The sequence below is a fragment of the Tiliqua scincoides genome, chromosome 2 (genome assembly GCF_035046505.1).
Source record: "Tiliqua scincoides isolate rTilSci1 chromosome 2, rTilSci1.hap2, whole genome shotgun sequence".
In the NCBI taxonomy this organism is placed as follows: Eukaryota; Metazoa; Chordata; class Lepidosauria; order Squamata; family Scincidae; genus Tiliqua; species Tiliqua scincoides.
The window spans coordinates 23405077-23477165 of record NC_089822.1 but is presented as its reverse complement, the minus strand read 5'-3'; the positions used below and the strand labels follow the sequence as shown (position 1 = coordinate 23477165).

The following is a 72089-nucleotide window of genomic DNA, read 5'->3' as shown; positions in this document are numbered from 1 at the left end:
AGCTCCGGAAGATGTGGGCGCTTTAAATATTTCCTGAATACAGAGGGAATCCACATCACTGGGGACATCTGCTTATATGATGATTGATCTGCTTATGAACTTTCCTTAATATATAATTATTGGCAGGAAGATTATTCCAAGACTTTGAATCCTCAAGAGTCAAAGCTCAAACACTGCTTGCCTTTCGATTGCCTCTCTTAAAAAAATATTCTTAATGGTGCATATTTTATCCTTTTAGAAATGTCTTTTTTAAAAAAATTAAAGTCCATTTTCTTAAAGAATTTAAGAATAAATTTAAAGAAATAATAAGTTGAAACATACTATGTAGAGATATTAAATCTAGAACTAGCTGTGGCAATTTGTGTAATTTTATTGATGGTACCTTGACACTGTGTTTGCTGTGATATCATGTCATGGTTGCCTGTGAGCAAAATCAGGTGGTCACCACAGCTAAGCAGATTAAATGACAATGAGGGCAAGTGAGGCAGAGGACAGTGATGGCAAAGAATGGCACTGAGATGCAGCAGCGGGGGGGGGGGGGAAATGACATCTCAGCTGAACAAAATCAACCAATGAACATGTTCAACAAGCAAAGAAATTTTGGTAGTAATTAGTTCAGATGCATTGAAAATGCAAATTTCAAAATAAATACAGAAATTAGCATATATTCAGTTCAGCCCTTGTCCTAGGGAAATAAATGTGAAAGGAAAACTTTAATAGCTGTTGTTTGTTGTTGTTGTTGTTGTTGTTGTTGTTGTTGCAGCAGTACTAGTAGTCCTACTACTACACCCTAATCAAAATTTAGCAACTATTTAGCAAAAACCTTTGAGCATGGCCCCTGGAAATATATGAGTGGGAGTTGGACCCTCCAGCCCATTAAGTTAGATGCACCTGATGTAAAACAGCAACTGGTCACCACATTCCTAATAAATGGTTAATTGGAAATGATTGGCCAAGAGAAACTATTAACACAGAGCTCAGTCCTATCCAACTTTCTAGCACTAATGCAGCTGCAGTGCAGCTCTGAAGTAAGGGAACAAACATTCCCTTACCTTGAAGAGGCCTCTGTGACTATAGCCCCACCACAGGATGCATTGTGGCACATTGGCACAGTTGCATTAATGCTGGAAAGATGGATAGGTTTGGACTCATAGACTATGCGTTGTCTACTATACTTTGACTATTAGATTTAGGCTTCACACAAATAGGTGTAAGACAATGGATTTATTTACAAGATTATACACGGTTTCCTAGTAGGGCTCCCAACATAGACCTGCAGCAGGGAAAGGAAGGGAAGACCTGACTAAGGAAAGACTGGGAGGGGGGAGTTTGGCTGCTAGGCTGTTTTTAAGGAGACAGTATACAGTTAATACACTCTGCCTAAATACAACACTGCCTCAAAGCCCAATCCTAAGTGGCATTGCTGTAGCTGGAACTAGCATTCTGGTGGCAGAACAGGCTTCATGAAACACCCTCTGGAAGTGTGGAGTCACACACTTCTGGGCCACCACAATCAGCGAGGAGGGACCCACACATGGTTGGGATTAAAAGACTACTGCCCTTGATAAGTCATCAGAGTGGGCAGAAGAGGGAAGGGCCGGGGCATGCTGGAAGCAGGATGAGTGGCACCTGGCATGAGTGACTTGCACTGGATGATATCCTCTCTAGAGTTAGCCCACGTGCCACCTTTGTCTCCTTGGATTTGCACCAGCTAAAGAGCCATGGCACAGTTTCAAGAAGACCCATTGGCAGCCATGGGACTTACAGAGGGGTAAAGGGAAATGTTTCCCTCCCAAACTTCCTGATTGCCCTCCCCCCCAAGCTTGCAGTGCAAACTGTTTTGGTGAGACTGCATGCTATGGTGGGGGAAAGGATAGGATTGGGCCCTCAGTACCATATCAAGTCCTAAAGTCAGAATGGCAGAAACCTAAGAAGCTCATTTGATCTAATTCCAGAAGTAAAATTCAATTTGACCTGTATTCATCTTATCACCGAGGTCACAGAGCTGTTTGCATTGTGATTTTGAGTACACAGGGAAGGAGTCAGCCGGCTTGCTATCTTTGAAAAAATAAAAAGTGACTCTAGGGTTTCCACAGCCACTTCTCCGTAATGAGTATAATGAACACTTGTAACGCGGCAGTGGGAAATCAAAATCAAATCATTAACAAGGAACTTTATACAACAATATATGGCTACATTTAGCTTCAGAGCTGTTTGATCAGATAAGAATCTATTTTGCTCCTAGCAAAATGCTCTGATTCATCTGCTGTTTTAGCACTCATATTCATTGCCATCAGCAAAGCAGGAACACTGTCTAGATTTCCAAGTGCTGAGATTCAAGAACAGCTACAACACAGGCAGCTACAACAAAGGAGGCAGCTACAAAAAATCTTATCTAATGATTTGCCTGTAAGGCAGTTGCTTGAGGCACACACACACACCCCACGTTGGTGGGGCTTGGTCTGGGGGTTCATTCTGAACTTGAAAGAACAGTTTTGTGAGAGACTGAATTTTCTACAGCTTGTAACAGGGTCAATAACGTGCTGGTTTGCATACACTATTGCTTTTAGTTTTGTTGTCATTTGAGGACATGGGATGCTTATGTGCGTGTAAACACAGCTGAAGACATTTGGGTTTGATCCCACCTACTCTCTGATCTGTACGAAGCGCCTCACTCACTGAAGACTGGGCTCCTAATATGCATAACTATATTTAGATGAAGAACTAGTGTGCTTCAAATATTCTTACAGATGCCTTCCATATTTTTGTGGATACCAAGTGCAAGTGATTACCTATGGGAAGAACTACAAACATGTGTTGCCTGTTCCGAATGAGGTGTGGTAAGAAGAGGCAGGTGGTGGATAGGGCCTTTTCAGCTGTGCTACAGAGTCCAAAACATACTCTCCAGTGGGCTCACTTGATGCTAACCCTGATGCCTTTTCAGTGCCAGAGAAAGATCTTTCTATGCTCAGTCTTTTCAAGTGATTTTTAACCAGGATTCTTTTTCTCCTGCTTCTCCTCTTTTATGCTGCTTTTACACACCACTGTTGAATGTTTTAGATCATGTTAGCCATTCTGAAAGGCTATTACCTGAAGAGTGGTGTACACATTCCATAAACAAAGAGTGCTCTGGTACAACAGAGAATGTACACCTCTACACAATGCACACACAGGTACACACAATGCACACATGTAGATCACCTGTCTACATTCATTCACTTGCCCTAGATAAGTTGTAAGAACAAGGGTCCTATCTTCTGATGTTCTGGGTAGTCTGCTCTCCCTCAACAGTCTAACAGCACAGTCCTATGCATGTCTACTCAGAAGTAAGCCCCTCTGAATTCAATGGAGCTTACTTCCAGAGAGTGCGTATAGTATTTCAGCCTAGTACAATAGAGAGTAATCAATTGGTATATTTTTGCAATAGGGAGGGCAAGTTTAACAAACAAGTTTGTGGCAACTCTTCTTGCTATCATCCATGCAGATGTATCAGTTCACATCTGGAGCAAGAATGTGGGGGGTCCAAGACCAGGGATGGCACTAGAGGTTGACCAGGGCTCTTCTCCATCTGGTAGCCACCTGACTGGACAGCCCCTGAAAGTAGTGGTGTCAGCACAGCACTTAGTGCACTATCAGGGCATTGGGGGGGGGCAGTACAAGGCATTGTCACTTATTCCTCCCAGCCAGCCTAGCCCCAGCTGGTCTGTGGGATGTGGCAGAGCTGCTAGCATAGCTATGTCAGCATCCCTGTATCATGCAGGCCAGGAAAGCATAGGATTGAGCTGTGAGACTGCAATCCTAAATGCACTTAACTGGGAGTGAGCCCCATTGAATACAAACCTACATCTGAGCTGGCCCCTGACGCTGTTGGTTGACAGAAGGTCCAGGGCCAGAAGTGGTTCCTCCTAACCCTGTTGCTTCTGGGTTACCCCAAGTTGCCGCAAACCCTCACAAGGACTCAAGCAGGCAGCTGCGTCAGCCTTCACAGCAGCTCTGGAGCAGCTGCCTGCTGCAGCCCGCTACAACCACACCATACTGGTATAGTTGGGAATAAAGTAATAGTTAACGCTCACAACAGGAGAGGAAACTGAACGCTTTCCACATGCGCTGCCTCCGATGCATCCTCGGCATCACCTGGCAGGACAAAGTTCCAAACAACACAGTCCTGGAACGAGCTGGAATCCCTAGCATGTATGCACTACTGAAACAGAGACGCCTGCGTTGGCTCGGTCATGTCGTGAGAATGGATGATGGCCGGATCCCAAAGGATCTCCTCTATGGAGAACTCGTGCAAGGAAAGCGCCCTACAGGTAGACCACAGCTGCGATACAAGGACATCTGCAAGAGGGATCTGAAGGTCTTAGGAGTGGACCTCAACAGGTGGGAAACCCTGGCCTCTGAGCGGTCCGCTTGGAGGCAGGCTGTGCAGCATGGCCCCTCCCAGTTTGAAGAGACACTTGGCCAACAGACTGAGGCAAAGAGGCAAAGAAGGAAGGCCCATAGCCAGGGAGACAGACCAGGGACAGACTGCACTTGCTCCCGGTGTGGAAGGGACTGTCACTCCCGAATCAGCCTTTTCAGCCACACTAGACACTGTTCCAGAACCACCTTTCAGAGTGCGATACCATAGTCTTTCGAGACTGAAGGTTGCCAACAACAAATCTTATAGAAGTTAGTAACAAAAATCTCATATCTGGTCTATTGTAACAACATCAGGAGGACTATGGAACTCCTTTTCAGGGATCTCATAAGTAAAGGAAGCAAATGGACTATTAGAGATTGAGCACAAAAGGGGTCTGACTCTCTCGAACAAACTAGCTATAGATGTGTTCTCAGTTAAGCCTCCAAGATCAGAATTCAAGACACAACCAAAAAATGACATCTTTTTTTAATGAGATAATTCGTAAAAAAAAAAAAAAGTTGTTATCTCATTGGGGAAATAGGGGTTTGGCCCCTCCAAAAGGAGTCAGGGGAAATGAGGGCCACCTGTCTAAATATCTGGCAAAACCAGAACAGGAACCAAAGCACAAATCACAAAGCTCAGTGTTGAGCTGACAGAAAAGGAAAAGAAGCTGTTAATTAGACACAGTGAGCTCTCCGTCCTGCATGATAAAACATAATGTTCACATTTCAGAAGAACCCATTATGTGGTGGAGCAGTAGAAACCGTTGATGACATCCGCCATAAAGGATCAAAAAAAGGTTAAATCCTCTCCCTACTCTCAGAGCCTGATGGCATTTCTCTGAGTTAAAGATCGTGGGGTTTACAGTACATATGCTGCCTAAGCAAATCAATAAGCCATATGGCTGTGAACTCTGCTTCCTGCTTGGTTTCTTTTTTACCACTTCAAACGCCATGCAAGATCTCCGATCCCTATTTATGGCCTGGAGCTATTTTGTGGTCTAAAGATACTTCCTCACTCTTTTTTTTTTTTTTTAAAGGAATGTTTTCAACACACCAGTTAGATGCACAGTATCAGGGTTGGCCCATCCATGAGAAGAGATGAGGCAGCTGAAGCCATAATGGAAAGGGGCTGGTAGGCACATGTTAGTGTGCATGTTTTCTGATAAGGCACAGAGAGAACTTGGGGAAAGAACTTGACAAATTAACATGGACCACCCCAAACCAATCAATGTATGTGTATCCTTCCTTTTGGTGCCCAATACACTGTGCCCAAGGAGGATCTCAACAAATCAACAGAAGATCCCAGTCTCTGATTGGCAGGCCAGCAATTGTCAGCTTCTTCAAATTAAGGTGCAAACTCTCTCAGCCCATGTCTCTGAGGCCAGAGCTCTTCCTAAGTTTTACATCAGCCCACGCCCAGGTTGCATTCCTTGGACAGCGAAGGGTTCCTGTGTCAAGCCTTTGTTGCTCATTGTTACATCCCTGATCAGATTGTAAAGGCTTCTTATTCTGGAATTTTGCCTGGGCAACGGCTATATTCACTATGTCTTTTGCCCAATTCCCTGTTTTTTTCAGTAGCAGCAAAGCTTTGACAACCAACAGCCCAATCCTATGCATGTCTACTCAGATGTAAGTCCCATTAGATTCGGTGGGCTTACTTCCAGGAAAGTGTGGATAGGATTGGGCTGTAAAGCTGCAGGAGTCCAAATACCACTGACAATCTCAATTATCAGTGTCACTGTCCATCACAATGTTAGTGTCCACCACCAAACAAGACAAACAGCCTGATCCCATAAGCTGCACACTTACTGCTGGCTCCAGGTGTTGTAAAAAGCACCATAAGACACTCTGGCACCAGCGGTAAGACTGCTGGGCTGCAGCTGAGGCTAGCACCAGTCAGCGCTGGGCCGCAGCATTAGGACAATGGCAGAATGGAGCCTCTAGTGGTAGGTTTCACTGTGGGCTGGTGGTGACCCTTTTCGGGGCAGGGAGAAAGCGGGGAGGGGGCAGTTGGTTGGGGGAGAGCAGATCGCTGGGTGGACCAGGTCCGGAGCAGAGACAGTGGCAGACTCTGCTGCCAAATCTATACCCCCTCCCAAGCCAAAAAACCTGACACGGGTCTGCTCGGTTCTGCGTCCGCTCAATAGTGGGTACAGTTCCAAGTAGCTCTATAGGGGCCACCATTGCTCTAGACAGAGCAAAGGTACATTTGTTCCCTTACCCTGAGGAGACCTCTGGGGGCTTCCTTGGCCCCATAGGATACAGTGGCAGCCATTTCAATAACATGGGGAAGCCGGGGAAGCATCAGATTGAGCCCCCCAAAAAGTACATTACAGAGACCCATGAAGCATTTTTTGCTATGAGTAAAAGGGCAATTTAATTTATTGATAACAAATTAAATAAGCAGAATTTTCCATCCTGCCCAAATACTTCCCAGCACCAAGTCTTATGGAAAGCTCAGAGAATAGAAATATCATGCTTCAGTAAGAAAGTCCATTTCAAAATAAATTAAGAGGATCGCATTAAAAGAAGCTGCATAATAAGGTACAGAAATCAATAATATCCTTAATGTGTGAAGCAGCATTACAGTCTTATTTGCTATGGAAGTTCACACTCTATTATCATTCTGTAGAGAGCAGACCTTGGCACAGAGCAATGGCACAGTTCTGTGTCACATTGGTACTTAGCAAGATTAAAGTGGAATGTTCATTACGTAGCACCCTTGGGGAAGTCAGCCTGAGATATTCGGAACATAATTTAAGACCAAGGCTGTTTGTTCCAGTAACACACATGGCTCCCTTATCCACTTTGCTCTGAGACTCTAGGAAAAAAGTGGGAAGTCATATATCGTTGCATATACCAAACCAGACATTGATTGAGCCCAGTGCTATTGTGACTGGTCTTTTTCAGCCCTACTACTTGAGATCCTTCAACAAGAATGCCAGGAACCAAACCTGAGGCCCTTTCCATTCAAAGCATGTGTTCCCTACTACTCTGAACCATGGCTTCTCTCCTGCAGCATGAAGCTTTCAAGGCTCTCAGCTCTGGAGCATGAAGTCACCTTTCTTCACCTTAGGGAAAGGACTGTGGCTCAATGGCAGAGCATCTTCTTTTTGTGCAGAAGGTCCCAGGTTCACTCCTCCGCAAGTCCAGTTAGGGTAGAAAAAACATTCCTACTTGAATCCTTGAAAAGCTTCTGCCACAAAGAATGCAAGGAAGACACATAAACCTTACAGCCATGGCAAGAAGCATTGTGCTTTAACTGTAATCACTATTTAAGGCAAGAGGTGTAGGGAGCCAGGTTCATGCATCAAGGACCAAGGTGGCCCAAATCATATTGCTTTGGATCTGGCTGAAGCCTCCCAAAGTAGTTTCAAAGTCACCCTCCTATCCACTGCCAACACACTCAACTATTAGGCTCACCATCATTTATTTTTATTTTTCAGTCCCAAAAGGGTCCCCAAAGCAATTTACAGAGGTCAGTTAAAATAGCATAATATAATATTTATAATAATAGAAAATTACACCCAACCTTAAAAGAATATAAACAACAGCTAAAATGAACAAACTGTGATGCAGTTGGGGGGGAACACAAGCATGGCTGCCAAAATGGCTGCCACCAAACAAACATAGTAGCAGTTTGGTACCCATAGTTGAACTATTCGCTTTTTCATTCCAGAACAGCTTCATAAGAACATAACCCCTGCTAAATCAGGCCAAGGTCCCATCTAGTCCAACTTCCTGTATCTCACAGTGGCCCACCAGATGCATCTTGGTGCACATAAGACAACAAGATACCAATATATTGTTACAGCTCCCTTGTATCTTGAGTTCCACAGATTAATTATGTGCTGGGTAAATAAATTTTCCTTTTGCCTGTTTTGACTTTCTGGCCAGTCGGTTTTGGTGGCCATCCCCTGATTCTAGTGTTGCGTGAGAGGTAACTTCCCTCTGTCCACCCCAAGCATAATTTTATATTACTCAATCATGTCCCTCCTCAAGTACCTTCTTTCTAGACTGGTCTCTGTATTATGGTCCAACAAGCCCAACCATTGCACAGTGCATCATGAAGCTTTAGATGACCATACTTATAATACTGGATGCAACTCATAGATGTTACAATCAATTTAGGCTGTGCCATGTACTTCAAAGGATAACAGACAATACGCAATAGTAATGATGATGATGAAGATGATTATGCATGCCAATGTTAGTAGAACTGTACAATTGCCAGACTTCCCTATCTGCTTTTATTGTACAATTCAGTGGCAATCATGAGCCCACGAATGCTATCATGTTAAAGAATGATTGCCTTTCATGCAGCAACGAAACATTTAACCCTAGTGTAAAAAACATCCAATGATTTCTTTTCTGACTATGAAGTTAGGCGACTGAAAGGAAACTTCAGTGCTTCCCTTAGCATATCCAGCAGTTTATAGTCTTGGTAATAACGTGGAACCCTCTTGTCATATTGCATTAACTTCTGGCACTTTTGCAAGCTATAAACATTCCAAACCATTACCATTTAATTCAGATGGTAATTACGTGTCCAAATGATAACAATCAAGCTACCTTACAACATATTGCTGGTAGTCCCCATTATCAAGACAGTCATTAAATGATGGACACATAGAGAAGACCCAGCAAGGTTCTCGTTAATAGGACATTGAAATCAGCATGATGAAACGTGGGCACTATTAGGCAAATGAGAAGCGTCCATTCCAGATGTTGATTCTTTCTTATGTGTACTTAATCAAAAACACTATTTAGAAGCCAGCCATCTGCTGTGGAAAAGCCCTGCCCTTTATCTCAGATGTGTGGGGATTGCCTGCAGTTTTGCCAGAGTGAAAAAGAAATCTGTGTGTGTTCAGAGGCCTTCTTCATCATTGTTGCTATTCAAAGAATAATTGAAGTATGATGCTGAAAGCGACCAAAGTCCTGTTGCTTACATCTTCTCAAGTCTTAGCAACCCCTGCTAACTGGTTAAGAGGCACTTTTTCAAGTGGGTGCTCCTCTTTTATTTAGCAGGGGGAGAGTAACTGGCCCACCTCACCCCAGCAGTGTCTTTTCTAGTGGCTGTCTGCTGGTGTTGCATCTTTTTAGATTGTGAGCCCTTTTGGGACAGGGAGCCATTAGATATTTGATTTTCTCTGTAAACCGCTTTGTGAACTTTTTGTTGAAAAGCGGTATATAAATACTGTTGTTGTTGTTGTTGTTGTTGTTGTTAGCAGAGGTAGGGGAAAATACCACTTAGCTGCCTGACCCAAGGCAACCCTGTCGTTCTGTGACATCGGAGAAGCCAAACCAGTATCAGCTTGAGGAACTCTATGCCCCCTTGCCTGCACAGATTTTCTGTGATGTCAGAATAGATCAACCATTCACTCAAGAGAGGTCAGAGTGTGTCTGCCGCTTGAATTGGTGCGTAAATGTTTAGCCAGGTGGGCAAGGAAATGAGAGAGAGCAGGCCAGGGCATGAGGCACAGTTCAGTGATTCAGAGGCTACCAGCCACCCCCTGTTGATTTCAAACAGGACAACATGGAGGAAGGAGGCAGCCCCAGAGCTGAAGGTAAGTGGTTGGGAGGGGGAAGATTGCCACGTCCTGCCTCTCTTTTTCCACCCAACTGCTTTCCTAAGCAGCCAGGTCAACAAGCCAGAGGGTGAGGAGGTGGTGGTGGTAGCAGCCTTTTGTTTTTAAATTATTTTTTGTCCAATAGCACTGGAGGAAGAGGTGAGTTGCCACTGTCCTGATCCTCATCCCTCTCAGTGAGCAGGAAGAGAGCCAGAGAGCTGATTTAAGCAGCATGGTGTGGGGCAGGCTGGGGGGGACCGCAGGCAGATGCAGAGAGCGCAACCTCAGTCAGTTTGCCACCCCCACCCCCAACTCATCCCTTAAAGTGGAGGCTTCAGTTGGCTTTGTGGCTAGGCCAGGCCCGCATTCATTGTTAAATTTATTGCCTTGGCTTGTGATGCTATTATGTTCTTTTTAAAGATTTTACATTGTTATTAATAGTTTTTAAACATTGTCACCCACCCTCAGCTTTTGGGAAGAAAGCACAATAAAATTTGTGATTAAATAAATGCATGTTAAAAAATAAATGTGCTGATTATGTCACCTGTACTCTTTGGAAGAGCTAGCTTCCCCATTTATACAGTTTTCTTTCCTGGATAAAACACTCTGATTGCACCTGTCACCTCACTTTTTCACATTCTGCGACTCCCAAAAGTATATCCAGCCTGAGAAACAGCATTTTTCACCATGCCTTAACAAGTCTCCCCAGAGGTACTGTGGCTTATTAAGCAATGACTGCAGATCAATGGAAGTACCAGGAACAACAAACACCTGCAGGGCTGTTCAGCAAAGAAGTACAGTAGCTTGTTCTTGCTGAATCTTTTCGATAGCATCTCTATTGCTTGACAGTGTAGCAAGCCAAGACCTATAGCTGCTATGGAATGTTCAGGGAAGTACACAATGTACATTTCTGCAGTAGGCAAAAACGTGTAACAAGTTATTTGTAAGGACAGGTTAGAATGTTCTTGCCACTTGCTCACCAAAGCATTCGAGACATTCCAGTGTTGGTGCAGAGCAATTGCTAGAGTCAAAGGAGTAACTAACTCACAGCCTGATCCTATGCTGGGGCAGCAATGGCAGCCCACCCAGCAACAGCTGTTGCAAATGTTGCAGCAGCTGGGATGGGAAAAGTGCCAGCATGGAGGCTAGCACCGGCCAGCACTGGGCTTCACAGCCTGATAAGAACCTGCGGCAATGAGTACCCTGTCAAGCGGGCTGCGGTAGGGTGGGGGTAGGGCAGGAGAAGGCAGTGGAGTAGCTAAGGAGGTGCAGGGGGTTGCAGTTGCACCGGGCATCAAGCTATAGGGGGACAACAAGTTGAGCTTGGCACTAGTGACCAAAATCTTGGTATGTATGAATAATACCATCGTGTTATATATCATTGGAAAGGTAATTTAATGCAGAGTGCAATGAAATGAACAGCTCTGGAATATCTGTATTCTATCAAAAGTTATGACCAATTAACCAGAAAATGAAAACACAACTGTCTTGTGGAACAAAAAGTGGATTTGCTTCAAACTGACCTATGAGACTGATTGTTCTGAGTGTCAATGAGATGTTATTATGATACAGCATGTAACAAATAACTTTTTATTTATTTCCTTAATTAAATTTGATTTTATCATGCAGGGGAGCTACAAAATCTTATTTGACCCTGGGTAGCAGATAGATGCCTTAGCTATGCCACTGACTGAGGGGAGGCAGCAGACCAAGTGGGTGGTGAGCAGCTGGGGGAAGGAGGTGAGTACCTCCCAGTTTTCACTTTTAAAAAAGCCCAGGCCTGATGTCACTTCTGGTTGTGACATCACTTCCGGGGCAACATTTTGAGCTTGGCACCGGCTACACGATCATTCGCTATGCCACTGCTGGAAGGGGACAAAACTGGGCAGGGGGAGGGTAACCTGGGGGTGATTCAGGACCAGGAGAGGGCAGGATGGCAGCAGAGGTAGCTTATCATTGCAGATTAAGAGCTGATGCTGTGTATGTCTACTCAGAAGTCTCATTATAGTCAGTGTGGCTCAGGTAAGTATGGGTAGGATTGCAGCCTGAATGTGCATACAATGACTGTCCAGTGTACACAAATGTTGACCTGTATGTGTGTACAGTTATATACATTTCAGCGGTCCAGTTCCTGTGTTGACATTTAAAACGAACACATGTTCATGCATACGAAGTCACACAAGATCTATATAAGTTTACAGACACCTCTGCATACGTACAGTGAAATGTATAAATAGCCCTTTGAGTTCAGTGTCAAGTCCGATTCATCGGTTCCTGCGTTTCCTAACTCTACTTCAGTTTCAGTTCAGTCATTATTTTTTTAAAAAATAGAATGGTCACTGATTTAAATGCTTTGAATGAACTTTAAATGCTTTTGAACTGATTCAATACACTTCCTGGAGATCAACATCAAACTTTTTCTCCTTGCAACACTGCCACTATAAAATGAATACGCTACTAAATATTTAACTCAGAACAAACTATTTATTTTTGCATGAGCTAATAAGCCTGCCTCCAAAGGTCTGTTAGTCACATTTTACCATGAAAGTGACATAATGAGAACAGCTTTAAAAGTCTGTTAAGTGGGGGAACAGGAAGTGTGAGTGAGTTTGCATTTCCTGTCTGAAGTTCACACAACTTCCTATACATAAGCTCACTCAACTCCTCTCAGGAAAATGTGTGTATTCAGCTCACATCTGGAACTTCTACTTTGGCACACTGAAGTCCCACATTTTATCTCTGCTATCAAGATGTCTTCAATTGATCTTTTCCCATCCATTTTATGAAATATTTTCCCCGTCTTGTGGTCATGTGCATATTTCTCTCTAGGGCCCTATTTACACAATGCTTCCAGTGCATTCAGTGACACATTAGGGCTGAGATCCTCAAGCTGGGGCATCATGACACCCCTACCTGAGAGCTTCAGCCACTGCCACCTTAAGGGGCGGGGGGAAGGGAGAAGGCAGCGACGCGATCCCCAGAATCATGTCACTAATGGGGGCAAAGGGGAGTGTTTTTACTTACAGAGGGCTGCTGCAAACTTGACAAGTTGTGGGGGGGCCCACACAGTCCACCACAGGGCTCCCCAAGTCTTAGAGTACTGACAAAAAGCAATCACAAACAGGAAGCGGTTTGTGATCGCTTTCTGTCAGTATTCTAAGACTCAGGGAACCCTGTGGAGGGCTGCACGGGGCTTCCCATAACTCCTTGAGCTTGCAGCAGCCCTCTAGAAGTTAAAAAAAACCCTTAACGACACCTTCCTGGGGATCCTATCGCTGCCTTCACCCACCACAAAGACTTACCTCAGGAGTTTTACTTCCGAAAAGTTTGAGAATCCCTGCATTAGGGGATAGTGATTGTGTACCAGCTAACCTTACATCCAAGACCAACACATCCACTGGCTGTGTGCCCCTCGGGAGCTGTCTGTTTGGCCTGCGTCTGCAGTAGAAGAGCTGAATGCGTGGAAGGTTTTTCCTCAGTTTGGAATTCTGAGCATCCAAGGGTTCCAAACTGGGTAGAGAAACCTTCCCCACAACCAGGCAAATGTGCAACTGCAAGGATGTGTGACCAGTGGATGTTTCAGCACTGGAGGTGCTTCTCACATTCACTGAAAGCAGGCAAGCTTTTCCAGTGATTAAGGCTATTCTCAAGAGATATAGATATACACACACAATCTTCTCTGTTCACTTCATACATCTGATGAAATAGCCTCTTCAGGTATAGAGTACTGTATCTGTCAATGATTGATGCAGAGGACAGAAGATAGGTCCATCAGTGGACTACTGACCAGTTTCCAGTATATCAGTATATCAGTTTCCAGTATATTCCAGTTGCAAGTTCCAGTAAGGGACTTGCACCGGCCTGGGAGGGTTTCGAAATTGCTGTAAAGCACGTTTGAACCTCCTCAAGTGCCGTTTGGTCTGGCGCAAAGACATGTGCAGGCCCGCGAAGGCTGCAGCTAGTCTCTGCACTGATGAACCAAGGTAGGTTCGCACCTGCCTAGCTCGGCTGGCACGGGGTTCTGGAGGGTGGGGAGGAGGCGAGAAGGAGGTGTTTCGGGGTGGGGGGTGGGCCCATGGGTAGATAGTGGGAGAGTGAGGAGTTGGGCCAGGACCTGGCACTTGTGCCTCATCCTGACCCCGTTCCAACGTGGAGCAGCTCCAGGCTGCTTGGAGGTGGCGCAGATCTGAGTAGACCCATTGGGGCTGCTGCGGCTCTTCCTGGCATATAGGGAAGCATTTCCCCTTGCCCTGGGCTGAGCTTCTTGAAGCCCGAAACTCAATCAGGATATGGGGCAGGCCTGCCGGCCTCCCTCTTCCACAAGTTAGGATTGCACTGCCCATTAAACCTTCACTAGTAAGAAATCTTGCTTTGTGAAATCAGTACACATCACCAAACTGCAAGGATTCTAGTAAAACTCAAAAATTTGACCCACAAGACTGCAGGCAGTTTGCCATTGCTTTACAATGCTGCAATATTCTTTGCCTTCAGGTTGTGTAGCACTGCATTTGTGCACGCTGGGACAACCTTGTTGCCCTGCTTTCCCAGCGAGGTGCCCTACAATGTGGATTGTTAAAATTCTAAAGCAGCAAGGAATGAAAAGCAGCTCTATGAATGGCATGTTTCACCTGCTTACAGGCGAACTATCTCATCTTAGTAGCACAAAGTTAAAGAGCAAGTCCCTGATATGTTAAAAGTAAGTGCTGTCTGGCTCAGATAAACAAATGTCCCTCTTGCCCTGTTACTCAAAAGAAGGTGGTGAACCCAGCACTCAGTCTAAAGATATTGCTCAGTTGAATTGCCATAAGTTTCTGGGTATTCATAAAGTGGGGGGGGGGAATGCCAAAGCAGCCAAGATCATCAGCTTAAAAATCATGTAGGAAATTCGAAAACCAGTCGAGACTCTGCCAAAAGCGAAAATGGAGACCATAATGCTGGCAAGAGGACGATGTCAAATCATTTCAACTGCCAAGCTTGCAGACAACATACTGTGTGTCCAGCTGTTTTCAGCTGGCAGGCTATAGATCTGAGAAATCCGAGGGAAGCTCTTATATGCACCAGTTCACTGCCTGTGTTTTAATGAAAGAACAAGGGCCACCTTTTGAAGTGCTGATCCGCTTATCAGTAAGGACAACTGTCTTAATCCACCTCAGCATAGTGGCTTTTCTGATGGCTATTGGCCAGGGTTTCTTCTGCATCTTTTGTTTGGTTGTGAGCCCTTTGGGAACAGCGAAGCACTTATTCATTTAGCCATGTAAATTACTTTGAGAAATGTTTTTGTTTCAAAGCAGTATATAAATATTCTTAATAATAAAATGGTCTCAGAGTCTTCTGGAAATGGTTGTAGAAAATGGTAATTTTGACTTCAGATCTACCAGAACAAAACATGAAATGAATTTTGTGCATTTTTAAAATGCCATTATGAGCCAAATTACACTTTCAGCATAATCCTATACATGTTTATTCTGAAATAAGTCCCACTGTGTTCATAAGAACATAAGAACAGCCCCACTGGATAATGCCATAGGCCCATTTAGTCCAGCTTCCTGTATTGCACAGTGGCCCACCAAATGCCCCAGGGAGCACACCAGATAACAAGAGACCTGCATCCTGGTGCCCTCCGTTGTATCTGACATAGTCCATTTCTAAAATCAGGAGATTGCACATACACTTCATGGCTTGTAACCCGTAATGGATTTTTCCTCCAGAAATTAAAGTCTTCAGTCCTACACACATATACCTGAGAGTAAGCTCTATTGTTCAGGTAAGCGTGTATAGGACTGCAGACTTTATGATGTAAATGCATTTATACATTGACATTTCATAAATAACAGCCACGGAGTGGCCAAATTGGGACCAAAGTCTTGAGAGGAAGTTTATGTCAGTTTCCCAATGAAAATCATTTCCTGAAACTGCTGTGTGGCCTAATACTGGCACAACTTGTATGCAGCGTAATCTGGATGTGAATTCTAAGACAAGTATTTGTAGAAAGTCCATTTGGATCAGATCACAGTAGGCATGTGCATTCATTTTCACAACAATCTTTAATGGATAGCAACACCCCACAGGACAATGGAACAAATGGATGTTCTGTTTTGGAACCTGCGTTTGTTGACTTTAGTTTCATATTAAAGTGTGTGACTTTAGTTTCACACACATGTGCACACACACAAGTGTGTGTTTGTGTGTGTGGAGAGAAGAAAAGAGAAACTATTCCTTGTTTGTAACTAGTTGCTCCAGACAGAAGTTCCACCATGCAGTCACCACCTTTGTGGTTGTCTCTACTTGTATTCTCCACAATGCATTGCAGGCAGTGGACTAAAAAGACAAAACTCGCATTTAAAAAACAACTGTTCTAGTTTCGTCTCTTGGCTTGTTCAGAATCTCTGCTATAAACAAGCTTTGTTTTGCTGTGTTTGGACATCATGGTAAATCCCAGCTTATTCTGAGGGGAGAACAGAAGAAGAAAATGTCCTCCCCTCACTCACAGAGGGGAATGGGAGCACACAAGCTCAAGATTCAAGAATGGTGCATCAAATCAAGATTAAACTGTGGTTCTATGTGGCCAAGCCCATAGGTTGCCTGTTGAATCTTGAATTCAGGATCAGTGCAGGTGTTGGTAACATAACAGGGCTACACACAGCTTCCTAACTGGTCTCTAAGATGCAGACCCAGTTCCTCCTAGTTCCTGAGATGAACAAAGGAGGTTGGAAGGATCTGGAGGCTGGATGTACTTACTGTAAGAAGACAGTGAACAGTTAATTTGCTGTGCCTGAATATATCCCAGTATAGATATGCCTTGTGTGTTTAATTTACCATACACTAGAAAATTGTCAGTTGCAAGCTTTTGTCAGGCAAAATTACCCTGAGATGAAGCCATTCGCTTCTCAGACATTGGATGTATTTGGACAATTCTGTCTGCAGACGGCTATAGAGACATTTGAAACAGCTGTTATTTTGTATCCAGAACAATGAAACCATTGCAGCTATTTAAAACCTAAGCCTAGCTATTGCTTTTACCATGGAACCCAAACACAGATGTGGCAGCTCAAGGGGCCCCTCTCTGGGCTGCCCTATAGACCCCATTACATATTATGCAGGCTGAATTATGCATGATGCTGAAGTGATAGACTTCTGGGCTGTTCCACTTCAGACCAGTGCTGCCCAGTCATATTTTAGAATATTTCCCCATGCAAAAAAAACCCTCACTGCACGTATAGTAGTAAATGAGCTCACTGAAGGACAGGTTTAGCAAATGCATCTTCCAGACTGGGTAATCACAATTTGCAGGATGTTTATTGTACAGGGGAAGATACAAAAATATGACTTCTCACCTGCAGACTCAGGTGGAACACCCCAAATTCTGCAGTCTCAGAGTGTCATCTCCCTCTGTGTAATGTGTTGATTGGGTCTTATATTCAGCAGGATGTAGTAGAATCCTGAGGGGGTAAAGCAGATTGTACCACTTCAGGCTGGAGTACCATTTTTTATTGCTTTCCCATACATCAAGCTTCCTGCGCACGCGCACGCGCGCACACACACACACACACACAAACCCTTAGCACATCAGGGGGAAAGACACCTGTCCCAGACCTTTCTCAGCTGTGCTAGTCTGATTGCAGAGCATTTATTACATAGGAGAGCACTGAAAAATAAGACCCCCTCTCTCAGCAGTCTAAAGTGACTCCATTAAGCAGCTAAGTGGCAGGCTGATGCAGCCAACTTCACTAGATGCATTCTGGGAGAGGGCATTACAGCGCATAGTTAGTCATTTGATTTATTATTTCATTTTTATCTCCACAGGGAAGCCATTTAGATCGTGTGCGTTATCGCCTATATTAAGCCACATTTTGGGAAGCAACATGCATTATAATGATGATGATGAGGCCTATGATGGTCTTGGAAGGGAATCCACCACACAGCCCAATCGTACGTAACACAAATGCTGCAGGAACTAGTGTTCTAAGATGGAACATGCTTTATGGCACCATGAGCACTGTACTGGAAACATTCAGGACCATGCACTTCCAGGCTGCCACCACAGCTGATGGGGAAGATCCCACATGTGACAGCGGCAAAGAGGACCCCTGCAAATGTTGGTAAGATGGCAGGTTGGGTAGATTGCGGCAGAGGTGGGCAGGTCAAGATGGGTTGGGGAGGATAGGAGACATGGAGGGGGTGGCACCTGGCACAAGGAAATAGCCCCTCCAGAGCCAGATGCTATCCTTTCCTGAGCCTCACAATCTCCCCCCACTATAGCATGCACTGCTGCCTGTTCTTGCATGGCTGCATGCTATTGCGGAGGGGGGGATAGGATTGCATTTTCAATCTGGTAAGAAAACATGGGTGAGTCAATTGTAGCTAGAAGTTCACACCTGCAACTCCCATCTCTTCAGACAATGTCAGGCAGCTACACTATAAGCCTTCAAAAGTGTCAACAAGGGATTATGCATTTGTATCAAAGGGATTGGAAGTAACAGCCAGTTATTAACCCAGATTGTCCAGCTGTGGCTATAATTTCAAGCAAAACTATACTAGACCATTGAACACAATAATTAAAACACACCCACACGTTTGTAGAATATAAGCCATATATTGCATCATCCATTCACATAATCTTAGCTTTTCTCATTCATAGAAATAGATCCTTTGAATTTGTAGAGTGTTTGTAGTAGCTAGTTGACCTGTAAACTAGTTTCAGATCTCACCCCTGAGTACACTAGAAAACAGGGGGTTTAAGCAAGCCCCAACAGCAAAATAGGCCTCTCCATACAATCTTTCAAAACCAGTACAGTGAAGGGGAGGGGGGTTGCTCCTACTGCCCCCCTCCCAACTTCCATGTGTTCACTCTGCACAGACAATAGATATATGGAGATTGAGAATGGAGCCTGGGAGTTCAATCCCGTTCCCCATGTATACATTTGTTATACATAGTTGGAAGATGGTGCAAAGAAGATTTTCTAACCAGTATTATACTGTAAAGATGAATGAGAAAATGTACATGGAGTTTTTATTAACTATTATTTATCCATGTGAGCCACCTTGGATTATTAATCCATGTGAGTCTCCCTTTCCATTCCTAAGAATGGAAACACAGGAGAGAAATGTGTAAAATAAATCACAATAAATATGTGCTTTGAACACTCTAAATATTTTAATATTATTCAAAATTCAGTTGCTAATCAGAAAAAAAAAAAATTAAAATGGAAAAAAGAGGCAGGGGCCTCTGAAGTCGAGTGCCACAGATGAATGCAGTACCATTCTAGAAAGACAAGTATTACAAGTTTATATTTAAATCACCTTCCAAAAAAATTTGAATTGTGTTGAAGGATATCGTACTCCAAATCTGACATGGTGTGATAAATGACTGTCTTTTTCCTGGTTCTCTTCTTTCTCAAACTCTTCCCACCACCACCACCCATTTTTTTTACTCTAGATGTTTTCCTGTAGCCTCTATTTTCATTTAGTCATTTCTATATCAAATCAGCCCAAGAGCAAGAACTACTGTTCATTTCAATGGGGTTTGCAGATAATTTCTGAGCAGATTATAGACTTTGTATATTGTCAATAGTATAGTTGGCAAGTCATCTAAACTTGGAGTGCTTGCAGCTACACCACTTTAGTTCTGTGGAGGGTCAGTTGGGTATCAGTTGAGGAGATGGGGTCATAGCTCAGTAGTTGGCAACCTTCAGTCTCGAGAGACTATGGTATCGCGCTCTGAATGGTGGTTCTGGAACAGCGTCTAGTGTGGCTGAAAAGGCTGATTCAGGAGTGACAATCCCTTCCACAACGGGAGCAAGTGCAGTCTGTCCCTGATCTGTCTCCCTGGTTATGGGCCTTCCTTCTTTGCCTCTTTGCCTCTGTCTGTTGGCCAAGTGTCTCTTCAAACTGGGAAAGGCCATGCTGCACAGCCTGCCTCCAAGCAGGCTGCTCAGAGGCCAGGGTTTCCCACCTGTTGAGGTCCACTCCTAAGGCCTTCAGATCCCTCTTGCAGATGCCCTTGTGCCCTTGTAGCTGTGGTCTACCTGTAGGGCACTTTCCTTGCATGAGTTCTCCATAGAGGAGATCCTTTGGGATCCGGCCATCATCCATTCTCACGACATGACTGAGCCAACGCAGGCGTCTCAGCAGTGCATACATGCTAGGGATTCCAGCTCGTAGCTCACTAGTAGCACATATACAGGTTTGCAAACAGAAGGTCTGGTTTTTTTAGATTGTGAGCCCTTTTGGGACAGGGAGCCATTAGATATTTGATTTTCTCTGTAAACCGCTTTGTGAACTTTTTGTTGAAAAGCGGTATATAAATACTGTTGTTGTTGTTGTTGTTTTCATTCCATAGCACAGTGATGTAGCTAGACAGGGTACAAAACACTAAGATTTGCAGGAAGGCTCACCACAGCGTACAAGCAGCCCCTCCTCTTTGGAGCCAATCCAGGCAGTGGAAGTAAAACGAAGATATTCACCTCTATTTTGCTCCCACCGCCTGGAATGGCTCTGAAGGGGAGGGGGAAGGGCTGCTTATGCACTGTAGTGAAGCTCCCTGCAAAACTTAGTGCTTTGCACCCCCTCTAGCTATGCCACTGCTGTAGCATTGCCAGGTAGGACTTGGAAAGACTGACATCTGAAACCCTCTAGATCAGTGTTTCTCAATCAGTAGTATAGGTACCATCAGTGCTACTTGAGGTGGTATCTGGTGGTACTCGCAGGAACCCTGGACAACTGCCACCTAGCAGTGAGACCAGGAATGCATCATAACAAACAATGGTGGGAGGCTTGGCTCGATGGGCAGAGCTCCAAAGGATGCTTTTCTGCACTTGAAAATGCCTTCCCATCTACCTTGAGCCTCTTACAGGTGTTTGTCACGTCACATCTGGCCTCCCAGCTCAGAAGTAACTTTCAGTGGTACTTTGAATAGATGGACCACGTGAAGTGGTACGGTGGAGGACAAACCTTGAGAAACCCTGCTCTAGATTAGAACCATTGCTGACCAGTGTAGAAGTCAGTACTGAGCTAGATGGATCAGTAGGCTTCATAGGTCCTTTTCATATGTTTGCTAGAAGACTTGAAAAGGGTAGAGGCAAATCAAAGGGTACTTTTGCATGTACTGCAGTGAAAGCAGGGTTCTAAAATATGTACACGGCTACATATAAGCAAAAAGATGTGCTATTGAGAATTGAGCTTCAGCATCAGCATGAAGGCTGTCAATGATTAGAACATTAGTTCCGCCTTTAAGAACCCCCAACACTGAAGTCATTATTCAGAGATCATCTTCAGACAAGGACTTAATGCATTTCGAAGCAGATGGTCTCTGGTTAATGCTTCCTGTAGCTAAAATTACCTAAAATAATTTATTCATGATTGCAGAAGACCAACTTTTGAAAGCTTCAGGAAAACAAATATTTGTTATGCTATCAGAACATAGCAACTCACTGGGCCTCCCAATCATTAATAAACAAATGCAGGCATTTAGAAGACACCAGCTGTGGACAAACTCTATGGTGTCTGTGTAACTTTAAATGGGGCTGGCTTAGCCATCTGTGATTAATTCTTCTGGGATCACAGCCATCCTTTTATTCCCATTTTGTTATCTGGTCTTAACAAATTAATGAAGTGTTAACAAAATATTTGGCTGAATGAGGAGAATGTGTACTACTATTAATGCAGATAATGGTCTTTCCCTCCTGGTCCATTAATTTCTTTATTTTTCTAGTCCATCCTGATTTCCCAGCAAAAAGAGAAACCTGGTGAATGTGAGCAAGGGGGTGAGGACAAACAGGAGGAAATTGCAGTGGTCTGTTGTGTGTTTTATCCACGCAAGTCCTTAAAATCCCAATAATTTCTCATTAGCGCTAGGCTAAGGGTTAAGCTACATGATAATGAGGTCCAGCATATTTGGTTTCTCAAAATAGTGACTAGAGGGATACAAAATGGGGCAGAACCACAGGAAGGGCATGAGGCTGCAAAGAATATGGGCAGGAGGGCTGGTCTAGAGGGTAGAGCCTCCAGTTAGCCCGAAGATAACATCAGGAGGTCGCCAGTTCGAGGACACCGGCAGCTCCCTGAATGGCTGAGAATGGCGAGACCTTGAAGCAGCTGACAAGCCCAGCTGAGTGATTCCACCTGCTCTTGGTGTGAGCAAGAAGCATCTTGGCTGCCCTCCATGTGAGAGATGGAGCTGCTTGTCAGCCTGCATGGGAGAACTGGAGGCCAGAAGTGAGACCAAACCAGGAAGATCCATTCTGAAATGTTGCTGGTTCTTGAAAGAGAGAACCGCTATGTTTGCAAAAATCCCCTTGAGGGATTTAGAAATGCCTGCCTATGTAAACCGCCTTGAATAAAGTCAGAAGAGTAATCCAATGACCAGAAAGGCGGTATATAAATACCTAGTTATTATTGTTATTATTATTATATGCTTAAAGTCATGTGCAGTTTGACCCTCAGACAGTGGAAGTAGAATATTGTAGGCTTTTTTTATACTACTGTTCGAAGCAGCCTGGGAAAGGCTGCATCCAAAACAAAAGAACAGATAGAGCAAAGCTACTTTATACTTTCCACTCATTTTGGACTAGAGCCTTGGCACAGCATGGGAAAAAACCTACAGAATGAATTAAATATCAGAGGCACATGGGCTAAAGATATAATCATCCAAATGCTGTAGAATTAATTCCAGTCTGGAAATTATCTATGACAGAGCAAACCGCCTTACAGAGATTACCATTTCTAATGAGATTTTTTTCCTAATGGTGCATTAGAGTTCATGTTCCAGCATTTAAAACTAATTGCTACATTTTAAAAAAAAGGGGGGGGAGATATAGTGCTGATAACAGACAATAGAAAATAATTCAGCATTTATTGATGACCAGAACACTTCAACATGTGCTTGGTTTTTTAACTACAGTTGGAACCCTTCTAATTTAAATTCACTGGTGTAAAATTAAGAACACATTTAATTACTTGCAATGGCAAACAGATGGTCAGCTCTGACAGCATTCCAGCGGGGAGAGGAGGAAGGCACTAGGTGCCAGGATTTACTCTCAAATGGCTCTTCCCTTGCAGAAGCTAAAGGGTGCAGATCCAAGAGGGCGATCCTCCTCAAGAAGTATTTTAAGGCAAGAATCGTCATTGACAAACCAGGACATAAGGGTTAAATTAGACATTACACATAATCCCATCATGAGCATCAATGAATGAATATTAGCTTCATTTTACATCAATAGCTTTTGTTCCTGGTTTTTTGCAAGGTATCCTTGTTCCAAAAGGAGAGGAGACCTGACTGGAATGGTGGATTAACAGTTCAATCCTAAACTGCCCAGTGGCCAGAGGTGCCAAAATGGCTCCCTTTGCATCCTATGGGTGCCATGGCAGCTGCCTGAGTCTCCTTGGGGGAAGGGGGCATTTGTGTGTGTCCCCACATAAAGGTGCAGTTCCCTCAATGGGCTTCCTCCAGACTGGAGGACATAAGAAGAGCCCCACTGGATCAGACCAAAGGCCCATCTATTATTATTATTATTATTATTATTATTACATGCTTTAAGACACCTTACAAAGGCTAGTGCCAGTACAGCTGAGCTGGTGCTAGCCTTCATTAGGATTGGACTGCAAATGTAATGCTTTTTTTGGCCTTTAGTCGCAGGTAAGAGGAGAAAATCAATTAATTACTGCTCTTCATTTAGCGTTTTTGTTAGCCAAATAGTGGCTTGGGATAGGTAATATTTCACAAGGTTAGAAAGCACTAAAATGTGAAGGACCTCGTCCACCTGACCTCTGGTCATGGGCAACTAGTCCTCTGCAAGATGAGATGATCCCATACAGGAACGCATATCTCCATAAGTATCCAAGGAGGCCTCCAGCCCGTTCAGTTGTGTTTGAATGAGAATCAAACACCAAAGAAACTATGCAACCAATTACAGATACACATCAGCCTCACATTGGCTACCCATAGAGGTGGCCACTTTTGTACATAGGTCTACTGTGCTGGGTCAAGGTTACTATAGCTCCATTCCAGCTAAACTTTGATTGTCCCTTTTAAAGCAATTGACCATGTTAATTGCAACAGAGACTATAATCCTAAACAAATTCACTGATGATTAAGACTGAATAAGCACAGCAGGGCTTCCAAGTAAAAATCCATGGGATTGCTCTGCACCTGAAGCCATTTCTGCCCAACATTGCTTATTGGGCAGGGACTAAACAGGGATCAAATGTGTACACCTGTGGGCTGGGCAAAAATGGGTTTAGTACAGTTTCTTTCAGTGGGACTTAGGCTACAATCCTATACATACTTTCCTGAGATTCCTCCCATTGAATACAGTGGAACTTACTTCTGAATAAACTCCTGTAGGCTTGCACACTTAGTCATGACTAACTTTAACTGGATTGGGAGTCTACATTAAAGGAACTCCCTACTCATCTCCTTTCATTTCATGCTTGAAAGAATGATGAGCTTACACCTATTTCTTACAGTATACAGTATAGTCATTCTCATCCTGCAGATATCCTTACTCTTCTTTTTTAAAATTTAAAAATAATGAATCTTCATTTAGCAAAAGTTTTTTGCAGTATTTTCATAGAACTCTAGCCTGTCTTATAATGGCTCAAACTGGGCCAGATTTTATGTCACATATAAACACCTCAATATATATAAAGAGAACCCAAAACAAAGCCTGCCAAGTCTATGTCTACTCTCTGAATGTATAGTTGCCAAATATTTAACAGATACACATAGCAAAAAACAAACTATGTTGGAACAAGACAGCCAAAGCATTTGGGGGAGGGGGAGAGAGAGAATAGAAGTGAACAAACTTGAAAAGGAGTTTATGACAGCTGATGCTGCATTTCAGCACTTCCAGATGTGTAAGTCTAAAAATAATGTAGCTGAGATTCATCAAACTGTTTTTACTAAAGGATCTTTATTTATTCCATGTGGTTTGCTCTGAGGTCCATGCCTCCTCTGAAATGTCACTCCATACCATCCATGACTTTCTGTTTCCACTCCTGCTGTAATCAGGTTTCTCTTCCCAAATTCAGCAACTCATAAATTGGGCCCCCTTTGATTTGTTTTCTCTTCAATATCTTTTTTTCTTAACTGTTCTTCAACTTTTATATCACATGTTTAAAGTATTGTAGTCAACTCAAGGAACAACATGACCCTGATGGTAAGTGATGTAACAGACACTATCCAATGTGTACCATGACAGTAAGATAGCCATCTTGCATGCAGTAACCTTAACAGTTAGGAGAGCATGAGCAGCAGGGAGATTTGAATTTAATTGAACCAACAACTTCTGTCTGAGTGCTGGGTTCCCTGCCAAAGAAGTGCAATGCTTGTACCCCACACAGAAGAAGGATTTCCATTGTCTTCCCAATGCTCAGGAGAAAGGAACATCTGCACACAAAGGCCTCAGAATTGCGTGTGTAGTCTTAGGGCTGTAATATCAAGGACCCAACAGATTGGAGGTCTGGATCAGACAATATGTCCTCCTTATTCATTCCATAAACATGAAGGAATGTGAGCATCCGTGACATCTTTATCCACCACTGATGTCCCTGGACTTCCACGTGGAGCAATGTTTGAACATGGTCTATGCATTACTATCCAGTGCAGATAAGCCCAGATCAATGCAGTTAATTACCAAGTTGTATCTATGAAATTGACCATGCAAAATTGTCCTATGTGCATAGGGCATTACCTCTGTACAAGGACATTCAGGAATACTGCAAAACAAACACACTAAAGTAGGTCACACCTCCTGTAGTTGCTTGTGAGAGATTAAAAAATGCAACCCTTCACAGTCTAGCACAATGTACATTTTGATCTTCCTAGAATCTGAGATTTCTTAATTAGCACTAAACTATAAACAGTTATACTTATTAAAAGGTGTCATTGCAGGTGATAAAAACAATTCTTCTGGGTGCACAGCTGTTAGCAGGCTTAATTAAAAAGGGGCCCAGCTGTGCTTTGATGAATATTCGGATCTTTCGGTGCATGCTGTATCATGGATCCCCGCATTTAACGTATTTCCTTCAAGTGAAATGGTGTCTTAACCCGCCATTTTGTAAGTTGAGAAATCAAAAATGCATTCACAAGAAAGCCTTCCTGGATCAGACCAAGGCCCAAGATTTACTCTCCAACAAGCCAAATGACCCTGCAAGTTTTGTCTCTGGATGGAGGGTTTTCATCAATTAAGTGAATAGCTACTTGCCATTAATGCCTCTGCCATCCTGTACACAGTTCCATGGGAGCAAATCCTGTAGACACCTGAGTGAGCATGGATTATATTGTCAGAGTTATAACTTCCAGAGTCCTGGGGTTGGCAGTAGACCTGGCCCAAGTGCTGCTTGAATTTTCCATTTCAAAAAAATTTTTAATGCCTATAAGCAAACACCTGCCACCATCACCCCCTTGCTTGCTTCGTCATTTCTTTAAAGCGCTATGGGTTTCAAGCATTCTCACCCAGCCTGTTTTATGTTTTTAGTACTATGGGGGGTCACTCTGCAGTCACCACCACATCTTCCTCCTTCTTGCCAGTCTGGGCAAGATAGAGGTAATGCAAACCTGTTGTGATCTAAGCGGACACTCCAGCTCACCATGCTTTTCTCCTCTCCACTTCCTCCTCCTCTCCATTCCCTTTTCAAATTTAGATGTGGATGGAAAAGGTGCAGTGGTGGAACTGACTGCTGTTGCTCTGCGGAGTAGGGGTGAGTATTTGGCGCACCGGCAAAACACCAAGAGGTCTTGGGCTAGCTCTAACACTCCATTAGCATTAAGTGCATTTAAACCCACTGGAATCTATAAACAATTGGGGCCAGTGGCTTGTAGAAATCATGATAGAAACAGTTAGCCAAAGGGCTAAAATAGGAAGGAGACTGATCTCACAAAAGGAAGAGTTGTTTGGCAGGGCGAGAATTTCTGGAGCAATGTACTACAGTTCTAGGTCCATGATCCGTTTTTTTATTACGTAAGATGATTTTTTCCCCCCTTGTTTTTATTTTGCATTGAAAGATGCCTCATCTGCGTCAAAGGCTTGATTTCCAGGAAAGTTTACAACTATCCAGAGACTCTGTATCAACAGTGGAGGGTCTAAACTAAACATGAGCAAGCAAAACGCAAGAGCAGTGAAGAAATGGTCATTATTTTATGGGATTAAGATTCTGCCCTGCAACCAGCTCTGAATCACGTTGCTTTGAAGCATAAACAGGATACTGCTCTCTTTCGACCACAGCACTGTTTACTAACATGCACACAAGTAAACAATGCAGTCGTTTAAGGTTAAATCAGAACACAGCGATCATTTTAATGACGCCGGATTGGCAATTGCCTCCTCCAGCATTTGGTTTTGACTGCTGCTACCTGCCCAAGAGCACTCTGTGCCAGATTGTATTCAATTTGCTTCAAGAAATAGCTCGGCTGAAATCCCTAAAATGCAACTGTTTGGAGGCTGCCCTGTGCCCAACCCATTTCTGATTGGCTCTCATATTCAACAGTGAGACAGCAAGTGTCAAAAAAACCAGATCATATGTGAATCAGTCTATAGTTTGCCCCTCTGCTAGCCTGCTCTTTCGGGATTCTGAATCAAAAGCTCATCAACACACAATTCATGCATACTATATTTTAAGATACATATCCCTGGGGGCTGGGGATAAGAATAGGCCCTCAGTTTGGCTGTACTTGTCGTAAGAGGTGACTAAACAGCCACCGGGTAGATGGGACTCGTCAGCCTGGGAAGGCAACTCATCTGAGAGAAGGAAAACTCTGATCCCAAACCTCCACTGCCTTGTGGCTACATCCAGTTGTGGAAAAGGCTTCAGGAGACAACCTCGAGGCAAAATCCGGAGCCGGAGTCCCTGAGGCAGTTCATGGCTGAACACAGTCACAGGAGTTCTGGCAACTCCTGCGACGCCGCTGGAACCAACCGCATTGGCCTCTGCCTTTCCATTGGACCATTTCAGCGACGTGGAGAGGGGGGATTTGCTGCATGGGAAACAGTCTGTCCTCCATATCTACTTTACCAAGGCTTCGCGCACTGGAGAGAACACTCTGTTCCAGAACCACCATTCAGAGCGTGACACCATAGTCTTCCATGACTGAAGGATGCCAACAATGTTTTAAGAATATATGGGCTGTACCCTAAGCTATCTTTCTGCATGCATAAGGGGGCTTTGCGCACACCGCAGTGATAGGACAAGGCTATCGGGCACAGAAATGCAAATGGAATCCTGACTAGGCTGTGTAGATGTGTATCAAGTTGCACAACACATTGCGCAACATGTCACTGGTGGCATAACATTTTGAATTCATTGTTGCACAGCATGCCTTCTGCATGTGCTTCTGTGATCACACACAGAGTAGCATTAAATGCTGCCTTACTTCTGCAAACACTCCTTAAGATTCAACCCTGTATATATTATTTAATTTAGATTTATACCTTACATTTCAAGCAGGTTTGGCTCCCAAAGTGGCTTAAATCAAAAAGCATACAAAGATGCAGTTAAAATAAGGGCACCCAGTGGGGGGCATGCATGTCAGAGTCTTTTGATCCCTGTCAGTTACTTATATAATACGGGTAGTTCCCTAAAATACAGATATTGGGTTCCAGAGATCTGTACTTAATTTGAAACCTTATTTATATTACAAACAAAATTGTGAAAATTATGTAAAGTGGTTGAAAAACAATATGGAAATATTTATTTCTATAATCTACAGATAATCCACTCTGTAGTATGTAAATGTACACTCTATGGCACTGTTTCTCAAATTGTGGGTTGGGACCCACTAGGTGAGTCATGAGCAAATTTCAGATGGGTCCACATTCATTTTAATATTTTAATTTTAGTATATTAAACAATGCCAACATGGTATATGACTACATTTGGGGAGATCTGTACTTTTGATGGGCTACAATATATATGCCTTTAACAGTGATAGTCAATGGGATAGGATTGCAGCCTAGGATTGTTAAAAAAAAAATTCTGCTTGATGTTGTCACTTCTGGTCATGACATCACTTCCAGGTTAATGACTTCACTTCCTGTGGGTTCCACCAGATTATCATTCTGAAAAGTGGGTCCTGGGCTAAAAAGTTTGAGAACCACTGCTCTATGGTAACTTGTTGTGTAATGTACAAAATTGGATTTAGAACTGCTTAGATTGGGGAGGGAAAGCCGTCATGTAGGCTCAGTCCATTGGCTTTGATGTTCTTGCATAGGCATGAGAGTACTGGTTTTTGAGAGAGAGAGAAACACTGCATTGTGGAGATACAGAAGTAATGGGTGAAGCAAAGCCAGTTTAATTAAGTGCCAATCCAAGTTGTTATGCAAGTAGGTCGTTAAGAGAACATTCAACCCAATCTAGTGCCTCTGTTGTGTAAACAGACACTCCCTGTCAGACACTAGCTGGCTCTGCAGGCTACAGGAGACCAATTACCTCTTCTTTGCATTAAGAACCTCTTTGTTGTGTGAACGTTGTTATATATTCTATAACAATGTTTCTCAAATTGTGGGTCGCAAGCCAATTTCAGGTGGGTCGCATAGCTCCTAGCTCAGCTGCCATTGAAAATATAGGATACAGAGCTGCTGGACAGGGCAGGCTTCCAGTGAAAGAGAGAGACATGGTGCTTTGCTCTGAATAGGTGGGAAGATGGGATGCTGGAGAGCACTGCAAGCAATGATAAATGCAAACAAAAGGTTTGTGATGGGAGACTTGTGGGTGTGTCAAAAGGAATTAAGAATGGCCTGCAGTTTTTTTTCCCCAAAAAATTAAGTTCCTCCTAACAAGTTTCCAAGGATATATTTTAGATCCTAGTGTAAATTCCACACCTTTGAAAACACTTGTCTACCACACCCCAGGAGTTTGTGTTTTTTTAACTTCCTATGGTCAGCTTCCAGCTCATATGCAATGAACAGCAATGTGATCAATTTTATACATTTGACTATAGCACAAAAAGAACACTGATAAGAAGAACAAAGACCAGCTATAGAGATTGGTGGGGTGGGAGCTCTGCCCTTCAAAATGTGAGTTACAAATGTGTGCTTTTAAAAATAAACCAAGTTCACAGAGACAAAAGCACAAAAGAATTCCTGGATCTTATTTCCATGAAAAGCCTGCTCTGGTGACATCTACTGGTTGTTTTGGCATAAGCAGAGGAAAAAATGCATCCTAAAAATATTAATCTGAAATTGGGATTATCAGATTTTAATTTCAAGGGAAGGGGTGATACAGAAATGGAGAGGCCAGTAGTTTGTCCATCTTTCAATAGTGGATTGTCACTTTCTGATGCCTTCAATCCATCATTTATGAGATGGTGAACAACATAAGAGAGTTACATCATGGCAATGCCTCTCTGGTTGATAGTGTACACACACCCCTAATCCTCCAGCTGGTTAACAAAACAACCCCTTCTGGATTCCTATCCTGTGGACTCCAAAGAGAAATATGAATAATGACAGCCATTATTGTACCCCAATATAAAATCAGTATTCATTTTCAAGGAAGGCATCGTTTCTAGAAGAATCTCTAGCACCACCTGGCGGATAGTGGAACTAATTCTCCAATTATTTTTTTTAAAGCATCCACTGCAGAAAATGGTTGTATTGAGACTAGATTCAGAAACTTGAATATTATCCCTGTAATCATGGTGCCAAAGGGTGAGCAAGCAACTTGAACTGCATCTCTTCCTCTTTTTTTCAACTGGGAAATACCTGCAGAGTTTGCAGTCAATCCCAGTAACAAGCTAGTCTCTAGATACTGTCTGGATAATTTTTAGTGAAGATACAAACTTCATCCTAGTCACTTTAAGCTATTTGGTTCAAAGGGAAAAATATAACCAACTCTTCCGATCAGTACAGTGCAAGGTCTTTATCCCTACATCATACAGATTCTCAGTGAGGTCAAGCCAGGAAACTTGTACAAGTTAAAGGATCACTTCAAACCAAACAGCTCACCTGACCTCCTCCACTCTCTTTTATTTTACCACTATTTTTTGTTACCACCAAAAGTGGGAAAACACTTGCATTTTCTTTAATGCTACAGCTTTGTTTTACTAGGGTGGTCTCATGTATGTATGTTTTACTAGAATTATGAAGACATATCAAGCTATTACTGACAGAATGTGTGCTCCACTGATGATCAACCAGGATTGTTTGATGAGTATGTTTATAAAAATCTTCAGCTCATCAAATATCCATGTTAAAAATCAGCGATTAAAAGCAGGAAAAGTAGCTGTGCTGCAGCAGTTCACTAGATCTATTTTTATAGGCTCATCTTTTATCATCAATGGTGCATCGTAATTTTGTTCTGCTCCACCAATATCCTCATTAACTTGCTACAAATGTACTGCTAGCAGAATATTCAGATCGCTGCCCATTTTGATCAACTGAGGGTAGTTAACATGGGTTAAGATCTGCAGAACTATGTCAAGTACAGCTGTTCTAACTTTGAATCACCAACACTACAGACTTTTTACCAAGTTCACTACATACTTAAAATGTTTTGAGCAGCAAGTGCAGTAGTTGGCAACCTTCAGTCTCGAAAGACTATGGTATCGCGCTCTGAAAGGTGGTTCTGGAACAGCGTCTAGTGTGGCTGAAAAGGCCGATTCGGGAGTAGCAATCCCTTCCACACTGGGAGCAAGTGCAGTCTGTCCCTGGTCTGTCTCCCTGGCTATGGGCCTTCCTTCTTTGCCTCTTTGCCTCAGACTGTTGGCCAAGTGTCTCTTCAAACTGGGAAAGGCCATGCTGCACAGCCTGCCTCCAAGCGGGACGCTCACAGGCCAGGGTTTCCCACCAGTTGAGGTCCACTCCTAAGGCCTTCAGATCCCTCTTGCAGATGTCCTTGTATCGCAGCTGTGGTCTACCTGTAGGGCGCTTTCCTTGCACGAGTTCTCCATAGAGGAGATCCTTTGGGATCCGGCCATCATCCATTCTCACGACATGACCGAGCCAACGCAGGCGTCTCTGTTTCAGTAGTGCATACATGCTAGGGATTCCAGCACGTTCCAGGACTGTGTTGTTTGGAACTTTGTCCTGCCAGGTGATGCCGAGAATACGTCAGAGGCAGCGCATGTGGAAAGCATTCAGTTTCCTCTCCTGTTGTGAGTGAAGAGTCCATGACTCGCTGCAGTACAGAAGTGTACTCAGGACGCAAGCTCTGTAGACCTGGATCTTGGTATGTTCCGTCAGCTTCTTGTTGGACCAGACTCTTTGTGAGTCTGGAAAACGTGGTAGCTGCTTTACCGATGCATTTGTTTAGCTCGGTATCGAGAGAAAGAGTGTCGGAGATCGTTGAGCCAAGGTACACAAAGTCATGGTCAACCTCCAGTTCATGCGCAGCGATTGTAATGCTGGGAGGTGAGTCCACATCCTGAACCATGACCTGTGTTTTCTTCAGGCTGATTGTCAGTCCAAAATCTTGGCAGGCCTTGCTAAAACGATCCATGAGCTGCTGGAGATCTTTGGCAGAGTGGGTAGTGATAGCTGCATCGTCGGCAAAGAGGAAGTCACGCAGACATTTCAGCTGGACTTTGGACTTTGCTCTCAGTCTGAAGAGGTTGAAGAGCTTTCCATCTGATCTGGTCCGGAGATAGATGCCTTCTGTTGTAGTTCCAAAGGCCTGCTGCAGCAGGACAGCGAAGAAGATCCCAAACAAGGTTGGTGCAAGAACACAGCCCTGCTTCACGCCGCTTCGGATGTCAAAGGGGTGTGATGTGGAGCCATCAAAGACAACAGTGCCCTTCATGTCCTTGTGGAAGGATCTGATGATGCTGAGGAGCCTGGGTGGACATCCAATCTTGGGGAGAATCTTAAAGAGGCCATCCCTGCTGACCAGGTCGAAAGCCTTCGTGAGATCTATGAAGGCTATAAAGAGTGGCTGTCGTTGTTCCCTGCATTTCTCCTGCAGTTGTCTAAGGGAGAATACCATATCAGTGGTGGACCTGTTGGCTCGGAATCCACACTGTGATTCTGGATAAACGCTCTCTGCAAGTACCTGGAGCCTCTTTAGTGCAACTCGGGCAAACAACTTTCCTACAACGCTAAGGAGAGAGATGCCACGGTAGTTGTTGCAGTCACCCCTGTCACCTTTGTTCTTGTCCTTTTCTACTGCAGCAAGTGCATGAATGTCATTAATTACCCAGAGTTGTCCAACATGACACCTTTGCTTGGTTTCTTACATTTCATTTTCATAAGGCTTCCCTTAAAGTTCATGTCGCGTGGAGGACATAATAGACAAAGGACATAAAGGTACAAGCAGTACCTCTCATGTCAGCAACACAGGAGATAATGTAGTCACAGCTCCCCCTATTCAGTTCCTCTCCTAGTCTCTTCATCTGCCCTGCCTTCCTTGGCTGAGGTGCATGTTGGTGACCTCCTTAAGTAGGGAATTGATTTCCCTGTGAGATGGCCAACACGTGGCAAGCAGGCACATTCAAAGTGGCACTCAAAATTATGGCCACTTTGTCGTATGTCACGGCCATGCTGGCTGACACAGGGCTCCATAGCAACAAGCACACAGCGCTCCTCCAGGCTTGAAGCCCAGAAAGAGAGTGACAAGGACCAGGGCAGGGTAAAGACAGAAGAGCAGAGGCTCAGTATATCACATGGGTCGGATCACAACCGGATCACATCCACCCAATCACATGGATCACAGCCACCCAAGCAGGTCTACAGAGAAACAAAATAAGGTGGAGCAGCACATCCAAGAGTATATGTAAAAAGTTGCACATGGCCTGCTGGGGGTTGGCTACTCCTGGACTAGACTATGAAGCATTGCTTGCTTCAAATGCAAACACCGTGTTCACTGCTCTATACATAACAGACTTCCACTAAAAAAAAGCCATCTGATCATGATTTGATTTTTCTGTGAATATTTAAAACTAGGCTGCACATCAGTCTGGGGTTATATTTTAATAAACCACTTTGATAGAGCCCATTTTCAGGAATTCCTTCCACTGTTCTTCACTTTCCATTTGCCCTTTCCAAATCCAGTTTGACTCTGTTATTTACAAAATAGGACCTTGTACAACCAGATGCCCTTTCACGAGTGACTGCCAAAGCCTCTCTGCTCACAGTAGAGGGGGAGAAAGACAGAATTTTCACAAAGCCCTCTCTACATCGGTACCCTGCAGCACCATATCACACATTATTGCAGAGGGTCCCTGAACTCTTATGATTAGCTTTTCAGAGAACACTGGGGGCTGCAGCATGAGAGAGGCAAGAAAGAGTGCATGCCACAAACAAAACACCAATTACAGTTCTTTAGCTCCAAGACACTATCTCCAGTTCAAAATAAATTTGTTAGAACTTCAGGTATATTGGCAACTAGTTAGAACTGAGTAAGGGCTTGAAAGTTAAATTCCATTTTACACTTTTTAAAAAGCTTGATACTTAGTCTGACACTCCAAAAGGAAATATAAATTAAATAGTTCTAATGATCAGAAGCAACATCTTTAAAAATTGGTCAAGCTTCATAGGACATAAGCAAGTCGCAGCCCAATCCAAGCCTTGACGTGCCAGCACAGAACCCCCTGCACTGACTCCTGAACGCTACAAACATGCTGTAAAGCATGTTCACACCAACTTGGGAGCAGGCTGCGCTGGCACAGAGACATGTGCCAGCCTGCCACCACCAGATCCCATCCCTGTGCTGGCTAAGCATGGTAAGGTTTGTGGCAGGTGACACAGGGGATGGAAGAGGGTGGTGGGACAGTGTTCCAAGATGGGGAGGGGGGTGCTCCTGGGCGGCTGGAAGGCAGAAAGGGAGAAGGATCCAGCACTGGAAGAGGGGTAGGTTGGCAGCAACGCGTATCATCCTAACCCCCATTTTTGGCTTGGACAGCTTGGATTTGCACCAGCTAAATAGCTGGCACAGATCCAAGTAGCCCTATAAGGCAGCCTGGGACTCAACATGGGATAAGGAAAAAGATATTCCCTTATGCCAACCTGCGTTGGATAAAGTGCAGGCCATGTGGCCTGGCTGTACCAGCACAGGTTAGGATTGTGCTGTCAAGTCTTTTGATTGCTACAGTGCATTCTAAAAAACAATTCTTACATCCTTCTCTAGGTGTCTATATCTTTCTGTCTCTACAGCAACATTCTGCAATTTGTCTTTCTAAGCACTTCAAAAATATTTTAGCTATTAAACTATGTAAGATTTAAGATGCATCCACAAATTAAACCTGCTTCTAGTTTAAGTCAGCAATAGAGGGCAAAGTAGCTAATGGGGACTGTTAGCAGGACACAGCTTGGGATGGGATAGGACTCCACAACAACTTTTATTTTATGCTGGATGTAAAACAGTTTTGTCTGGAAAAACCTAGGATGATGGGGAATGCAAAACTCTTCTATCAATGTGGACAATGAATATGTGAAGAGTAAAATGAATAGTATTTTGTATTCAGAACCACAAGAACAAACCTACTTTTGTAGTAGCAAAAAAAGGCAGTCAATCAAATCAGAATTGTAAAGACAGCAAACATGGGACAATTAAAGAACTATAAGACACGCATAAATATCTTCAGTGCTTTGTTCCAGTGTAATACGCTCCCAAGATATTTTATTTTGCATATGCTGAATGGGTCCGGTCAGTGAAATAAGCTTTCTGCATCTGAATAATTTATCAAAATAATGTTTATTTTTCCCCCCACAAGAATCCACGCCCACTGTAAGGATCCAGATTCCTGGGTCTTGCAGCATCCAAATAAAGCTTTTGATTTACACCATTTCTGTGAAGTTTTGGAATTGAAGCAAGTCTTTTTCCATAATTACTGTAGTACAAACTGCTAAAGAATTACTGGTATGTTTCAAGAAGTGGAACAATTACAACAGTTCAGAAATTGATGTTTTAGTGCACTTTTGTCATTTTTAGCCAACATGCTACACTGTCTATTGTCTGTGCACAAAGTGAACACTGGAGATTTCCACTGAAAAAGAAATCTGTCTCGATCAGCAACACACTGTGTGAAACTGCTCTTTCCCCCTTAGACCTGCTCAGTTTTAAGACAAAAACGTTGCCAAACATTACATAATCTTCTTTATTATTAACTGAGAAAGTCTCATTCTCTTACATTGTCACATTGCTCATCAGAGAAATGCTGCAGTGATGAAGAAAGTCAGTGTTGGGGAAAAGTCCTCATTTCTACAACATCCATTTACAAAGAAATTAGTCATGTTCAACACAGCTCATCAACACAACATTCTTAGGTTCCTTCATGAGGAGTCCCAAAAATCCTTCCTTTAATGGGGCATCTCACTACATAAAATTATAGTTCTCCCCTCTTTTGAATAATTCACTCTCAAACTTCATGAGATGCAAGATAAAACTCCACAAGTTTTCAGGCAATCCTCACACATCATCATCATCTGATGTGTCGCTGCTGCTCGTCTCTGTGTCTTCGTTCTCAATTGTTGGTTTGAAAGTGCTGTTTTTCCAGGGACTGAACTTGAAGTCACACATGAGGCCATTTTTCAGAATACCATTTTTTCTAAGGCCATTCTTCTGTAACTGAAAGAAAAACCAAATAAACTTAGCAGCTTGAAAGCAACACAACTGACAAGATCCAATTTCTGGTTTTCTATAAGGCATTTTTTCATAATGTGTAAGAATGTATGCCCACAGGATGTGTTGAACTGTATCTTGGTAAGATCCATCAAAAGCAAGAGAAGTCTATTCTTCTAAGATGTATGTCAAGAGCTGTGCGATCAATTCACCCATTTGTCCCTCCATCCTCCTACACTGTTGTCAGTTACTTTCTAACACAGGTCCACAGAGTAGACTCATGGCCCAATCCTAAACAGCGCACGCTGGCTTACCACTGGTGTGCACTGTCAACAAATGTGCCGTAAAGCACATCTGGGAGACCCTAGTGCCAGCGGAGCACCAGTGCTAGCTCAGTGCCAGTGGATCACCAGGGCTCCACCACTCAGCGGTCGCACAGACTGCTGAGTGGCAGAGAGGAAGGTGAGGGTGTGGGGGAGGTGGGGAGGAGGCATTCTAGGGTGGGGGAGGGAGGAGGACGGGACCAGTGGAGCTCTGCTCCGCCAGATCCCGAGTCTCCATGTTGGGTCTGCAGCCCAACATGGAGGCTCTTAATTCTACAGCAACCTGTAGAATCAAATAGCAGGGGTACTTGCCCTACATGGGGGAAAGGAACAAAAGTCCCCTTCTCCCAAGATGCCGCCAGCACTGCCTAGTTAGTTCTCAGGATGCCACAGCAGCCATTTTCGCCACCATGACAGCCCCATACTCCAGGCAGCATAGGATTGGGCTGCCTAGCTATAATCCTATGCATGTTTACTTGCGAGTAAGTCCCACTGAACTCTTTCCACTTAAGTCACCACTTTGAGCATAGGAATAGTGATAAATACTACATAAAAATAGTATATATACTTTTTTAGATAAGTAGCTCAATGAGAATTACTCCCAAGTAGACATGCCTAGGATTTGCACTCAGTAAATTCCAAGCATTATACAATTTTTTTTAAAAAATGGATGCAAATCCCTCTTTCTCCTAAGTACCCCAAGCTGGGAGTAAAATGTTCATGTAACAAGACTTATTAAATATTTGTCTATAGCAGGGGTGCCCAAACCCCGGCCCTGAGGCCACTTGTGGCCCTTGAGGCCTCTCAAGCGGCCCTCAGGGAGCCCCCAGTCTCTAGTGAGCCTCTGGCCCTCCAGAGATTTGTTGGAGCCCACACTGGCCCAATGCAACTGCTCTCAGCGTGAGGGCGACTGTTTGACCTCTTGCGTAAGCTGTGGGATGAGGGCTCCCTCCAATGCTTGTTGTTTCATGACTGTGATGCAGTAGCGGCAGCAAAGGAAAGGCCAGCCTTGCTTTGTGCAAGGCCTTTTATAGGCCTTGAGCTATTGCAAGACCTTCATTCATTCATATAAGTTCATCTTTAATATATTCATTTATGTAAACTTATGTAAATGTATTCAAATTTTAAATGTAAATTAATTCTTCCCCCCCCCGGGCCCCCAACACAGTGTCAGAGAGACGATGTGGCCCTCCTGCCAAAAACTTTGGACACCCGTGGTCTATAGTCTGAATAATGCAATAAGATGTTGCCACTCCCACCATAATCAGCCACTCTAGCAACAAAAGGGCCATATATGGAGTCTTCATGAGATACTAGCTATTCCCATCCTAAAGAACTGCAGAACAGGGTAAGGCTATGGAAGTTGTATACACCTGTCTCTCTCAAGTGCAATCCCAGACGAAGACAGACATTTGGAATAGCTCTATGATAGGTAGAAAGGAGGATTGATGAGAAGGAAGTTGTGGGAAAGGGAGGAATGGCAAGCAGAATAGGGACCTCCATCTATCCAGAACAGCTGACTGAAAAGCTCAATTGTTTAAACCTGAATTCTAGGACCATGCACATACAAGGTTTGCAACCACTTTATTTAGAAAACTAGTAGATTCAGTTGTCATTGTTTTCTGAAGCACTAGAACCAAAGAGATTTCACAAAAAACTGGAGTTTCATTTCCAAATATCACAAACAAGGAAGATATGCACCCACTACTTTACTCAGATGCTCTGTTTGGGTCACACAAAGCAATAATTAGTCTAATTAGTCTCTCACCTGTTCACTAATGACCTGAAATTCCCTCATTTCATCTTCTGTTAGTGGAGCACAGGTCTCATCATTTTCACTGTCTTCCTGCCAACCCATCTCTTTTAACAATCTGAAAAAGGACAATGCATTATATGATTTGAGTACCAGTAAATGAATGTCCAGCAGCAACTAACAGTCCCAAATTCAAGCCAAGAAGTTGTACTCTGCCCCCTGAATCTGCTATTTGCAATACACTACAGACGGTGGGTAGAAGTGGTACTTTGCAATGTATGCAAGTTTTCAAAAATTCTTAATACAATTTTACACAGTTCCTGAGAGTAAGCTCCACTGAACACAACAGGAGCTACTCCTGAGTAGACATGCCAACAGGTTGCATTGTATGTTAACAGGGATCTAAATAGAATGCCATTAAACTATGAACAGAAGGCATCAATTCCATTTAGGTTAATGAGCTTCTGCTATCAAAAGAGATTTTCCTGGATACTACTGCCCTTGTCAGCACTTGTAAGATTAGCATTAAAAAAAATGGAAGAATAAGACACTGAAGTGTGTAGAAGCCATAACTCCTCCAATCTGAAAGTCAAATGTTAACTTGACAATACATCAGCAGAACATCTGTTCAAGATGGACATTGAATTTGTGAACATTATAATTTTATCTATAGTTGTGTGTAGCATTTAATCATACTGTATTTAATCAAGTCAGTGTCAAAACTAGCTTTCAATATGCCATCAATGGACAGGTAGGGAATGCTGCCTCTACCACACAGATACTGAAGAGTCAGGAATCAGTCTGGTCATCTTAAGGTGGGTATCTGATGGGTGTGGACCCTCAGCCAGTGCTTCACTTGACCAACCTCAGACACTACTCCTATAAAGAAATGTTATTTTACAAGCAAACACTGAACATTTCTTTTCCATATGACCATAATGACAACTCTGTTCCATAAAAATAAAGCTAATTAGGATACATAATATAACAGATGTGAAATTTTGATAAAAAATCAATTTAACTCCTACTGGTAGATATACCCTGCTGACTGGGCAAAGATGCACTTTTTCAAGTAGTGTTCCACTTATATTTAGCAGGGAATGAGTAACTGTCCCTTTTCAACCCAGCACAGTGTCTTTTCTAATGGCTGTTGCTGGTGTTATTCTGTATGTGTGTCTGTGTCTGTGTGCCCTTTGGGACAAGGAGCCATTTAGTTACTTGATTCTCTGTAAACTGCTGTGTGAACTTTTCTGTTGAAAAGCAGTATATAAATATTCTTATCAACAAACAGCAACAACTGATACTAATCCTTATTTTAGTAAGGAAAAGTGTCAAAGTCCCCCAAAAGGTTAAAGCCACCTCTATTCAGCAATACATACCGATGCTCTGCTTCAAGAGAACTGGAAAGGACATCAGCCTGTGGAAATGTTGAAGACCGAATGATTTGTTGGGAAATCACTGCAGCATTTCTATTGTCTTGAGGAGTTTCATTTTCAAAGTTTCGATTTATGTCCCTCTCTTGGTGACCACCATTGCTGTTATGTAAATTAAATTCATCATCATCATCCTGTTAAAGAAGTTGACAAATTTGAGGATATTCCAAAAATGATTCACACTATTTTCTGACAAAATATAGCATAAACCTATATACTACACTCCTCAAAGAAGTTCTTAATTGTGAAAAGGTCACAAAATATTTGATGCCAATAAGAAGAAGAAGAAGAAAATATTCAAACCAGAAATATTCCTCCTGAATATAGTGTCTGAAATTAAAGATTTACAAAAGAAATATCTTATTGTACAGATAAATACAGTGGCAAGACTATTGTACGCACAATTATGGAAATCTGCAGATATTCCTAAAAGAGAAAAATTAATAGATAAGATTTATGAAATTGCAGAAATTGACTAACAGAAAGAATGAAAGATAAAGATTTAGATAAAGTAAGAAGATTCTGGAAGTCGTTTTATGATTGGATAGATAGTACTGAATAAATATTATAGACTGAGTAATTATTAAGTTTTTTAATGTAATATGCGATGACAATTTATATATGAGTTTACGCTTAGTTTCAATTTGATATATACATTTTGTTTTAAAATGCATTTGTGACCCAATGGCCAATATCCTGTTGCATTGATTAACCTATGTAACCCTATACCTAAGTTTATCCTACATTCCTACCCCGTATCTGTAATAAATAAATAAAATTTAAAATAATAATAATTTGAAATTAAATGGTAGGAACAAAATCACAGCCATAAACACCTGAGCAATTCCTGTGATTCAATATAGTGCAGGAATTATTGACTGGCCTCAAGCAGAATTAGATACATGGATAACCATATAAAAAGAGAAGAGCCAAGAGAAGAAAAAAGATACAGTTGCATACACATTTGACCAGTGTATCCATTATGCTAGACCAGCCATTTTCAGCCTTTCAGCTCACAGCACACTGTCAAGTCACTAAAATTGTCATGGCACACTCCCAGTTTTTTACTTACATTAAATTACTATATTACAATTAATTTTTAATTAACATAATTAATACAACTAAAGCATTACATGACAAAGGGCACAATCCTTACCAGGTCCACTCAGAAGTAAGTCCTATTTTGTTCAGTGGAGCTTACTCTCAGGAAAGTGTGGTTAGGATTGCAGCCAAAGACTTGGGGGAGGGGAAGGAATGTGCCTATGGAACTTACTTCTGAGTAGACATGCCTAGGATTGGGCTTATGGTTGCACTCTTTTTTCCTCAAATACATGAGCAGGCAATTGGCACTTCTCTCTCCTCCTCTCCCCCACCCACCACCTCCCACAGGGACATTCCCTCCTCATCTCATAATTGCAGTTAGCACCTCTCTTACTATCCCTCCCCTCACTGGTCCACACCTTCCAAAGGTCCAGAATCACTTGCCTCACATTCCCCCCCCCAATTGCCTGCTCCTGTATTTCAGAAAAAAGTGTGACTAGTAGACACTTTGCCCAATCCTAGGCATGTCTACTCAAAAGTAAGTCCCATTATAGTCAATGGGGCTTACTCCCAGGAAAGTGGGGCTAGGAGAGGAACTTGAGAGCCCAGCCCAGCTCAGGCATGTCTACTCAGAATTAAGTCCCACTACAGTCAATGGGGCTTACTCCCAAGAAAGTGTGGATAGGATTGTGGCCCAACACCCCTCCTTTGAAAGGCAAAGGCAAGAGAGAGAGGGTTGCTTTGGGGAACTGCAAGTAACTGTGGCAAGGAAAAGGGACTTTCGTGGACCCTCAGCCAGCCCATTCTTAGGCTGGTGGCCTCAGCAGACCTGACCTCAGCTTCCTACCTGCTTGCCTGCCCAGCTTCCTCCTTCTCACTCCACCCAGACCTCCTCCAGGTTTTTCTGGTTGCCCAATCAGCAGGCAGGGCAGACAAGGGACTTGATACCCAATCCTAGGCATGTCTACTCAAAAGTAAGCCCCATAATAGTCAATGGGGCTTACTCCTAGGTAAAGGGGGATGGGGTTGCAGCCTTCCTCTTGCTCACAGCAAGATATGCAAAGCAGCCACGTGAGGGTCAAAGCAGCTGCTTCTCCCGCCCATGGCTGCTGCCTGCCTCCTCTGGCTCCGCAACACACCTGAGGCTGCTGGACAAACGAAGTTTCTTTGACAACTGCTCTAGGAAAGAATGGTTATGTGTTGTCATAATTATAAAGTGGGATATAAAAAGGGGCCCCTATTTTTCAGTTTAAAATTGAAAATAAGCACACATCAAGAAGGGTTGCAGAACCAAGCCTCAGATCATTTGATTCAAGGATAGAAGAAAATTCATTCTATTTCCTCAATTTTGACAGATTATAAATCTGTCTTTATAATAAAATATACTGCAGGGCTTTGATGTAAATTCTAATGGAAATAAGTATACCAGTACCTTCTCTTGCCCAACACAATTCTCATCATGTTCTTCTTCTACTCGATCCCGTTTCAATGTCTTCAAGAATTCACTCTTCTTATCACTACGCATTCGCGTCAATTTGGTTAAGCGAGGCTGGCCAAGTTTATCAACTGGAGATGAAGAGTTTGACCGATTACACTAAGAGAAAGAAAATGCAAGGTATTGGTTATGGGGAAAACTTGAGGAAATGTTTGCTTCCATTCTTTCACATTCTCTAATCTCACAAGTTAATGGAGACATAGCTTGCCAAAATTAGAAGCCACCCACACCAAAACGTTATAGGGTAGTGAGGGCTTAAGTAGTGCAGTACCTCTTTCACTGAATTCTGTGATCCAACAGCCTTGGCAGCAGATTTGAAAGCACTAAAGTTTCCAATGCCATATGCAGACTCATGAGGAAATGGAAGCCCGAGTTTGTTTTCTTTAGTCTGGCTTTTCCACTGTGTAGACTAAAGAAGTCAAAATGGCAAAGAGATTAGTGTTAAACAAGTTAACAAAATTAACTTTTCAGACAAAAACTTGAACGTTATGTATATGGAGAAGGAGGAAGGGTAAGAGACATAAAATAAGACAAAAGAAATATGAACAGTTTACATGCTGCAGTTAATTTTTTGTACACAATGCTACATGTAACATAAATGAAAATAAATACTGCAGAGACGTAGTGCACAACCTGCTCAGAAAACACCACTACAAAAATCTTACCTTTGCTGATGGAATGACTGGTTTAGGGACTAGACCTTTATAGACACTTGTACCAGTTCCATTCTTAGCTGGCTGTGAATGAATGTTTCCCCCCACTGGGAATCCTGATATCTGTAAATCTTTTGTACTGCCTTTTTTAATGACCAGCATTCGAGGAGATCTAGATTTAGGATTCAGAGGATATTCTGCAGAGAAACAAATCACAACAACAAAATTCAATGCATAGATTGCAGCTTTTTCCCTAATAGTCAGGAGCAAACACTTAAGAGTGTCTGATAACAAGTACTATCAGCTCTCATGCTCTGCAGCACATTAGAGCATTTGTAGCTGAGTTTGTAAAGAACAAGACGAAAACTACCATCTGGTCCAATAATTTAACAGTGTGTGACTTTAATGAAACTGGACCACAACAGCATTTGCCTTTTAGAGTATACAATGATAGTGGCACTGTCACCATGTATGAACAAACGTAGCCACACATTCTTTTTCTGGTTGTCTTCCGTGCCCTACAGGTGAATCAAAAAATGTTAACTACATACTACGGTCAAATAACATTACAGTATTATGTTTTAGACCAGGGGTGTCCAAACTTTTTGACATGAGTGCCACATCATCTCTCTGACACTGTGTAGGGGACCAGGGAAAAAAAAGAATTTACATTTAAAATCTGAATAAATTTACATAAATGAATATATTAGAGATGGAACTTATATGAATAAATGAAGGTTTTGCAATAGCTTACGGCCTATAAAAGGTCTAGCACAAAGCAAGACCGGCCTCTCCTTCACTGCCGATGCTGCATGACTCATGTGAAACAGCAAGCAGTGGAGAGAGCCTTTGTCCCACAGCTCATGCGAAAAATCAAACTGTCACCCTCATGTTGAGAGAAGTTGCATTGGGCTAGCACGGGCTCCAGTAAGTATCAGGAGGGCCAGAGGCTCATTGGAGACTGGAGGCTCCTTAAGGGCCGGACTGGGAGTCCTCGAGGACCGTAAGTGGCCCCCGGGCCACGGTTTGGGCAACCCTGTTTTAGACTTAAGCAGAGCTAGGAAAACTGAAGAACTATTATTTGTCATACAGCCATGCTGAGAAATTATTGGATAAACAAGTTGAGGAAACATTGCATTTGACATACACAACCTCGACCCACCCATCTTTAATATTTATTTATTTATTTATTTAACCTTTATTGGCATAAACAATATCCACTGAATGGCAGCAATATAAACATAAAAACTTACAATAAACAAAGATAAAACAGCCAAGTCATTGTTCAGGATCACTATGTAGGGGAGTAGAAACCCATCTTTAATACTGGCATTTCTTTATCAACAATCTAAAGAAACTTGTGTATTGTTTTACATTGTGTTTTATTTTGATACTAATCAAAATAAAACAGAATGTAAAGCAGTACACAATTTAAGAACAAATTATTATGGACAATATATACATATGACAAAATAGAAGTACTAGCAACATACAATACAGTATATCATACTATATAGTACAATATACGGGTTGTGTATCACTTATCCGGACTGCTTGGGATGGGAAGGTAATTGGATTTTGGAAGAATTGCAGGAATACATATAATGAGAAATGCTTCCTCTTTTCGCAGTTTCCCATAGGGGTGTCTGTTGGCCTCTTTGACATTTTTCAACAACATCTGAACAGGTAGACACCACAGAGCAGAGAACAGAACTTACAGCCTATACCTGCACTGTATGCTGGAATGAGCACAAGTCCATGCTAGTCTTGTAGTGTCCACGCTACAGAAAGTTTTTTAAAAGTCTTGGACAAAAATGCCTGGATTTCAGATGTCTGGTTAAGGAATAAAGCACCTATACAGTAATATATAGTATGTTGTACAATATAGCCCATCAATGTTATTGCAATTTACAATAAAATGACATTCCAAAGCATTACTGTACTTAAGTTCAAAACTCTTACCCCAAACACCAGCAGCTAATGATTTATTCTGGTTTGGTTCTCTCTCATATTCAGGGTTCAAGGAGGGCTAGAAAAAGGGAGACAGTTTTAGAATCTATTGGAAAATATCTAGAACCTGAATTTTAGCTTCCCAGAGTGCTAGCTCTCTTCTGCATGTGCACAAATTTATTATGATTCACTTACAAAATCTTCAGCTTCGAATTGTTTGGGTTCTTCCTTATCTTCCTTCTTCAGCATCTCACATTCAGGCGTATTGTTTTCATGCAATCCTTGGCTTTTTCCGGAATGAAAGCTGCTGGTGCGAGCACGTGAACCTCCACCATGGTATCCCCCTCTGTGATTTGTGTTTTCAGTGCCATTTCTGCCTTGTGAACGCCAGCTATTTCTCTCTTTTCTTCCCAAATGCCCTTGAAATCAAAATTTTAAAAACAAAATTAGAACAAAAAGAACAAAATTTTAACCTGCAGAAAGATAAGAAAAATAAAATTGGTCTGGGCTAGACTCTGATAGGGCCGGTATGAACTGGTCAAGAAAATTAGGTTGAGTGATAGCAATTGGAAAGTAGGATGGCATATGTTCTTTCCTGCCATGTACAAATTTCTGTGGACACCATACATAGAGGGTTTAATTTTTAAAAAGCCTATGTTTTTTAGGGCAGGAGGTCTGGTCTAGAGGGTAGAGCCTCCATTTGCCTGAAGATTAACATCCACAAGGTCGCCAGTTCGAAGCCACCGGCACCGTGCGACCTTGAAGCAGCTGGCAAGCTGCAGCTGAGCTGTTCCATCTGCTCGGAGCGTGGGAGGATGGAGGCCAGAATGTTACACCAGATCGGAGTGTAACAGCTTGAATGTGGTGGTTCTTGAAAGAGAGAACCTTCTTTCAATTTGTAAAAATCCCTGCGTGGATTTAATAAGCCTGCCTATGTAAACCGCCTTGAATAAAGTCTTGAATAAAGACCAAGAAAGGCGGTATATAAATACTGTATATTATTATTATTACTATTATTACTATTATTACTATTATATTATGTTATGTTCCCAAACTAAATTTAATTAAAGCCAGGGTTTAAGAGAGAGTTTAAGACTATACCAATTTTTATTTTCAACTGTGTTGGCAATGGTTAACATGTAATTAATACCAAAGCCAACAGGTGGTGAGAATTCATGCATGAGATAGAAGGGGTGAGAGTCCCTTGATCCACATCCTAAATAACTCCACTCTTCAGTTGTTGTGAGTGCCTAAGCAACCAGATGCATCGTGACAGGATATTAAAATTGTATTCAGTATTGTTCAGGAGCACAGAGCCACTAATATCTGAATTAGCAAAAGGCATATTTTCATTAACACTCCACTGTTTGTAGCATGACCAGGAAGAACGATCACCTGCTCTTTGCCTAAAGAGTAGCTCTGTGACTAATGAATATTTGAGTTTTCTGTATATCCAATGAAATATTCAGAATGCTTACACAGTACAATCATAGGGTCTACAAATTAGCAATATCAAAAGCAGACAAAATAAGCAAAGATAAATAGGCCAACACCTTATCCAGAGACTACACACAAACCTCCATTTGAACGGCCATTACTAGGGTCAAATCCATCAGAAGAATTATGCCGCCTACGGTTAACTTCATAACGATTCTCTGTCCATGACAAGCTTTCGGAATGCTTCTCAAAATTCAAGGATGACTGAAAGTGAACACAAATAATTAGATGAGGATGGCAGCAACTCTAGTGCAACTATCATCAAACCACCAAGTGTTAACGTGGAAGAAATGTTTGATATTATAAGCACCTTTCAAATTATTTCTAAATTTGGAATCAGACAGTTAAACATCCATAACCACCTTCAAATGATAAATTCTACCCTGAAGACAAACTGGGTTAAAGTCATTAAAGCTACAGAGAAATTCAGCAGTATTTAACAGATTTATGTCCCACCTTTTTCCGTCCAACCAGGAGCAGCCCAAGGAGGTGGACAGTATTTTCCCACCTATATCAGTAATAGTATCTGCTGTAAGGGTATCGATAATCTGCTCTTTTGACCTTTCCCCTCAGCACAGAAAGCAGGTGTGTAGAAGGGAAAGCTGTTGGGTTCTTTTGAGCTATTGCATCTCTCAGGTTTTACACCAGCAATTAGCATTTGTAAGCTAAACAAGACTCTGTTCTGCTTCTTGACAATTTCTTGACAATATGTGCGGTGGCAGTGAAGAAGGCCAATTCTATGCTTGGGATCATTAGAAAAGGTATTGAGAACAAAACTGCTAATATTATAATGCAGTTGTACAAATCGATGGTAAGGCCACACCTGGAGTATTGCGTCCAGTTCTGGTCACCACATCTCAAAAAGGATATAGTGGAAATGGAAAAAGTGCAAAAGAGAGCGACTAAGATGATTACTGGGCTGGGACACCTTCCTTATGAGGAAAGGCTACGGCGTTTGGGCCTCTTCAGCCAAGAAAAGAGGCGCCTGAGGGGGGGACACGATTGAGACATACAAAATTATGCATGGGAAGGTTAAAGTGGATAGAGAGATGCTCTTCACACTCACATAACACCAGAACCAGGGGACATCCACTAAAGTTGAGTGTTGGGAGAGTTAGGACAGAAAAAAAAAATTTCTTTACTCAGTGTGTGGTTGGTTTGTGGAACTCCTTGCCACAGGATGTGGTGAAAGCATCTGACCTGGATGCCTTTAAAAAGGGATTGGACAAGTTTCTGGAGGAAAAATCCATTACAGGTTACAAGCCATGACGGGTATGTGCAACCTCCTGATTTTAGAAATGGGCTATGTCAGAATGCCAGATGCAAGGGAGGGCACCAGGATGCAGGTCTCTTGTTGTCTTGTGTGCTCCCAGTGGGGCTGTTCTTATGTTCCTTTAGGCAACGTGTTGATCCTTAACCTGTTGAATCTGTTGGGGACTACCATGCCATAGTACACGTATTTAATGGTCCAATAGATGGTACTATTACAGGTTGAACTTAAGACACCTGAGAGGATGCCACTGGATACTCAATTACTGGTATTCTCCTCTGCTATGAGCATAGGTATATCAAATCAAGTTTCTGATCAAAACCGGTCAGTTTTAGTATATTTAGAAAGTTGAGCTATCTGTGGCTCTGTCTGAAGTTTTAAACCCCAATGCTAAGCACTCTCTCTTCTTTGCAGTACACCTTTTGTGGTTCTCAGGTATTGCTAAGCAGTGGCTACCTCAAAATATTGATAAATGCCTAGTACTACATTTAATACTATTTAGATAAAAGTTTCTGAAAATGTTTCAAAATGCAATTGTGCAGTCTGCATTTTCAGCACATGGTGGAGCTGGTGTTCTATCAAAGTTCCTGGATGTTGTAATCAAAATTAGTTTTGTTGATTTATGATTTTTCAATCCTTTCTACTCTGTTGTGAGATGCAAAACAATTGGATTAGAACAGAAGCAGGAAAGTATTGCTTGCTTACAGAATCAAGACAGCAGCTTTTTACTTCACAAATGCTCAAAGACCCCCACACACACAGACACAAGATTCACCCTCCAGTTGGAGTGTTTCAAATAGAACAAGACTGTGGCATTCCAGCTACATATGCATAGTTCTCACAATTGAAGTCATAGGGAAGCCAGGATGGTACAGTAATTCTGGGGTTGGACTTTAACCTGGAAGATTCAGGTTCAAATCCCTGCTCAGCCAGGAAGCTTCCTGAGTGACCTTGGGTCAGTCACTATCTCTCAGCCTCACAGGGTTGTTGCGAGAGAAGGAACCATGTACAGCACCTTGAGCTCCTCGAAGAAAGGGCAGTATAAAAAAGTGAAAAGTGGGCAGGAGGTCTGGTCTAGAAGGTAGAGCCTCCGTTAGCCCGAAGATAACATCAGAAGGTAGTCAGTTCGAGGACACCGAATGGGGCTGAGAATGGTGAGACCTTGACGCAGCTGACAAGCCCAGCTGAGTGATTCCACCTGCTCTTGGTGTGAGCAAGAAGCATCTTGGCTGCCCTCCATGTGAGAGATGGAGCTGCTTGTCAGCCTGCATGGGAGAACTGGAGGCCAGAAGTGAGACCAAACCAGGATGATCCATTCTGAAATGTTGCTGGTTCTTGAAAGAAAGAACCTCTATGATTGTAAAAAACCCCTTGAGGGATTTAGAAATGCCTGCCTATGTAAACCGCCTTGAATAAAGTCAGAGGAGTAATCAGATGATCAGAAAGGCGGTATATAAATACCGAGTTGTTGTTGTTGTTATTAAAAAATAAACGAAGGAAGCAAAAAGGAACCATACCTTTGATGATGATGGTGGAGTAGGAAAATTAAGCCAGGCTGGAGCAAAGTCATGCTGCGCCATTTAGGTTCGGTCTCTCCAAATCAGTGAAACAAGGCTTCAGCACCTCATGGCAAGTACCTGTCAGGTAAGTGACATGTATTCTTATGTAGAATATTTTGCTAAACTATCTCTTTTGTACATTTTGACCTCAACGGTTACACAAGGTAGCTTTCAAGCAAAAAGGAAAAACTACAATACAGTTAACACACAATACAGTAAACAGAGTAATCATGTGTTCTTCACCAAAATATCCAGGCAAACTGTTTAACTTGCCACCTGAAGAATAAAATAAATTGTGCCAAATTCCTTGAGAGGATGTTTCACAAAGTAGGTACTGCCAGAAAGGCCCTATCCCCAGATAGCAACTGCAAACACCTGAAGGCACAGAAACAACCAGAAGCCATTGGAAATCTGTTAACATTTTACTGTCTAAATATTCTGCTACGTAAAAAGCTCCACGAACTACTCCTGAGAAAAGCTGTTTCTAATATTCTTAATAAAAATTGAGATCTCCATTTTAACAATAATCTGAAATGTTTCCTACGTATTTCTGAGAAAGACAAAATCGTAGAACAAAATTTGAACAAGAATGTGAGGGTCTCATACAGATACAGCACTATTCATTTGTAACCAGAGGTTAGGATAAAAGCAACACGCAACATTTGAAATGAAAAATTGATAGAGATTTTAGAGGGTTAACTTATCTTCTCTAGTTAGAGAAAAATAACTGAAATTGGAGCCAAAGAGAATGACTGTTGTTCCCCTCAAAAATAGGATAGGAGGGTCATTATGTCAAAGTGACCTAAAGAGATAATGGTTGACAGAACATGTAGATCATAACTTTCCCAAAGGGAAGATTCCAGGATCTTGTATAACTAAAGATGTGGGCCAGGAATATTTTGAAATGCAGGGCAGAATGACCTCCTAATTAGAACTAGGACCATGCACCAAACCTGTCATAATAGGCCCAATAAGAAGGTGAAAGTGACATACAGTGTCACATGGGTAACCTGTTTATTCCACGTTATTTAATGTGATTTTCTGGGTGTGGTTCTTTGAGGAACAGGATGGGAAAGAAGAGTGAACATTTGTATCTAAACTGAATCAACTGGCTTGTATAATTCACTTACTGTGTAGAAATGAAGCCTCCAAACCCTTTTAAAAGGTCTGTGACTGTTTGGCATTGCGTCAGTAAAAGAATCTGAAAATCTTTCCAACAAAATCAAGCTGTGAATTCACCTCATTAGTTTTCATCTGATTTCCATTGCCCAAACAAAAACTTATTCCATCTCGCACTGTAAGTGAGAGAAAACTAAACTCTGATTAACTTTGGTTTCACTTCCAACACACATAGAGAACAGACTCATTTGTGAGCAAGGGAGGCTAGAAGTGTTTGTAATGCTACTACTTACTATCTTTAAGCCTGCACAAGTATTCCAACAAAAATAATTTCTACAAAAAGCTTTTAATTTGATTTAACATTTAAACCACATTAAATGTGTTTTACTGAATTCTTTTTCAGATCAAATATTTTAATTCAAATACTTCTGGCTATTAGGAAAACTTCAAATACTTATACAGATACAGCCTTGTTATACACGGATTTTTTATATATGGATTTGACTCAACACGAATGGCCCCTGCAAATGAGAAGGAATGTGCTGATCCCTGGAGAAGGGAAAAATGAACCCCTTTAAAATCACAGTTTAAAAAACTGCTTTTTACTGTTGCAGAGAGATAGTCATACAAGCTATTACAGGTATAAGCATCCACAGATTTTTCTATGTCAAAGCTGATGAGAAGGGCCCTTTAAATTAAAGGAAAACAGCTGTTTAATAATGCCAGAGACGGCAGCCAGCTGACAATCCATCAATCATTCTCTGCAGGCTTCACTCCTCCTTCCCCCTGAGCACATGAAAGAAGGCTAAATGGCAGCCATTATCACCTTCTCCATTCTTTCCCCCTTGCTGGGGCTCCTGGTGAAGGGAAAAATTGCTGCCTCCTAGTGAAGCCTAAGTGCCTGGAGAGAGACTGATGGCCTCTGTGTGCATTACAAAGGTCATCAAGGCTGTTTTTAAATCACCAGAGCAAACTTTGCTTTTTAAATTGATTTGCTATAGTGCGTTTTTTGCCATCCACACGAGTTCTTGGAATGGAAACCTTGCAAATAATGAGACTCAACTTGTACAGCATATAAAATTAACAGGGGGGGTTGCAAGTCAATTTTCAGGGGGTCACAGAGACCTTGGCATCACCATCTTGAAAAGCTGGGCACCACCTTCTTGGAAGCTTCTTTTGAAAAAAAATATCTGTCTTGAAAGGCAGAGCTTAAGAACATGGTTAGTGAAAACATGAGGCGGGAGAGAAAACACACCGAGAGCCTTAGTGTTAAGCAGTTGTTCTTGGAGTGACTAATCATTTTGTGGCAAGTATGCTTTCTTTACTATCCTTACGAAAGATATTGTTCTCCCTGCACTTACTGGGACCCCTTTGCAGGCTAGCTTTGCAAAATTCAGCAGTTGGGACGAGTGGAATTTCTGGCTAAGGAAGAAGTTTCCCTATTAAACTGCCTCTTCCTCAATGCTTCCGGTTGCAGGGGGGACTAGTTGTGCCTTTGCCTCATCACATGTGGTAGTCTCTCCCAGATCTCTCTCCAAGCGAGCATGCCACACCTTCCCTGTGCATGCCTAGATGAGTCTCTGCATGAGCGGAAAAGAAACAAATATTCCAAAGACTATGTAAAATTTGGCTATCACCTTGATCAGCAATGGCATAGAGAAGCCACAATGTGTTCTGTGCAATGCTGTTCTCAGTGCTGAATCAATGAAACCCTCAAAACTCGAACATAACTTAAAGACAAAACATTCAAAGAACATTTTAAAAAGATCTGGAGTTCTTTTGACTTCCAAAAAGTGTGATTTATTAAAAACAATGACTTCACTTCCTGCTTAATGTCATCACTTCAGCTGGTGCGCCAGCTGCGTCCGTACTTGGATCGTGCAGACCTGGCCACGGTGATCCATGCTACGGTGACATTGAGGTTAGATTATTGTAATGCGCTTTATGTGGGGCTGCCCCTGAAGACGGTTCAGAAACTGCAATTAGTGCAGAATGCGGCGGCCCGTGTGGTCACTGGAGCTAGGCCGTTTGACTCTGTCAGCCCGCTTCTCCGGGGGCTACATTGGCTGCCCATTCGTTTCCGGGCCCAATTCAAGGTGCTGGTTTTGACCTTTAAAGCCCTATACTGCTCTGGGCCAGGCTATCTTAGAGATCGCCTACTCCCGTACAATCCGGCTCATCCTCTCAGGTCATCAGAGAAGGCCTTTTTACAAGTGCCGCCACCTAAGGAGGTACGTGGGGCGGCAGCAAGAAATAGGGCCTTCTCAGTAGTGGCACCAACGTTATGGAACTCCCTTCCCCTTGACTTGAGAATGGCTCCCTCTCTTGAGACTTTTCGGCGAGGCCTGAAGACCTTGCTGTTTAACCAAGCCTTCTGAGTTCATGGCCTTTTTAACATCTTTTATAGATCTTTTAGTTGCTTTTTTACAGGCCTGATTCCTCCAAGAACTGCTGTTTTATGCTCTTTTATTCTGACTTTTATCTGACTACTGTTTTTATGGGTTCTGCTAATGTGTTTTTTAATATGTTTTTATCTGTTTGTGAAATTTGTTTTAATCTGTTTTATATGTTGTTAGCCGCCCTGGGTCCCTTTGGGGAGAAGGCCGGGATAGAAATAAAGTTTTATTATTATTATTATTAAGTAAAAATGTACTGAAATTCATGGACATATTTTTTAATTGAGTCTTCTCTACAGGGTTCACAAATATGGTCTCCATGATGACTGCATCTTCCTTCCCTACCCTGATTGTTCCTGATCCTGTAACTATGCTGGTCACACAAATCTTTAATACAGCACGTTGCATACCGCTGTTCATATCACTGACACATGCTGCATTGTACTATACATAGAAAATAGCTTTTAATGCTCATAATCAACAATATAAAACAATAAAAAGGAGATAGCTTTCACCATGCCCAGTGAATGGTCTAGGCACACAATGCGTTCTACTACTGGAACCATATACTGAGCTTCTCAAGAGGTAGACAGGATATAAACATGATTTAATTAAGATCAAACAGCCACTTATGCAAGGTAGTCCTATATTTATGCATTCCCCAAAGACTCATTTCAACTGCCCTCATAAAAGGAACTGATCTCTATGGCCACATTTATTCCACCCTGGACACAGAAAAAGGTCCACATCCTCCTCTATAAGAACGACAAAAAGCTACTATTTCACAGTTTATTAGGATTAAGGATTTCAGTGATACTTCAGTGATTGAAATGATGCTGTGTTGGTTTGTCAAAATTCTTTCCTCCCCAAATAAAATTAGTAACCCGTTAACCTGTATGCTATAGAAAGGAAAACAGGCTGAAGTCAAAATTCTAAACCCATTAACACCTGCAAGTTCTACAGGTGAAAAGGTGGACTAGAAAGAATGCAATCTGAAAAACTTCTGAATAACCTGATATGACTGACAGAGCACTGAGTCTCACTGCAAAAACTTTCTAGTCACTGCTGTAAAGATACATTTTAAAATGCTACCACAAACACACTAAAAAGGTAAGGGATGGTGGAAAATCAAGGCACACAAGCTTACTTTTTTCAGTTCTGCACAAATATAGCAGTGATTTTCAGACATCCATGGATATTAACAAGATGGTACCAATTCCAAATACAGTGGTGCCTCGCATAACGAAATTAATCCGCAAGTCCTTTCGTTATGCGAGTTTTTCGTTTTGCGAAGCGCGTTTTCCCATAGGAATGCATTGAAATTTAATTAATGCATTCCTATGGGCAAGAAAAGTCAGAACAAAGTCAAATTTGGTTTACAAAGTGTTTATTAAGTGCTCTTTAAAGGCATACATACTGTACAGAGGATTTCAAAAACGGGGGGGGGATGCTGAGTGGGGAGCTTGAAGGCTGTAATCCTGTGCACACTTTCCTGGGAGTAAGCACAATGGGACTTCTGAGGAGACACACACAGGATTGTGCTCTAAGCTGGGGAGGACAGAGCAGCTGCACTCAATTGCTTGCTTTTGCCATGATCATGGGGGGAAACGTGAAGGAAATGGGGCAGTGAGAGGGTGAATGAGCAATGGGGGGATGCTGAGTGGGGAGTTTGAAGGCTGTAATCCTGTGCAAACTTTCCTGGGAGCAAGCACAATGGGACTTACTTACATAAAGATCCTCCCCTTACTAGGGTGAAGGGGATCATAAACTAACATGAAGATCCGCCCCTTACTAGGGTGAACAGGATCATAAACTGACATGAAGATCCGCCCCTTACTAGGGTGAACAGGATCATAAGCTGACATGAAGATCCGCCCCTTACTAGGGTGAACAGGATCATAAGCTAACATGAAGATCCGCCCCTTACTAGGGTGAAAGGGATCATAAGCTGACATGAAGATCCACCCCTTACTAGGGTGAAAGGGATCATAAACTGACATGAAGATCCGCCCCTTACTAGGGTGAATGGGATCATAAACTGACATGAAGATCCTCCCCTTACTAGGGTGAACGGGATCATAAACTGGCATGAAGATCCCCCCCTTAAGTCAAACCAAAACAAAACAAAAAAAAATTCGTCTTGCGAAGCACGGGTCATAAAAATTCATTGTTTGAGTTACCAAACTTCGCAAAACGCTTTCATTCTATGAGTTTTTCGCTGCGCGGGGCATTTGTTATGCGAGGTACCACTGTACAATACAGCAAGCAGATGATATACCCCAACAAAACTGTTTTCTGAATTCAGCTGCTCAGCCCTACTACTGTAGACTACGTTCACCCCATTACTAGTTGTGTGAATTCCAAGGCAAATCTGTCTGCATTACAGTGCTCGTACCTAATACAGATTGATCCTCAGCATCCATGGGGGTTTCATTCCCAGAACCCCCACAGATGCCAAAAACAGTCAATAAATCTGTGGCCATGACCCGTTTTCTTAGGCCAGGGAGATCACACTTAACCTCCCTGCATTTCAGAATGCCTGTCAGAGCCTTTTTTGTAGGCACTTCCGGTTTCCAGAACCATATCATGGCATTTCTTGATGCAGGAGATAGGATGTAAGTTGACCTACAAGTGATGCACTTTCCCCTCATAACCTATAAGTGTCACAACTACACTGATGGATCTCCAGATCTATTATTTTTAACTAGTCAAACTTTCCTTGCTCACTTATATAATGCTAGAAGTGATGCACTGATCACAATTTGTATAACATTTGTATGATGTTTATCATTCTAAAGCAGGGGTATCAGACATAAGGCCCACTGGTCTGATAAGCAAGTAAGGCCAGAGTGATAATTGGGCTCTCCCAATTATCCAGCCTTCAGCTGCTCCACTGTAACAGGAAAGTTGAAAAAAAGTTGCTGGGCACAACTCTTCCTATTGTTCTCTAACAGCCCTCATCCCAGCGAAAGAGAGGTCAGACATGAGTGCAGATCGCTGATAAAAGTGAGTCAGGTTATGTCCTATTAATATATCAGTGTGTTTCTGTTTACCTCATCTCCAAAATGATATTGTGAGAAAAGGTACAAACAACCCTGAACTGTGTACAGAGGTGTAAAGAAGGGCTACCAAAATAATCTGGGGGTTTTTAGCTTGGGGAAAAAAGGGGGTGGGGATATGGTGTGAGGAAGACAGTAGAGGTTTATGAGATCAGACATAGTTTGGGCTGGGAAGCAGAAAGCGGGAACCTCAAAGAGTCACAATATAGCAATATCTTTATTAGTACCACCCAGAAGACAACATCTCAAGGAAGTTTAATAAGAACCCACTCCCAGCTTCAACCCATGGCATGCCCAGGTAGGGCTGGAATTTCTGGTAATGGGCCGTTATTTAGAGTCTAAGGCTGCAATCCTATACATACTTCCCTAGAGGCAAGTCTCACTGAACTCAGTGGGATATACTTTTGAATAGACATGCATAGGCTTGTGGTACAAATCTGTGTTTTCAGAGGGTTTGTTACCATTTTCGCAAAATACCTAGCATTCAATAGAAGGGGGATATTTTTGTCAGTTTGGAACAATGGAGCCAAGTGATCATGAAATATAGTTATGTCATGTAAGACAATTCTATGTAAACATGCTACCTGACCGCTGTAGTTGTGATGCATAAGCAGTATCTCACTTATGGCCTAGAGATCAGTTTGGCCTTGTCCATTTTAAGATGACAGTGGTTGTGTACTGCTCAGGTCATTAACTGCTCCACAAGGTAAGGAAATATAAGAGGGAACACTGATCAGAAGCAGGGTTGCCAAAAGGATGACCCGTGTGATCATCTGGCTCTCCCATCTCTTGAAAATATGATCAAGATTGCCAGATTTTCTCTTCTGTCATTTGCAGATAATCAGTTCCAAAGTAAAAACAAAGTGCAAATTTCTGGTAATCACCTGATTAATGACTTCACTTCTGGCCCTCAGCAGAAACCATGAATGCTAACTTCAGTACACTGTATGGAAGGAGTTTGACACCCCTGATCTAAAGCAACCTTTTTCCCAAAAACAATCTAGCCAAAGATTAAAAGATCAATGCATTACCTGAGCTAGCTCACACTTTTGTCATTAAATTGTAGCTGGACAGCCCATCAGGGGGAAAAGAATTGGGGTTGGCATAAGGAACTGTAGTGCAAAATACAGCAATAGAGATAATCAAATAAGAGCAATGGAGGACTCAATTCACCAAAGCTGGAAAAAGCCTAGGCAGCTCAATGAGGTTACACATTTTCTAGCCCTAACCAATGATCAAAATCAACTGAGCATCTGAAGCACTGAAGGAACAAGATTATTCCACTATTTTCCTTCAGAACCAGTGCAAATTATTTGCATTTGAGGAATAATTCCTACCAAAGCTACAACACAAGAATACAGCAAGGTTCAGGAACAGGTTTACTGACATTTTTCCAATCATAAGGTATTAAATTCAGCTTTTTATTGATTCTGGTCTACTTTTCAACCCCAATAGATATAAAATATTTTATTACTACTCCAGCAAGGATTTCACCAATACACCTTGATATACTTGGTTCTAAGCCTTACATTGTTTTCAATGTTCAGCATCAAAGGATGCTGACTACTGATCTATACAGAACTGAATACAAATGGCATAGACATGAGGGCAGGCCTTCTTATGTATTTTAATTTAAAAAAATACCATGCATTTGGTAGAAGACCTAGGTATATCCTGTTTTAACACTTTATTAAGCAGAAAGTTGTTTCCATCACTACCTACTTGCTTTTAAGTTGGACTGGGAGTATTTCTTTGCAATTCTTAACTAAACACAAACACAATTCCAACTATATTAAAAGTGCTTTGTTAAGACTCTATAAAAATGGTACAATACTTAAGTGTTTTCTAGTCAGAGCTGGAGGAAACTTTCAAGGTCATCTAATCAAACTCTCTACTTCAAGTCTTTGAGCATCTCATCCATTTCCCTTAGTAATCAGTTCCATTGCCAAACTACTCTTAGTTAAGGAATCCTTTATGACAGGGGTACCCAAACCCCGGCCCTGGGGGCACTTGCGGCCCTTGAGGACCCCCAATCAGGCCCTCAGGGAGCCCCCAGTCTCCAATGAGCCTCTGGCCCTCCGGAGACGTGCTGGAGCCCACGCTGGCCGGATGCAACTGCTCTCAGTGTGACGGCCAACTGTTTGACCTCTCACGTGAGCTGTGGGATGAGGAATCCCTCCATCACTTGCTGTTTCACCTCTGTGATGCAGCAGTGGCAGCAAAGGAAAGGCTGGCCTTGCTTTGTGCAAGTTCTTTTATAGGCCTTAAGCTATTGCAAGACCTTCATTCATTCATTCATTCAAATTCCATCTCTAATGTATTCATTTATGTAAATTTATTCAAATTTGAAATGTAAATTAATTCTTTTTTCCCTGGCCCCCGACATAGTGTCAGAGAGATGATGTGGCTCTCCTGCCAAAAGGTTTGGACACCCCTGCTTTATGATAATAAATGCTAACAAATCAGCAGGGGGGCCCTCATATTCGTGGATCGGGTCCACTCCCCGAGTGTGCACCCCTGCACACACCCCCTCCAGAGGCGAGAGGAGCAGAGCTCCCCTCACCCCCTGAGTGGGGCGGTGGCCCCCCTGGGACAACAGGGACAGGCATTTGCCTGTATCCTGGTTTCAGCTATCTGTTTCAGCTATCCAGAACGGAACCCCCGTGGATAAGGGGCATGCCTGTAATAGTCACCTATTCCATGCTGTTCCTCAGAGCAACCATGGTATTTTGTTTTGCAGTAACTGTTTCTTTAGGAATTGCCATCTGTCTTGGGCTCCTTTTCCTATTATATCTAACCGAAGAATCCTACCTAGCATTTCAGATCCTACCTACCTTCAAGAGCTTATTAAAATCAGCCTTCCAGAAATCTAAAGTACAGGTGTGATGTATAGGTGCCCTTTGCTTCCCATAAGATTGAGAACTCCAATATTTCAAGGTTCCTTACCCCCCCACCTCCCAGCACCCAACTACTTTAACATCACTAATCACTTTTTCCCTATTTGTTAGGATCAGTTATTAAGGCACATCAGAAAGCTGTTGGCACATCCCTGCTTTATGTGAGATAAGACTCCCAAAGGATAGTTGAAGTCCCCCACTGCTACTGACTCATGTTTCCTTCTGATACCTGTAAGTTCCGTCAGAGAAAGATTATCCATACCCTTCCCTTGGCTTGGGAAGCATTCTGTAGCAAACTGACAATATTTTTACTTCTTTTTCTAACTTTTACCCAGATGGTCTCCACAGGGCTACCATGTCCATTCTGACTGATTTCTGTGCTAGTGTACCCTTTCTTAAACATACAATGCTACCCCTCAAACACACAAGCCCCCCTTTCTATCTTTTTCAAAAAGTGATAACCTTCCATTCCTACATTCCAATCATTAGCATTATCCCACCAGGTTTCAGCTATACCTATCAAGTCAAACTTACCTCTACATATTAGAAGTTCATGCTCATCTTGTTTATTACCCATACTTCAAAATTCTTAACATATTTAAATTGGACAGGCCCATAAAGTTGCATCAACTCTACCTTAAAGTGAGATGACAACTATTCTTCCTTCCTTCCAATGACATACTACTATTGACAGGAAACTTCCTTCCCTAAAGAAAGAGGTCCTTTCCTTAGCTTCTAAGATTTTAGCTGGCCATGTCTCAGATCTTTAACCACTTATTTTTACAATATAGTACAGAATAGTAAATTATACATGACACAACATATCAAAAAGTACTCCTAAAGGAAAACAAATATGACAAATCACCATTCAGTTCCACACTTGTTACTTACCTGATCACTTGTGATACCTTTAAATGGCTACCAAACAATGAGTGTGTATCCAACCACCACCCTTCTGCCTAGATGACTAACCTTTAAAATCTGCATTAGCCCATCTAGCCTTAAAGGGGGGAAAAGCTCTTTAAGGTAGAATCTCATGAGCTGCCTCCATAACACAACACTATATAAACATGGAAAAATACTATGATACTTGGGAAACTTTAACTCCAAATCAGGAAGTAACTGCCTTCTTCCATCTCAGTGAAAACCCTTCCTAGAGCAAGAAAGACAGGCAAACAGAGCTCAATAAGCAATGAGGCAAACTTCTTGTGTCTGATCTCCCATCTTTCCGCTCTTGCACACTTTGAACAGCATGCCAGGCAAAAAAAACACAGCTCACGTCTGGGGTGGCCATTGTGAAGAAGACACTTTTTCCCAGCACAGTTTACCATCTTCAGCTCCTTGCTTGGCATATACTTTCTAAAGGACAAACTGGAAATTAAAGAAAATGTTGAGATGAGTGTACACATACTGTTGTGACTTTCCTTCCCTCTGCAAGCCTTAGAAGGTTGCTAAATCTAAAAGGGAGAGGCCAGCTGAGTGTACTGAGCATTACAAGCATTACAAGTGCTCAGCCAAATAAATGCTAAGTTGGTAGAACTGAGAAGCAAAAGAAGCACAAGTGAGTACAGCCATCACTCCCTGCTAACAAGGCCTTTACTATGATCCCATAAATCCAGCTGGATTACCCAATACAAGCCAACCACAGGCAACAATTGCACATCTGGTTTAACCAGATTCTAATTAAATAAGTAGTGCAAAGCGTAAGGCTAAACCTGAAGATCTGGAATTCTATTTCAAAGCTCTCCCAGATAGCTCCCATGTAACCTTCAACAAGCTGGTCTTTCATACAATGCAAGCAGTTCCTTTTTGCAGAGGAATACTTACGCAAAAAGAAAAATCAAACATTACAAATTGTACAAATGATACTGAAATACCAAAGGCAATTTAAACATTAAGTTTTCATTTTCTAATTTGTATCCTAAATCCCAGCAATTTCAAAAGGGACTTGGTCATGACTAATTCCTGTAGTCACAACTAGCTAAACTGAGGATACAATCCTGAGTTCTGCCTTTTAACACTTAAAAATTGAAATATTAGTACCAGTTTATTTTCCACAAAATTAAATCTAATACCTTCATGAATTTAAGGGCTTTACACAGACATTTGCATGACAATACAGGTTGAGTCTTATTATTCACGAGGGTTCTGTTCCCAAAAATCACATTAAAGCAAATCCATTTAAAAAACAATGTCCCTTTGCTAGTCGATATAAAAACAGCCTTGCTTACCTTTGTGATGCAAGACAGAGGCATTAGGCAGACAACCCATCAATCAGTCTCTCTCCAGGTGCTTAAAAAGGCTACACTCTGAGGCAATAATTCCCCCTTCGCTCAGAGCACAGACTCAGAGCACAGCCCTTGGAAAGTATGCAATGTGATTATCATTCTTTCACATATTCTGGGAAAAGGAGAGGACGCTTGCCTTGGAGTGAAGCTGTTATAAGTGCCTGGAGAATGACTGATGGATTTTGCATTAACAGGGTTATTGTTAAACAACTTTTCCCCTTTAATTTAAAGGGCCCTTCTCATTGCGTTGTGATAAAACCATGGGTGAAAAATCTGTGGATAATAAGGTTGCACTGTAAACTCTAATTTTGATAGAATCTCTGTATGTAGCTTCACTTTTCTACATCTCAAAAACTGAATCACAGGAGTAATAGAATGTTTCAACAAAAATAATTCACATGATAACAGAAGCAATTCACATTCAAATCTGTAGTTAATGTAAACAAATAGTTGCACACAAGCAAATACAAGCTCTGAAAATTTACTTTGTACTATCAAATCTACTATAAACAGCACATAGTACTATCTCAATCAAATTCAGAGACAATGTAGTCTTGTCTAGTATTTAATCAATTGAAACCCAGGACTCATTTTAATTACAACCTACAGCTCCAATTTGTTCAACGATACATGCCCATCTTCCTGCTTCTGCACAAGAGGGGCAGGACTCTTAAACTTCTGATCACCACCATAAAAATGGGGCTTCTGGTGAATACCGTTTGTCATGCATGGCTGAGAAAAGTAGTGATCACTGAAAATCCTTCTTCTATACAAAAAAATTCTCTTCTACCTCTCTGCTTCAGTCATTCTAAAAAAATCCTAAATACACACCAAAAAAGAAAAATAGGTGGCAATACCACTGTTGCAATCCATTTTGGATTAGAGCACAACCACCTGAGAAACCAAAGATGGAGAGGAAAAGTGCTGGATTTGGGCTGGGGAGTTAAGTTCAAGTACCTGCTCAGAAAGAGCTTAATGAAGATACCCTCTCAGCCTAATCTACCTCTCAATGCTGTATGAATTGAGATAACCCTGTAGAAGCAGTCTTGACAGAAGGATGGAATACAAGTATATCACAACACTGAAAAAAACTTCACATATGTTATCTCATTAATTCTTAAAGCAGTCTTGTAAAATAGATTAATATTAACATCATACAGTAGGCATACACGATGGGTGGGTCACAGAGGCTACTGTAATAATTTACAAAGGTTACATGGTGAGTCTGTGACTGAGACAATGTTTAACTAGGGACTACTTGCCTCATCCCCTTAAGCCACTATGCTACATGAGTTCTCGCTTAAAATAAGAAGTGTAATGGTCTGGAAAATATCTTTTTTTTTTTAATCTGCATGTGCAAAAACAATTGTTTATATGGTATATGTTTATACAGATTTGATCTTGAACAACCAAGCAATTCAAAAATACAATGGGATTTTGGAGGAGAAAGGTAACAAAATATAACATTAAATGAAAGGAATGGGGGGGGGGGAGAAATACCACCCATGTTCTTGGATGGTGCAGTGGACCCAGAATACCAAGAAATATGCATGACATTTCAGGAAGGGATCATTATGAGGCAGGTAGAGTCTACCTTAACCAACAAGATGAGTTGAATTCTCTCTATGAACGAACCTCCATTGTTTCTTAATTCTTTGTGGGACTGAATGTACTCCCACTGCCTCATTACACAGGCCAATACACATTTTGCTCCCTTAAACGTTACACCAATTCCTGGTGGGGTGCTGATTCCAAAAATGGCAACCGTTTTGCCCTATCACGTCTAGTTTTGGAGATATAGTATAGCCTCATTACTGAATGGTTCAAGTGGCTTCCTCATGAGGGAGCCTACACCATGGCTTCCTCATGAGGAAGCTGCTTGAACCATTCAGTAATGAGGCTATACTATATCTCCAAACCTAGACATGATAGGGCAAAACGGATGCCATTTTTGGAATCAGCACCCCAAATTCATAACAAACCACCATAAAGTTTGGGGAAAACTTTTCTGACCCTCAATTTTGTAGGCCTGTGTTATATGCCCTCCTCAACAAGGAGGCAATTCACAGAGCACTGCAGCTCTGTTCATTACACTTCCCTGTGCACATCCTTTTCTATTCCTGAACACAAACTTCAGCACATCAAGTCACAGAAGGGAAGATGGTTCAACCACATGGACTGATATAAAAACAATTTAAACTGAATTGATTTAAATTATCAAGAAAAACACAGTTTAAATCAATTTTCCAGTTATACAGATACAGTAATACCTCCCAAAAGGCTGCTTCCTTTACCACTGTTACAGCATAATTTGTCCTGGGTGTAATTGACAGCTACTGAAGCCAATAAGAGAAGTGCATTCTAGCTAGTGCAGACCTATTGGTGTCAATTTCCTGTTTTATACTTAGTCATGTCTCTTGTAGTGCGGTCTCACACAGTGCTCATTTTCTCATTTATTACTCGCTACAAGCTTGTATGCTTATAGTGACCCTGTTAAGCAAGACCATTTTCACTTTGGTAAGTCTCAAACACATGTTAACGGAAACACAGGAAGGCACTCAGAAAAGCATCCCCCATATCCGCTGTTTGCATATCTGCGAATGGATATCCATAGAATGGATCTCTGTAAATATGGGTGTACACCAGTAATTGCTTTTTCATTGATGCAATCAATCCAGACCAACAAAAAAAATTCAAAAATGTGACAGACATCAACCCAGAACATGCTATGACTTCACAGACAGTAGTAAGAAAAGCAGAAATAGTATTATTTTTAAATAACCACAAGATACTCTAAAAGGCACAACTAATGAACCCCCATAATATAATACTGTACAAAGGTTTCAGTTTCATAAGCAAAAATTTAGCACAGATTCAGGGTGTTTTTGACATCCTAAGACTTACAATTTTTTCCTGTTACTGTTTAGAATGATTTCCCCAGAGAACGTCCAAATTGTTTTAACAATCTGAAAGTTCAATTAGCAGTCAAGGTGCATGTTCTAATGCTCACTCAGTGGAAACATTCCATATATGCCTCTTTATATCCTGGCCTCAATCTCTTAGATGCCCTACTTCAAGTAGCAATTAAAATTAAGGAAACTTGGGCTGCAATCCTAAACACACTTACTATAAAGTATATTCCTTTTAGGTTAGAAATATTTCTAAGTAAGCACATTCAAAACTGTATTGCATAATTCCCTTTTTCTTGGTTCACAGTACCAAAAAAGGGTTGACTGTTAATTCAACCCCAAGAACAAGGACCAACAATTCTTACTATCAGAACTCCATCACATCAAGCGAATAACTTTATGTCAGTCTGCACACAAGTAAAGAACTAGTCTGAATACCTTATAAAGCTGTCAACCATTCTGCCCCTAATTCAATGATCTACAAAATCATCAGTAACCACTGTAGGTCTCTCCTTTCAAGAACCAATTGGGGGAGGTGCCTACACTCAGCATATACACCTTGAACACAGAAGACAAGGAGAATGGAGCTGCACTGATACAGCAGGAGACAAACAAAAGAAAAACTAAATCTGAATAGAAATACTAAATACCCAAAAGCAAGCAAAACTTTTAAAAATAAGTCAAAGTATCAGTATTATCAAGACACTGTTAGTCACTAGAACAACTTCCAATACTATAGTAGAACTGGGGAAAAAGTTGCTAACATACAAAATCAAAATATAAAGATACTTGAATTTAAGTACTACTAGTATTTTAATGATTAAACTGTTATCAGCATGACTTTATAAACATGAAAGATATGGTAAAAGCCCAAACAACTGTCACTTACTTCTGAACTAGGTTGCTTTGTCCATTTTATATATTCTTTGAGGCAGCACTGGATTCTGTTGACAATAAACCTGAAGGAAAATTTAAGGTATCATAGTTTAATGCAATTACAACAAAAGTATGCTCGTTGTATGTATGTACTGTATGCTCACTGTCACAATAAAGATACTCCAATTTTCCTTTTTATCATGCCAGCAGTTCGCAATTCTCCATATCACCCTTGTGAGCGCTCACAACTTAATTACCGGAAAGATCTCCAATCGCCAAGCTTGAGGGGAATTTCAGTTGCTGCTTTGGTACTGAATAACAGAACCATGCTTCAGCAACCAGTGCCAAAGCAATCCCCTCCCCAAGTCTAAGCTAGGAGATGGAAGCAGGAGATTGGTCAGGACAAGGAGATGGGCAAAATGATCTTGAAGTTCATAATTTTTGGCTTGGATACAAAAGCCAAGCAAAATTTGTAAATCCTTGAAGTAAAAAAAGACTCTTCTGCATCTAGCAGTTTTCTAAAAAGCAAACAGGTGGAGCCTGTTTATCTGTGGATTGTATATCCACAGATCTGGCTCAACATGGGTCCCACAGACCTGCATTGAGCCAGACACAGATCTGCACTGAGCCAGACATGGTTCCACCTGAACCCTCAGATGCTGCACTCCAGTCACCTCTGGAGGAATTTCTGAAGCCCTGCATATCTGCCTCTGCATAATGGCTGAAAAAAATGGTTTGCTACTGCTTTCCAGAGGCTTCTGGAGCTTTCCTGTACCTCCCAATGCCTTATAATGCATTAAAAACATCACTTTCAGTTAACCTCTGGAAACCACTCTGGTCACCTTTGGAGGCTTTAAAGGGGCCAAAACCAAGGATTTCATTATCTGCAGTTTTTGGTACCTGTGGGGGGGGGGTCCAAGAATAGATACCCTTGCAGATACTGACACCCCGCCTGTATGTTAAAGGAATTCTGAAGCTATCAGCCATGAAGCTCCAAGAGCAAGCACAGTCTGCCCTTAGTCCAACACAGCACTAGCCATCAGCAGTGCTACACAAACATTAAGAGGACCTCCCCTCCCCACAATTTAGTTCAAGTACATCACATAAGAAGCTTTCACAGGACAAGGAGGGGCAGTTAACTCTACATTCCTAGCAAAGCCCTGGTGAACGACTCTACCAGCAAACAAAAACCATTTTAAAAGTTAAGTTGAGGGGCTTTTGGGGGTAAGTAAAACAAAGGTGCATGCATATGCCATATGTCAAGTGACAGGGATACAAGCAATGACAGCAGCTGAAAGCTTTGCAAAGGATTGTGATTCCCTTCCATGAAACTAAAATTGTTCACAGTAACTTTCAACTAGCATATTTCATGTCCATAAAAATATTTCTTTATGGTAAACCCTCAATTTAAAGACATCCGTTGTTTTAGCCTGTTCAGGCACTTATATTAAAAAGTTCCCTTGGTGCTACTGCTCCTTTCTCCACCAGAGTGTCCTGAAGAATGGAGGAACACCTCCATTTCTAGAGCACCGTGATGAAGAGAAGAGCAGCAGCAAGGAGGGAGCCCTTTAAGGTAGATAAGTGTAAGCAGGGAGCTTGAAGGCAGGCTTACCTACCTTCCAAGACTCCCTCAGTGACAATGCTTTCACTCTCCCTTCGTGCTCTTGACCAGGGTGCTCTACAAATGGAGATATTCCTCCACTTCCTGAGGACCATCCCTAGAGTGCTCTGGTCAAGGGTGAAGAGCAGCAGTGCCAGCAAACAGGGAGCCCTAGAAGGTAAGCAAGCCTGCCCTGAGCCCCTTCTGACATTTACCTACCTTGCAGTGCTCCCTCATTTAATGGACAGCAGAATGTGAAGAGTCCATTATTTTCAAAGTTTGTTATAAAGGTCTGTTAAATTATGTGTTCACTGTACTGTATATCCATATGCAACACTAAACAGAACACAGTCCCTCTCTAGAAGTTTTACAAAGTTCTACTAAAAATGACCTTTACTGTGCACTACTATGGCTGCAGTTCTAAGTCTACCTGTTATAAAGTAAATTCACTTGCTGAGACTTTTCAAGGAAACACACGTAAGATCAGGCTATACATTTACAGCAGAATCAATGTAATGTGGAAACTATTTAAAGAGCATTGCTATATTTCTCCAAGTGTTAATGTCATTTTTTCCCCATTTACTTAAGATATTAAACAATTACTATTAACACATGTATAAACCTGAATCCCTTCAATACGATACTATATTTATCATTTGCAACAAGTTGATTTAGGTCAATGGAAGTTTAATACAATACTTACAAAATCCAAGAGAACTGCACAGATTGGCATTAACTCTCCGTGGTTTATGTTTTCCAGTTTGCTTCCCCTGCAATAATATCCCGAGTTCCTTAAATTACTACATCCGTAGCTATGTAAATACAGGACCAACTCTTGGAAATCAGCTACCCATTCTTCACATTTAAGGACTCCACAAAGTTATATCCAAAAGTCAGACAAGTCTGGTTTTAAGAGCTCATCTTATCTCTTGAAGCTTGTTCTCTTTTCTATTCCATGTACATCTTACTATCATGAACATCAGTTCCAGAAAAAAAATAATAAACTCTTTATGACACAAAAAACAGAACTGAAAAGTCAAGTTCCACATCTAAAGTGAAGCACATTTCAAAGAGTCAATTCAAGCATCTGCACCCAGCAGCTATCTGGATATTCCCATATTGCTTCTTTGCACCATTTAAAAAAACACCAAAAAATGCAAATGAAAAAAACAAGCTTCTAGTTTCTTCATTTAGGAAACTGGTTTCACCGGAAAATAAACACCATGCCAGACTACCTAAAGGTTTTAAGCTATGAATCTCTAAATCAAGATTAGAAGAATTAGGAGCTACATTTAATGTAACCTTCTAGTGTCTAGAATCTAGACCTAGTTGACACAAGTCAATCTCTGTTTTGCCAGAAATTTTTAAGCAAGAAAGCAAAAATAATTTTTGAAAGCAGCATGCAGAAACAAAAATGTTTAATCAATTATTCATTCCATATGGGCAAAAAATCAGTCCAAGATGATGTCTTGAATTAGAGGGATGGGATCTCAAAAGTTCATGAGCTTTTCAAATTGAGTTCTGCAGACTTCAGAAATTTTTGAAGCGGAAGAGCAACTGAACAGGTTATAATCCCAACTTCATTTTTAGTCTATGTTTTTCCTTTCAATTGAAGCAGGGACTAAAGGCCAACATCCAGCTAGCTTTTCCTCGAAAGTTGAGATAATAGATGGCAGAATATCCAGGCTTAAATTCAGGATCCAAATCACCTAAATAAAGAGATTGGAAGAACAGAGAAAGATGCATTACTATGAATTGCTGCTTTCTATAAACCTCAGAGATATGCTTGGTTATTAGTCTACTCTCAAAGAACTAACAGGATCACCTTCGAAACCCATGAAGGGTGGACAAAAAAAAATACAAAAACTTTTTTAAAAATGCAACAAAACACAGAGGTTATGCTAAAAACACATGTAAACAGGGGGGGGAGGTGAGAGACAGAAGAGAAAACCCCTTCTACTCTACAGTGAAAGAGCAGCTGGTGAAAGGGCAGTTGGGAGTAAAAAGTAGTTTCATGAACAGAAGACTGAATAAAACTGAAACAACAAAATTGCCCCCAGTTTTGCCCCAAGTGTGTCTAGACCAAAAAAAAATGACTTCTTGTTTGTTTCAAAAACAAAGTTTGCAAAACAAAAACCTTGAAACTATGAAGTTACAGTTGCAATCTTGTGCACAAGCTTACCCAAGTGCAAGCACCTCTAAACAGGGGACTTACTTTAGAGTAAATGTGCACAGGCTGGAGCTGCAACTAAAGCGCAGAAGTCTGGGAAGGAAGGGGGGGGCAGAAGGAAAGAGCTTTCAATGTCTACCTATGAGAAAGAAAGCAAATGAGCCAGCACCTTTCCTGCCAAGGTTTCACTCTTCCTCCTCCTCCCATTTTATGGCCAGGTAAGAGCCCAATCCTATGCATGTCTACTCAGAAGTTATTTTAGTCAATGGGGTTTGCTCCCAGGAAAGTGTGGATAGGATGGCAGCCTTGAAGTCCAATCCTATGCATGTCTACTCAGAGGAAAGTACCATTACAGTCAATGGGGCTTACTCCCAGGTAAATGTGAACAGGACTGCAGCCTTAGAGCCCAATCCCAGGCCCTTTACTCAGAAGTAAGTCCCACGATAGTCAGTGGGGTTCCTCCCAGGGCAGTGTGGACAGGACGCAGCCTGAGAGCCCAGCCTGTGCCTGTCTACTCGGAAGTAAGTGCCCTTATAGTGAATGGGGCTTCCTCCCAGGACAGAGTGGACGGGACTGCAGCCTCAGAGCCCAAGTCTACGCCTGTCTACTCAGAAGTAACGGCCACGAGAGCCGACGGGGCTTCCTCCCAGGTAGGGGAGGAGTCCTGGGTCTGTGCCTGGCAAGGAAACAGTCGGGGGCCGTCCCTGCTCTCCTCCCTTCCCCGAGGGAAGCCGAGGCCAGAGGCGCCTGTCGGGGGAAGGGGGCGGGACGGCGGGGCTGCTGCTCTCCTGCCCGCCCGCGCCCCAGAGCCAGCCTCCCTCGCCCGGGCTCGGGCTCTCGCTCCCCCGCCTCCTCCTTCCGCACAAACATTGTTTCCTCGCTCCGGGCGGGCGGCGCGGCTCTGACCTGCCTGCCGGCCGGCCGGTCAGTCAAATCCCGGCCCCGCAGCCCGCAGCTCCCAAGCGGGGTCCCGAATTTGAAAGCTCCTTTTGCCGCCGCCGCTCCCCCGCCGCGCGCACAAACTCCTCGATCCAGTCAGCCAGTCCCAAAATGGCGCCGCTCCCAGCCGCACAGCAGCGATGCCCCCGCGCCCCAGGCCTCGCGAGACTTCGCGCCTCCGTCACCGGCGAGAGGAGCGAGCGTGAGGGCCGGTGCGCGCGCACAACGTCTACAACACTCGGCGCGCTAGCTCGCTTGCTCCGAGTTTGGCTCGGCGGAGGCCGCGTGGCGGTTTCAAGGACCCCCGAAGGAGAAGTTTCGCGGCCCCCCGCTCTAAACATGAGCACCTCCTTGCGCGGCGCTCAAGGCCGGGCAGACCCGCAGCCTCCCCGTGACGTCACTCGGAACCATCCCGAACGTTCTGCGAGCGGCGAAGGGGGAATCCCCGGGCGCGCGCGCGCTCGCCCGCCTTTCCCCTTGGAGGGAGGAGGAGGGAATCCCCGCCGCAGCTGCCGCGCGTGGGTGGGAAGGAACCAGTGGCTGCGGGAACAGAATCACACACACGCACACATATATAAACATAAACATAAACATTACATACATACACACACACACACACACCCGTATTTGTATATATCACATATATATCATACAATATATTAAATATATATTATGAATAGAATTAAATATGTACTATAATAGATTTGTACATATATTTCTATTTATTTTAATATAATTTTATTTGTAAATATTTGCATATATTTATTTTATTTTAATTTATTTGTAAATACACAACACTATACTATATATAAGAACAGCCCCACTGGATCAGGCCATAAGCCCATCTAGTCCAGCTTCCTGTATCTCACAGCGGCCCACCAAATGCCCCAGGGAGCACACCAGATAAAAAGAGACCTCATTCTGGTGCCCTCCCTTGCATCTGGCATTCTGACATAGCCCATTTCTAAAATCAGGAGGTTGTACATGCACATCATGGCTTGTAACCCATAAAGGATTTTTCCTCTAGAAACTTGTCCAATCCCCTTTTAAAGGCATCCAGGCCAGATGCCATCACCACATCCTGTGGCAAAGAGTCCCACCTGTCCACCACCACCCCAAGATCTCTCTCCTGATCTGTCACAGACAGCTCAGAACCCATTAGCCTATATGTGAAGTTTTGATTTTTTGCCCTAATGTGTTTCCCATATATACACACTGTATATAAGTGTGTGTGTGTATATACAAAAGTGTGTGTGTATATGTGTGTGTGTGTTATCAGATATATATAGATTACTATTATTGTTATTATTATAATATAGATATCACTGTTTCTCAAACTGTTGGTCAGGACCCACCTAGGGTGACCTGATACAATAGAGGACAGAGTGCCTCTGCCTTTAACCAGTGTATAGAAGAGGAAATTTGGGCAGGTGCAGCTTTTTAAAACCCTTCCATGTTGAGCTGCACCTGCCCAAATTCCTTCTTCTATACACTGGTTAAAGGCAGAGGCACTCTGTCCTCCATTGTTTCTGGGTCATAAGCCAGTTTCAGTTGGGTCCCCGTTTGTTTGAATGTGTATTTTATTTTTAATATATTAGACTTGGTGCTACCAGGGAATGTGGCTGCACTTGGGAAAATGTTACAGATCTGTTCTTTTAACAGGCTACTATGCTTTCTACAATGATAGTCAGTGGAACTTACTCCTGGGTAAGTGTGGGTAGGATTGCAGCCTAGGATTATTAAAAAGGTTCCTGCTTGATTATGTCACTTTTGGTCATGACATCACTTCTAGTGGGTCCTGACAGATTCTCATACTAAAAAGTGGGTCTTGGTGCTAAAAGTTTGAGAACCACTGCTTGGGATGATTGATAGAACTTCTATTTAATGCTGCACTTTTTCTTCTTTTTAATCTTTTTAATTTTAATTTTCATGGTTTGTTCTATTGATATTAAATATTGGTGGATAGTTGCTGGTTTTTTAATATGTTTTATATTTTCTCAAAATTGTTGTTTTAAGCTATTTCTGCCCAATGTTGTATATATGCAACAGGGATCAAATGTGTCTGTAGGCTAGGCAAAAATGGGTTAATTGGTTTTTCTTCTAACCTGCCCTGAAGGGATATTCAGTGTTTTTTTTTTTCTTAACTAGAAAGGCAGCAAAAAAAAAAAAACTTAAATAAAACAAACAATGTTCCTGATGGCAGTGTGTGATGTGGCCTGCTTTGGTTGCATGGTGCAGAGTGCCTGGCTTATTGGGGGGGGGGGGGTTAAGGGGGTAATTTGTACCTGGGCCCAGGGTCAAAAAGGGAACCCAGGAGCCAAAGGAGGAGACCCAGAAATTTCCTGGGATCTTACCTTTTCTGATCTCATTTGAGCTCACTGACTGCGTGGGATGCTGGGGA

The 72089-nt window shown here is 42.3% G+C and overlaps 1 protein-coding gene across 1 annotated transcript; it reads right to left on the bottom strand.

Annotated features, from left to right (window-relative positions):
- Nucleotides 1–35575: 35575 nt before the first annotated feature.
- On the bottom strand, nt 35576–69824 carry GPBP1 (GC-rich promoter binding protein 1). Its single transcript, XM_066617817.1, has 13 exons — nt 69656–69824; nt 67283–68288; nt 64993–65062; nt 49394–49513; nt 46687–46810; nt 45305–45528; nt 45122–45188; nt 43172–43356; nt 42778–42915; nt 42444–42605; nt 39917–40104; nt 38553–38655; nt 35576–36467 (listed from the first exon to the last, which is right to left on the bottom strand). The coding sequence occupies exons 4-13, from the start codon at nt 49454–49456 to the stop codon at nt 36309–36311; spliced, it is 1413 nt and encodes a 470-aa protein (XP_066473914.1). The 5' UTR covers nt 49457–49513; nt 64993–65062; nt 67283–68288; nt 69656–69824; the 3' UTR covers nt 35576–36308.
- Between the last annotated feature and the right edge of the window lie 2265 nt (nt 69825–72089).

What these genes read in the sequence shown, in the direction of transcription:
- GPBP1 (XM_066617817.1), bottom strand. Translation starts at nt 49,456, where the DNA reads ATGGCGCAGCATGACTTTGCTCCAGCCTGGCTTAATTTTCCTACTCCA. An exon ending in CAGTCATTCCATCAGCAAAG is followed by an intron (nt 42,916 to 43,171) that starts GTAAGATTTTTG and finishes TGACTTCTTTAG; the next exon opens with TCTACACAGTGGAAAAGCCA. An exon ending in TCTCTTGAAGCAGAGCATCG is followed by an intron (nt 38,656 to 39,916) that starts GTATGTATTGCT and finishes GTCCTTTTTCAG; the next exon opens with ATTGTTAAAAGAGATGGGTT.